General features: G+C 46.8%; 1 protein-coding gene and 1 long non-coding RNA gene across 3 annotated transcripts in view; one reads left to right on the top strand and one right to left on the bottom strand.

Moving 5' to 3' along the window:
- LYRM9 (LYR motif containing 9) overlaps positions 1-2,962 on the bottom strand; it is a 7,774-nt gene extending 4,812 nt beyond the window's left edge. The window contains exons 1-2 of one of the 2 annotated variants that reach the window (XM_063956047.1): positions 2,742-2,962; positions 1,083-1,225 (exon numbers count right to left, since the gene is read on the bottom strand). In XM_063956047.1, the coding sequence (XP_063812117.1) occupies positions 1,083-1,208 (126 nt within the window). In that variant the 5' untranslated portion in view covers positions 1,209-1,225; positions 2,742-2,962. Of the gene's footprint in view, positions 1-1,082; positions 1,226-2,476; positions 2,696-2,741 lie in introns of those variants that run through there. The other variant, XM_063956048.1, reaches the window with a different exon arrangement.
- A 36,716-nt stretch (positions 2,963-39,678) lies between these two features.
- On the top strand, positions 39,679-70,567 carry LOC134986519 (uncharacterized). Its single transcript, XR_010192386.1, has 3 exons — positions 39,679-39,971; positions 58,025-58,125; positions 67,630-70,567. It is a non-coding gene; the product is annotated as an uncharacterized LOC134986519 (long non-coding RNA).
- The last annotated feature ends 1,522 nt before the right edge of the window (positions 70,568-72,089 follow it).

The following is a 72,089-nucleotide window of genomic DNA, read 5'->3' as shown; positions in this document are numbered from 1 at the left end:
CACAATCTGCACATGTGGGGAGCTGTACAAGAAAAGATGGTGATGAGGACATTATAGGAATTGAGGATGCTTGTGTGGAAGTGGAAAAGGATGATAGGGACATGTGTGTACTACTACTACTATCTGACACTAAGGATGTTGATGATGTTGTTTGTGTAAGTCAGCTACCAGTAGCTGCCATTCTTGCCCATGATAAAAAGAAAGTGATAGTAATGCTTGGGCATAAGCCTTAAAAAGCTACTCTTGGGTGTGGCATTATTTTTACCCAAATCCTGACAATGTTTGTGAAGGTATCTTCTCCATTTGTGAGGCCAAAGTTAGTAGAAGTAGAGAAGTTAGCCATCTAGGCACCTCCTCCATGTTACGTACTTTGTGGCGAGTTCATGAAATTTATTTTACAAAATTATAATTTGTTGTAATGAACACCCTCATCATCAACCTACTCATTAGTGATTGGAGGTAGTCCTTCCAAAAAATTGTTTTGTGGGGGCCCAAACAAACCAAGCATTTCAGCCACAAAAGTGTCAGTCCCTGTTGCTGAAGTGGTTGGATTGTTAAACTGTACATATCCTTTTTAATATCCAACATACGTGTGGGTGAGAGAGCCCAAGGACAATTCCATGTTGCACCACTTTCCTTTTCTGCCACTGCTGTGTGGCAATGTTTCATAGATGTGCTAAAAACTGTGTGTGTTTATGCCGCAGCTCTGTTGCTTAGTAACCAGCTAGCTCGCTGCACGCTTTGACCTCAACAGGATGAAAACAATATTGTGAGCTGTGAGGAGGTCAAAATCGTCTGAAAATAACTGAAAAGAATGCTATTGAGGTTAAAAAACTGTAGGAAAAAAGAAACATATTCTGTGATTTTTAGCACTTTTTTTTTCTTAAATCTAGATACAAAACGGAAACCAGTAAGGTGGTTTTGGCAAAACCAAATCCAAAACCAGGATGACAAATTAGAATCATAACCAAAATGAACAAAAATGGGCCGGCGCCCATCTCTATTATTAACAAACAATACCTACATGTGAAGGTAATCATTTGTATTGCTAGTAAAACAAATAATGATAACGCAAAACATACCTGTTGCACTGCGTGCTTATAATGCTGTTGAAGATTCTCATTTGGAAGCTGCTTGCAACAACGAAGAAGATAGCGATAAAGCTGTAAAGGTCTATGCACCAATTCTGCACCCGGCAAAGGTACCATTTTCTGTTACATTTAACCTTAGCAGACACAAAATATCATTTTACAATTGGATATTGGAAAATCTACATGTGAAATGTACATAATGATTCAAAAAGGTAAATAAGGCCGCATATTGCAGATCAGCGTGGATACAGCTCATGTGTAACCCTCATCTTTATAGTATTGCTTTATCCTAAGCCTTATGGGCAAAATGTAATAGCCCACTGCGGTCATTTTCCCAATGACTTTCCTTCTGCGCATGCACGAAACGCCAGGAAAATGGCTGCAGTGCCATTTTCCCATTGGTTTCTGCAGCGCTCCTGCTGCCGACGCAGGACACCGGAGGGTAAGCATGAAAAAATGGGTGTGTGCCTGTGTGGACCCCGGGGGCCTGTGTACACAGCACACGCTGCATCCATTATAGATACGCCAGTGTTTACGTCCTGGTTTTGCCTTGTAAATAATTGGCGCTTTACAAATATGGGCAGACTCGCAAGGGATGCGGTCAAGATCCCGCCGGACAGGATCCTAACGGTCGGAATACCGACACCGGGATCCCGACTGGCACAATTCCGACATATTCTCCCTCTGTGGGTGTCCACTACACCCATAGAGGGAGAATAAATTAGTGTGCCGAGCGTAGCGAGGCACCGTGCCCGCAGTGTGGCAAGCGCAGCAAGCCCGCAAGGGGCTGCATTGCGCTCGCCCCCGTCGGGATTGTGCCAGGCAGGATCCCGGTGTTGGTATTCCGACCGCCGGGATCCCGTACTGATCCCACTCACAGGAATTCCCGAACAACCTGCAGGCTATTACATTTTGTCCCATACTTTACTCTGCTGGGGACATATCCCAGGGAATCTGGAGACAGATTGGAGGTCTGACGACACACTGCGCCTGTTTCAGAGATGAGTGCTGTTGCACAGCAGCTGCGGCTCTGGAACTGCACATTCGCAATGCGGCATCTGTGGACACTAGTCTCTGCCTTTACAGCCTACTTTATTATCAGTTACCTGCCCAGACCGGCAGAATGGGGATTAATGCACTAGATCACTATTGCCCATCAATGGAGTATAAGAGCACTTGTTGGTATGAACCCTATAAATTACCGCAGCTCTTGAGCAGTATTTGCTACTATTCATAAATGGCAGCTATTAAAACGCCAGCTTCATGCTAGATCTATGACCGTATGTAATAACATATGCCATAATAATGCATATAAATATAACAATCTCAGATGCCCAGATGTCACTGAAGTCTAATATTAGTGGAACATAGGACAGCATAATTACCTTACAACAATAGGAAACAACTAGAGAGCACTGGAAATTCATAGCTGTGTCAGGAGAACCTGCATGTGCTGCTTGTTATGTAGTTGTAGACATTACCCTGCAGCAGCACGTGACGTGCTCATGTGACTACTAATAAGTTCCCAGCTCCGTGGTCAGTGGTCACGGTCACTGTGTCACTGGGAGCTCTCAGCTAGAGCGGCAGGCCGGCAGCTGCTCCAGAGCTGCCGAGCCCGGGTGTCTCTAATAAAGCTTTAGCTATACGGACCTTTGCTCGCAGTGTCAGGGTCACCGTTTCTGGAAGTGGTAGCAGGCCTAGGTGCGATCCCTCAGTGGCTGCATGTATTTCAGCTTCTGGCCGTGAACTAGACTCTGGCGCCACCTGGTGGCGGTTATTGCAGCTCCCAGAGTCATAGCTCTCTTCCACAGTACATCAGTGACAGCAGCTCACAACACAACTGGTATAAGGGGCAGTGCCAGATTAAGGTCCTCATGGGCCTGGAGCTGAAATTTATGAAGGACCTATTGTGTGCCTGCCGCTGCAACAGGTGTGACCAGCATGGTGGGAGTGTGACTACTGGTATGGGGGCGTGACCAGTGTGATTATATATATTTCTCTATCGTCCTAGTGGATGCTGGGGTTCCTGAAAGGACCATGGGGAATAGCGGCTCCGCAGGAGACAGGGCACAAAAAGTAAAGCTTTTTCCGATCAGGTGGTGTGCACTGGCTCCTCCCCCTATGACCCTCCTCCAGACTCCAGTTAGATTTTTGTGCCCGGCCGAGAAGGGTGCAATCTAGGTGGCTCTCCTAAAGAGCTGCTTAGAGAAAGTTTAGCTAGGTTTTTTATTTTACAGTGATTCCTGCTGGCAACAGGATCACTGCAGCGAGGGACTGAGGGGAGAAGGAGTCAACTCACCTGCGTGCAGGATGGATTGGTTTCTTGGCTACTGGACATCAAGCTCCAGAGGGACGATCACAGGTACAGCCTGGATGGTCACCGGAGCCACGCCGCCGGCCCCCTTGCAGATGCTGAAATCAGAAGAGGTCCAGAATCGGCGGCTGAAGACTCCTGCAGTCTTCTAAAGGTAGCGCACAGCACTGCAGCTGTGCGCCATTTTCCTCTCAGCACACTTCACACGGCAGTCACTGAGGGTGCAGGGCGCTGGGAGGGGGGCGCCCTGGGAGGCAAATGAGTACCTATAAAGGCTAAAAATACCTCACATATAGCCCTAGAGGCTATATGGAGATATTTAACCCCTGCCTAATTTTTCTAAATAGCGGGAGACGAGCCCGCCGGAAAAGGGGCGGGGCCTATCTCCTCAGCACACGGCGCCATTTCCTCTCACAGCTCCGCTGGTCAGGACGGCTCCCAAGTCTCTCCCCTGCACTGCACTACAGAAACAGGGTAAAACAGAGAGGGGGGGGCACATTTATGGCGATATTTTGATATAACAAAGCAGCTATAAGGGAGCACTTATTATAAGGCTATCCCTGATATATATATATAGCGCTTTTGGTGTGTGCTGGCAAACTCTCCCTCTGTCTCCCCAAAGGGCTAGTGGGTCCTGTCTTCGTTAGGAGCATTCCCTGTGTGTCTGCTGTGTGTCGGTACGTGTGTGTCGACATGTATGAGGACGATATTGGTGTGGAGGCGGAGCAATTGCCAAATATGAGGATGTCACCCCCTAGGGAGTCGACACCAGAATGGATGCCTTTATTTATGGAACTACGGGATAGTGTCAACACGCTAAAGCAGTCGTTTGACGACATGAGACGGCCGGACAATCAATTAGTGCCTGTCCAGGCGACTCAAACACCGTCAGGGGCTGTGAAACGCCCTTTGCCTCAGTCGGTCGACACAGACCCAGACACAGGCGATGACTCCAGTGGTGACGGTGACGAATCAACCGTATTTTCCAGTAGGGCCACACGTTATATGATTTTGGCAATGAAGGAGGCGTTACATTTAGCTGATACTACAGGTACCACTAAACAGGGTATTATGTGGGGTATGAAAAAACTACCTATAGTTTTTCCTGAATCAGAAGAACTAAATGACGTGTGTAATGAAGCGTGGGTTGCCCCTGATAAAAAGCTGATAATTTCAAAGAAATTATTGGCATTATACCCTTTCCCGCCAGAGGTTAGGGAGCGCTGGGAAACACCTCCTAGGGTGGACAAGGCGCTAACACGCTTATCTAAACAAGTGGCGTTACCCTCTCCTGAGACGGCCGCACTTAAAGATCCATCAGATAGGAGGATGGAAAATATCCAAAAAAGTATATACACACATGCAGGTGTTATACTACGACCAGCTGTAGCGACTGCCTGGATGGGCAGTGCGGGGGTAGTTTGGTCAGAATCCCTGATTGAAAATATTGATACCCTGGACAGGGACAATATTTTACTGTCGTTAGAACAAATAAAGGATGCATTTCTTTATATGCGTGATGCACAGAGGGATATATGCACACTGGCATCACGGGTAAGTGCTATGTCCATTTCGGCCAGAAGAGCTTTATGGACGCGACAGTGGACAGGCGATGCGGATTCAAAACGGCATATGGAAGTTTTGCCGTATAAAGGGGAGGAGTTATTTGGAGTCGGTCTATCAGATTTGGTGGCCACGGCTACAGCCGGGAAATCCACCTTTCTACCTCAAGTCACTCCCCAACAGAAAAAGGCACCGACTTTTCAACCGCAGCCCTTTCGTTCCTTTAAAAATAAGAGAGCAAAGGGCTATTCATATCTGCCACGAGGCAAAGGTCGAGGGAAGAGACAGCAACACGCAGCTCCTTCCCAGGATCAGAAGCCCTCCCCGGCTTCTACAAAAGCCTCAGCATGACGCTGGGGCTTCTCAAGCGGACTCGGGGACCGTGGGGGGTCGTCTCAAAAATTACAGCGCGCAGTGGGCTCACTCGCAAGTAGATCCCTGGATCCTGCAGATAATATCTCAGGGATACAGGTTGGAATTAGAGACAGATCCACCTCGCCGTTTCCTGAAGTCTGCTTTACCAACGTCCCCCTCCGAAAGGGAGACGGTGTTGGAAGCCATTCACAAGCTGTACTCTCAGCAGGTGATAGTCAAGGTACCTCTTCTGCAACAAGGGAAGGGGTATTATTCCACTCTTTTTGTGGTACCGAAGCCGGATGGCTCGGTAAGGCCTATTCTAAATCTGAAGTCCTTGAACCTGTACATAAAGAAGTTCAAGTTCAAAATGGAGTCACTCAGAGCAGTGATAGCGAACCTGGAAGAGGGGGACTTTATGGTATCCTTGGACATCAAGGATGCGTATCTCCACGTTCCAATTTACCCCTCACACCAGGGGTACCTCAGGTTCGTTGTACAAAACTGTCACTATCAGTTTCAGACGCTGCCGTTCGGATTGTCCACGGCACCTCGGATCTTTACAAAGGTAATGGCCGAGATGATGATTCTTCTTCGAAGAAAAGGCGTATTAATTATCCCATACTTGGACGATCTCCTAATAAGGGCGAGGTCCAGAGAACAGCTAGAGATGGGATTAGCACTGTCTCAGGAAGTGCTAAAACAGCACGGGTGGATTCTGAATATTCCAAAATCCCAGTTAATGCCGACAACTCGTCTGCTGTTCCTAGGGATGATTCTGGACACGGTTCAGAAAAAGGTTTTTCTCCCGGAGGAAAAAGCCAAGGAGTTATCCGAGCTTGTCAGGAACCTCCTAAAACCAGGAAAGGTGTCTGTACATCAATGCACAAGAGTCCTGGGAAAAATGGTGGCTTCTTACGAAGCAATTCCATTCGGCAGATTCCACGCAAGAATTTTCCAAAGGGATCTGTTGAACAAATGGTCAGGGTCGCATCTTCAGATGCACCTGCGGATAACCCTGTCTCCAAGGACAAGGGTGTCTCTTCTGTGGTGGTTGCAGAGTGCTCATCTATTGGAGGGCCGCAGATTCGGCATACAGGATTGGATCCTGGTGACCACGGACGCCAGCCTGAGAGGCTGGGGAGCAGTCACACAAGGAAGAAACTTCCAGGGAGTATGGACGAGCCTGGAAACGTCTCTTCACATAAACATTCTGGAACTAAGAGCAATATACAATGCTCTAAGCCAGGCAGAACCTCTGCTTCAGGGAAAACCGGTGTTGATCCAGTCGGACAACATCACGGCAGTCGCCCATGTGAACAGACAGGGCGGCACAAGAAGCAGGAGTGCAATGGCAGAAGCTGCAAGGATTCTTCGCTGGGCAGAGAATCATGTGATAGCACTGTCAGCAGTGTTCATCCCGGGAGTGGACAACTGGGAAGCAGACTTCCTCAGCAGACACGATCTTCACCCGGGAGAGTGGGGACTTCATCCAGAAGTCTTCCACATGCTGGTAACCCGTTGGGAAAGACCAATGGTGGACATGATGGCGTCTCGCCTCAACAAAAAACTGGACAGGTATTGCGCCAGGTCAAGAGATCCGCAGGCAATAGCTGTGGACGCGCTGGTAACGCCTTGGGTGTACCAGTCGGTGTATGTGTTTCCTCCTCTGCCTCTCATACCAAAAGTATTGAGAATTATACGGCAAAGAGGCGTAAGAACGATACTAGTGGTTCCGGATTGGCCAAGAAGGACTTGGTACCCGGAACTTCAAGAGATGATCACGGAAGATCCGTGGCCTCTACCTCTAAGGAGGGACTTGCTTCAGCAGGGTCCCTGTCTGTTTCAAGACTTACCGCGGCTGCGTTTGACGGCATGGCGGTTGAACGCCGGATCCTAAAGGAAAAAGGCATGCCGAAAGAAGTCATTCCTACTTTGATTAAAGCAAGGAAGGAAGTAACCGTGCAACATTATCACCGAATTTGGCGAAAATATGTTGCGTGGTGCGAAGATCGGAGTGCTCCGACGGAGGAATTTCAACTGGGTCGATTCCTACATTTCCTGCAATCAGGATTGTCAATGGGTCTCAAATTGGGATCTATTAAGGTTCAAATTTCGGCCCTGTCGATTTTCTTTCAAAAAGAATTGGCTTCAGTCCCTGAAGTCCAGACCTTTGTTAAGGGAGTGCTGCATATACAGCCTCCTGTGGTGCCTCCAGTGGCACCGTGGGATCTCAATGTGGTTTTGGATTTCCTCAAATCTCATTGGTTTGAACCACTAAAAAAGGTGGATTTGAAATATCTCACATGGAAAGTGACCATGCTTCTAGCCCTGGCTTCTGCCAGGAGAGTGTCAGAATTGGCAGCTTTATCTTACAATAGCCCATATCTGATTTTCCATTCGGACAGGGCAGAACTGCGGACTCGTCCGCATTTTCTCCCTAAGGTGGTGTCAGCATTTCATCTGAACCAGCCTATTGTAGTGCCTGCGGCTACAAGTGACTTGGAGGACTCCAAGTTACTGGACGTTGTCAGAGCATTAAAAATATATATTGCAAGGACAGCTGGAGTCAGAAAATCTGACTCGTTGTTTATATTGTATGCACCCAACAAGATGGGTGCTCCGGCGTCTAAGCAGACGATTGCTCGTTGGATCTGTAGCACAATCCAACTTGCACATTCTGTGGCAGGCCTGCCACAGCCTAAATCTGTAAAGGCCCACTCCACAAGGAAGGTGGGCTCATCTTGGGCGGCTGCCCGAGGGGTCTCGGCATTACAACTTTGCCGAGCAGCTACGTGGTCAGGGGAGAACACGTTTGTAAAATTTTACAAATTTGATACTCTGGCTAAGGAGGACCTGGAGTTCTCTCATTCGGTGCTGCAGAGTCATCCGCACTCTCCCGCCCGTTTGGGAGCTTTGGTATAATCCCCATGGTCCTTTCAGGAACCCCAGCATCCACTAGGACGATAGAGAAAATAAGATTTTACTTACCGATAAATCTATTTCTCGGAGTCCGTAGTGGATGCTGGGCGCCCATCCCAAGTGCGGATTATCTGCATAAATTGTACATAGTTATTGTTAACTAATTCGGGTTATTGTTGAAGGAAGCCATCTTTCAGAGGCTCCGCTGTTATCATACTGTTAACTGGGTTTAGATCACAAGTTGTACGGTGTGATTGGTGTGGCTGGTATGAGTCTTACCCGGGATTCAAAATCCTCCCTTATTGTGTACGCTCGTCCGGGCACAGTACCTAACTGGAGTCTGGAGGAGGGTCATAGGGGGAGGAGCCAGTGCACACCACCTGATCGGAAAAAGCTTTACTTTTTGTGCCCTGTCTCCTGCGGAGCCGCTATTCCCCATGGTCCTTTCAGGAACCCCAGCATCCACTACGGACTCCGAGAAATAGATTTATCGGTAAGTAAAATCTTATTATATATATATATATATACGGCAAAAAAACGAGGCGGCACTCAGAGGGTTTGAACTGCAAAGTGACTTTAGTGTAAAGACTGCAAAAGCAAATCAACGTACTTAACCCATACCTCCCAACATGACCCTCTCCAGGAGGGACAGAATGCTCTGCTCCTGGACTTTTCTCTTAATTTATGATTGCCAGCACCTGTGCTGAAACACCTTTCTAATCCATTAACCCGTTCAACAAAGGTGCCAGCAATCATACATTAAGAGAAAAGTTCAGAAGCAGAGCATTGTGTCCCTCCTGGAGAGGGTCATGTTGGGAGGTATGCTTAACCCCTTCATAAGTGCCGCCTCATTTTTTTGCCGCATGGATATGGGGGTAATACCCTAGTGGAGGGCACCAGAGCAAGCTAGCCCAAGGGGGCGGACCGAATGCCGGCATTGTGTGTGTGAACATCCCTCTAGCGGTGGATTGGTAGCTATAATATAAAGCATACTTGCCTACCTGACCCTCTCCATGAGGGAGAAAATGCTCTGTTCCTGGACTTTCCTGGTAATGTATGATTGCCATCACCTGTGGTGAAACACCTTTCTTATCAATTAACTAGCTCACCACAGGTGATGGCAATCATACATTACCAGGAAAGTCCAGGAACAGAGCATTTTCTCCCTCATGGAGAGGGTCAGGTAGGCAAGTATGATATAAAGGGCCAGTGCTGTAACCAGGTGTGTGCAAAGTATGCGTTGCACACAGCGCACTTGTGATGGGAGCGCATTCGGTGCTGTGTCCCCGATTGGCTGCCCTGGTTGTTGTCCATCATGGCAGTGCTGTTTGCAGGAGAAGTGTTCCACTGCGGGCAGGAACCCACACGTCTGCGTTGTCAGCCGGGACACTTGTGGGAGAGGCAGCCGGCAGCAGCTCCGGAGCGGAGGCAGGTGAGCACAGGGGCTGGGCTGCATCTGCTGTGTGTGTACCAGCCCAGGCTCAGCGTCTAACACTGGCAGCCAGTGGCGCATTCAGGAGGGGAGGGAGAGACACAGGCCCGTGATTCCCATTCCCCAAAGGAAAGGAGAGCCCGTCTGGTTCAATAGAGTCGGCGGACACTAGGACCCGCGCGGCTATAAGAGCAGGTCTGTCCGTAATCATGTAGTAGCAGAGAGCAGCAGCAGCCGGGAAGTTTGAACGCGCCGCCTGCGGTGTATCCAATGCTCAGTCACTGCTGCCTGTGAGAGGTACATATTGAGGGATGTAGCCGTGCTGTGTAGTTTGAAGCATGGCAGAGTGCGCTTTGAACAATGAAGGGGCTGAGGAGGGGGTGGGAAGCATGCTGTGGACATTAAAGGGGGGGGGGCGCTGTGTTGTGAAGTGACTGTGCTGTGGACATTGAAGGGGGAGAGTGTGCTCTGGATATTGAAGGCTTGGGGAGGGGGAGAGTGTGCAGTGCACATTGAAGGGGCTGTGGCGGGGGCAGTACAATACGGTGGACATTGAAGCGGCTGGGGGGGTGAGAGTACTGCGGTGTGGACATTTAAGGGGCCTGTGGGGGAGTACTGTGAGCAGGACATTGAAGGGGGTGAAGTGCGGTGAGTGGGAGGTAGTTGGCATCCCAATGGATGGGATGCCGGCGGTCAGAAGACCGGCGCCAGAATCACGACACCTGTCGGAATGCTAATGCCGGAATTCCGAACGTAAGTATGTAGGGGAGGGTTACAGTTAGGCTGTGGGAGGGGGGATTAGGGTTAGGCTGTGGGAGAGAGAGTTAGAGTTAGACTGTGGGAGGGGGGGTAAAAGGGGACTCTATCTGCCGTAATGTGTAAAACGTACTTTACTTGGTGTAATGTATGACAGGGGCTCCACCTGGTGTAGTGTGTGTAAGTGGCACTACTGTGTGGCGTAATCTGAATAATGGAGACTACTGTGCAGCATAATATGAATTGATATTATTTTGTGGCCACAACCCTTCCCCATGAAGCCACGCCCCTTTATTTTTGACACGCACCTACGGCGCGCACTGGCCCTGTTTTAAGTAGGGGGGCGCTGATGCGGTTTCTTGCACACAGCGCTAAAACGCCTAGTTACGGCACTGTAAAGGGCCAGTGCATATCTAGGAGCTTGTCCAAGATTTACACAAAAGGAGTCATCATAGGAACGGACAAATTACTCTCTATGGACGGTTGGGCAAGATTACTTATTGCAGTTTATCATATGATTGATGTTTTAAACCCTGCTATATGCATACAATGTATGTTTTTCAAATATTTTTACATTACATTTTATTTTTATCTATCCACGTATTATTGAATTGTTTAAATTATCAGCGCTGCCAAGATTGTCTATTGCAAAAAATTTTTTATAGGACTAACTATCCCCGTATGTGGTAGCTGCTATACAGGACAGACCATAACAAGCACCTGAAAAATACCCTGATATTTCCCTTTCTTTGGAAAAACAGTAGGAGATGGGAGGGAAACGGGAAGATGGCAGGAAGAAGGAGGAAGACTGGTGGAAGAACAGGGGAAGATAGGAGGAAGAAGGGAGGGAGAGACAGGTGAAACAACAGGGGAAGATGGGAGGCACACGGGGGATGGGAGGACGAACAGCGGCTAGACAGGAGGAATACGGGAGGTAGAAATGAGGAAGAACAATGGAAGATGGAAGGAAGACAGGGAAGAACAGTCTGGTGTTTTGGTGAGTGGAGGGGGGGTCAGACTGGTGACAGGGGAGGAGGGGGGGGATTAGCCTGGTGAGGGGAGGTTGGTACCGGTGACATAGGGCGGAGGTGGATTAGCCTGGTGACAGGAGGAGGAGGGGGATTAGCCTGGTGACAGGGGGAGGAGGGGAATTAGCCTGGTGAGAGGGGTGGGTGAGCCTGGTGATGGGGGGAGGAGGGGGGATTAATCTAGTAAAAGGGGTGGGTGAGGCTGGTGACAGGGAGTGGAGGGTGATTAGCCTCTTGACAGGGGGAGGAGGGGGGATTAGTCTGGTGAGAGGGGTGGGTGAGGCTGGTGACAAGGAGAGGAGGGGGATAAGGCTGGTGACAAGGGGATGAGGAGGAATTAGTCTGGTAAGAGGGGTGTGTGAGCCTGGTGACAGGGGGAGGAGGGGGATTAGCATGGTGACAGGGAGTGGTGGGAGATTAGCCTGGTGACAGGGGGAGGAGGGGGGATTAGTCTGGTGAGAGGGGTGAGTGAGGCTGGTGACAAGGAGAGGAGGGGGATAAGGCTGGTGACAGTGGTAAGAGAGGGAGGAGGGGAATTAGCCTGGTGAGGGGGAGGAGGGGAATTAGTCTGGTGACAGGGGGAGGAGGGGATTTAGCCTGGTGACAGGAGGAGGAGGGGGATTAGGTTGGTAACAGGGGATTTGCCTGGTGAAAAGGATAGGAGGGGGTTTAGCCTGGTGACAGCGGTGGGAGGGGGGTTAGCCTGCTGACAGGGACGGGATGGGGGATTAGTTTTGTGGAGGGTTAGCCTGGTGACAGAGGGAGGAGGGGGATTAGGCTGGTGAGGGGGGTTGGCCTGGTGACGGGGAGGAGGGGGGTTAGTTTGGTGAGGGAGGGTTTGGCATGCTGACAGGAGGAGGAACGAGATTAGCCTGGTGACAGGATTAGGAGGGGGAATTAGCCTGGTGACAGGGAGAGGAGGGGGGATTAGTCTGGTGAGAGGGATGGGTGAGCCTGGTGACAGGGGGAGGAGGGCGGAAAAATCTGGTGAGAGTGGTGGGTGAGTCTGGTGACAGGGGGAGGAGGGGGGGTTAGTCTGGTGAGAGGGGTGGGTGAGACTGGTGACAGGGGGAGGAGGGGGGGATTATTCTGGTGAGAGGGGTGGGTGAGCCTGATGACAGGGGGTGGAGGGGGATTAGCCTGGTGACAGGGAGGATGAGGGGCGATTAGTCTGCTAAAAGGGGTGGGTGAGGCTGGTGACAGGGGGAGGAGGGGGGGATTAGTCTGGTGAGAGGGGTGGGTGAGCCTGGTGACGGGGAGGAGGGGGATTAGTCTGGTAAAAGAAGTGGGTGAGGCTGGAGACAGAGGGAGGAGGGGGGGATTAGTCTGGTGAGAGGGGTGGGTGAGCCTGGTGACGGCGAGGAGGGGGATTAGTCTGGTAAAAGGGGTGGGTGAGGCTGGTGACAGAGGGAGGAGGGGATTAGTCTGGTGAGAGGGGTGGGTGAGCCTGGTGACAGAGGGAGGAGGGGGATTAGCGTGGTGACTGGGGGAGGAGAAGGGATTAGACTGTTTATGGGGGAGGGGGGATTGCAGGAAGCACTGTCAATTGTACTGGGTTATGTTTACCTGTCACTGGCAGATGGCAGCTCTGGCTCACGAATCGGGTGCTCCGGGGACCTACCAGCACACAGTGATAGTTTCAGGGCAAACCCAGCCTTTGGAGACCGCCAATCAGCGCGCAGCCGCGGCCCGCCCGGCATCTAGAGGAAGCTACGGCTACAACAGGAACTCCGCGGGAGCCGCCAGAGCTGGGGCTCCCGGGTCGGCTGTGGTGCAGGCTTCCCGGCAACGTTCTCATTGTGCCGTATTAGCCGCGTACACTGTAGTGCCGACACCGGTCCCCTCCCATCATCCCTTGATTTTTACACTGTGCGCTGTGCGGCGGTGCCTGCAGCAGCAGAGCAGTGCTGCTTGGTCCTAGTGCCGCTGGATTCTCCCAGTTCCCTGCAGCCGGCTGTAAATAGAGGTGCTCCTGGGTTGGCTCTGCAGCTGTGCCCACCAGACTGCGGCGTCACTGGCAGGCTATTGTAGCAGGAATTTTGTTTTCCTGTTTACAGTAGCACAGTAGTATGCAGATGTCGTGGGCCTATTTTGCTAGTGGGCCTGGAGCTGCAGCTCCATCAGCCCCATTGTTAATCCGGCCCTGATCGGGGGTAATTCCAAGTTGATCGCAGTAGGAATTTTGTTAGCAGTTGGGCAAAACCATGTGCACTGCAGGGGAGGCAGATTTAACATGTGCAGAGAGAGTTAGATTTGGGTGGGGTGTGTTCAATCTGCAATCTAATTTGCAGGTAAAAATAAAGCAGCCAGTATTTACCCTGCACAGAAACAAAATAACCCACCCAAATCTAACTCTTTCTGCACATGTTATACCTGCCTCCTCTGCAGTGCACATGGGGGGTAATTCCAAGTTGATCGCAGCAGGATATTTTTTAGCAGTTGGGCAAAACCATGTGCACTGCAGGGGGGGCAGATATAACATTTGCAGAGAGAGTTAGATTTGGGTGGGTTATATTGTTTCTGTGCAGGGTAAATACTGGCTGATTATTTTTACACTGCAATTTAGATTGCAGATTGAACACACCACACCCAAATCTAACTCTCTCTGCACATGTTAAATCTGCCTCCCCTGCAGTGCACATGGTTTTGCCCAACTTCTAAAAAAATTCCTGCTGCGATCAACTTGGAATTACCCCCATGGTTTTGCCCAACTGCTAACAAAATTCCTACTGCGATCAACTTGGAATTACCCCCATTGATCCTTAAGGACCTGTTGCACAGGAATGATGTGAGCTGAGCTCCCACTAGGTGACTGCTTGTTCAACCATTCAGTGGGCTTTTATTTCATGTATAGCACTTGTTAAGTGAGTAAGTGCTGTACAATTTCTAAGAGCAATTTGTCCCATATAATAAGGGGTGATGATGCATGACAGTTATCATCACATACCCTCCAACTGTAACTTTTTGGCAGGTACAGTAACTTTTTATATGGTTTGTACCTGCCAGAAAGGGCTTTGTACCAATTTTTGACTCTCCAAATGTACACTGAAAGTATAGGAAAGGGTGTGTGGCCCTGGGACGTCCCAATCTGTCCCACTAAGGGGGGGAAGGCTCTTGTGCTAGCGCATAAGACCCTACGACCAAAAGCAACATGGTTGAGACGCAGGTGTTAAAGCTGTAAAACCTTATGAAAGTGTGGGAAGAGGACCATGTGGCCACTTTGTAAAGGCACCTCACCAGGTCCGCCAAGAAGTTCCTACAGATCTGGTGGAATAAGCAGATACCAAAAAGAGACCAGAGGGTTCACCAACAGGTAGACCTGATGAATAGTCAAGCGAAGCCAGTGGACCAGAGTTTGTTTGGAGGCTGGGTCTGAGAGGATGGCACCAAGGAGAGTCTATGGTGAGGCCCAGGAGGCCGGCGTACTAAACTCTTGATGCCAATAAGTTCAGCTTCAGTTTACGGAGAATCCGTAGCAGCATTGAAATTGGTGAGAAGCTGTAGAGGTGTGGAAAGTTCCACTGAACCGAGAGAGCGTCCACTAGAAAAACTCGTAGGTTCCTGGTCTGAGAGCTGTACGAGAATGGTTATGGCGAGAGGCCATGAAGTCAATCCCTGCAATGAACTAGCATTTGAAACACGTAGGGATGAAGGGAGCAAGTGAATGTCCTGACAGCTCAGGAAGTCCGCCTTCCAATTTCAAACTACTGAGATATAGACCGCCGGAGCGCTGGAAGAAAGCACTCTTCCCACAAAAAAATGCTGCTTACCTCTTTCATGGCCGCCTCACAGCGGGTGCTACCTTGATGGCTTATGCAAGAGACTGTGGTCATGTTGTCAGACTGAACTGGATTGCCCAAGAGAAGAGACTTGGCCATGCATAGATCACAGACTGCACAAAGCTCTAGTATATTTTTGGAAAGAACAGATCCTGGAGCAGGCCATTGTACCCTGGAACATGCTATGACCCATTATCAGCCCCCCCACCCCACCCCACACACACACACACCTTCCAGCCCCAAAGGCCGGCATCTGTTCTGAGAAGGACTCAAGTAGGGCCGACCCTTGTCCAAGTGAAAAAGGATGGAGCCACCACATCAAGGAGTGGCACACCTCCCGTGGCAGAATCAATGTCTGGAACTTGATATGAGCATGAAAGCAGTTCCAAATGGACAGAAGCCCCAACTGGATAGGTCTAGGTGAAATTGGGAATACGCCACCATGTTGAAGATGCCCCTTTCCTAATTTGTACCAGTTTTTAGGTGTAAAATATTGGAGGGTATGTCATCATGTGCATGATTATATGTACCGAGACAATAATCATTAAAACAATTGCAGGAAAACGGTTGTGATCATTTGATTTTTAAACTTTTCATATTTAAGACGTACAGTATGTTCTGCTGTACAATATTTATTTAGTGTACTGTACATCGTATCCATACAGTACTTGCCAACTTAATATTCTATTCTCAGGGAGCACACCGGAGAGCAGCAGCAATTGGCCGTTAATGGAGTGGGGTTGCATTTTTTGCATCATTGGGCCCTGCCCCAACATCATAATAGCGCAGATTGAGGGTCTACTAAGCGGGCATGGGCCAAAATTACACAAATTTAATTTGTGTCATATTGGCCCCAATCAGCTACCTATGGACCTGTGATTTTTAACATTCTTTCCATCCTGCCCACTTACTGGGACATAAGCATGATGCAAGAGGACCATCCGCTCTTCTTCAGGGATCTGGGGCACTCCCTGAAAATGTGTGAGTTTCCCGGAGGTTGCAGGAGAGTAAATATGCATTGTGTCCATTCAGTGTATTAGGTACTACTGACTCACTGAAATTAATTAGCTCATCGTACCGGGTTACAGTTAAATACCGGCTGTCGGGATCCCGCCGTTCAGGATACCGACACCGAAATCCCAACAGCAGACAATACCGACAGCCGGAATCCCAGCGCAATAGGGCTATTCCCACTCGTGGGTGTCTATGAGTGGCCATAGAGTGGGAACAGATCCTGTGGTGAATGCAGAAAGCCACCAAGCCTGCAAGGGGTCTCATAGTGTTCGCCCCGCTGCCAGCATTCTGTCGGACGGGATGCCGCTATCGGGATATTGACAGCCGGCATCCCGTCAGCCAGTAAATAGTATGTATTCCGTTGTACCCATTGGTCAGATTGATTACTAAAATGTTCAGTGCATGGCCAGCTTTGTAGTGTTTTAAAATAGGCCTACTACATTAACAACATTACAAACCTCATTCCACAACCTATGGGTTCAAAAGCGCTACTGTCAGGGCCGCCATCAAGGGGGTACTGTCGGGACAACTGGCCCAAGTACTCTGACACAGAGGGGAGGGCCCGAGCTGCTCATACAGTCAACATGCTACTGCTGCTCAATGAAATGGGCCCACCGTCCTCCCATCGCCACTGCAGTAAGTTGATGTTGCCGCCCTTGCAGCAAACTGAAGAAAAGCCCTGATGCTGTAAAATAAAGTTTATTGTATGGCGCGCGTGACATCATGACGTCACAACGTCATGCCATGCCAGTGAATCGCGAGAGGAGCTGCGGTGCCTAAGGGCTGAGAGCAATGTGGACCATAAGAAGAAAGAAGAGGGCAAGTTTAAAATTGCTGAGGCAAAGGGGGCCTGGAAAATAGTATGTGTGCACTGGGTGTGGATTATTAGATCTACACTTAAAAGGTCTACAATTAATAGGTCAACCACAAATGGTCAACATGCACTAGGGTGACAGGGTAAAAAGGTTGTAATAATAGGTAGACAGAAGAACATGTCAACATGGTCAAAAGGCCGACAGGGTCAAAATGTCGACATGGAAATGGTTGACAAAAACACTGTAGAAACTTTTTGGGGGTGTTTTGTCACTTTTCTGCTACAAACAATCCTCATTAGTGTACCGTGTCCCCTCGAATGTCTCGCATCGCTTGCCATGCTTCCGGCAGGTTACTATTCCCAATCGTAGTCCACGTGGATGGTAAAGTATGAAAAAGTTGAAAATGTAAATAAATAAAACTTGTGTTGACCATATGTGTGTAGACCAGCGTTTCTCAAACTGTGGGTTGGGACCCCAGAGCAGGTCGCACCCATCTCAGCATGGGGTCGCGACTCACCTGCAGTTTCATACCCGGACTGCACCCAGACCGGCCCCATTCCCCGGCGCACACGCTGCGATGTTCCCCGGTGCACGCGCTGTGATGTTCCCAGGCGCACGCGCTGCGATGTTGACTTGCAGCGGTACACCTGCACCCAGGACAGAGATCCCCCACTGGCTCCTCCTCTCCGCACTGTGATTGACACCCAAGAGACATCTGGGTGTCACGACATCCGGGCGTCCTGACAAAACTCCGTCAGTCACAGAACGAATCGCGGCCCCTGTCATTTTGAGCAACAGCTAGTGGCAGGTTTAAGAAATTAGTTGTAAAAAAAAAAAGAAAAAAATGATTTATAGTAAGTACAAATGGGAGCTATGGTCATAAAGTAAAATAGGTTAATGTGCATAATTTTTATACCACATCACCCCCACCCCTTACTCATCATCTTCCCATATTTATTTGTATTCTAATATTTCTTAGACGTTTTTATGCTATAAAAATATATTTAAGAAAGTTTTTGGCCATAAAGGGGGGGGATTCAAATGTTTGAAAAGTCAGTTGGGTGTCTGTTTTTTCCTATCTAATAGGCTGGAAAAAACAGACACCCAACCGATTTTTTAAACATTTGAATTCCCCAAAAAATATTTATAGGGAAGATGATGGGCAAGGGGGAGTGATGATGCATAAAATGAATGCACATTACCCACCCTTGCTTATCATCTTTTTTATACAGTATGTCTTTATGTCCAATCATCTTTCTTAAATATTTGTATGCCGTAAAAATATACAGGTATGAGGAATATGATGGCCATAAAAATACATAAGGAAGATGAAATGCAAAGGGGCTGGTCCATACATTTTATGCTTCATCACCTTCCTTGCCTACTACCTTCCCTATATATACAGATATGCCGCCCTCATCTTTGTTGCGAATGGGCCACACGTGCAGCTACTCTCACCCATGTGCGACCCATTTGCGGGAGCATACACACCCATGCGATCCTATGGTTCGCGGGTGCATGCGCAGAGTACGTACACACCCGTGGGTACGCTAGTCACGGCAAACAAGTAGCGTTTGCCATGGCTATCGGCAAAGATGAGCATCTGCATTTTATGCCCCATCATCTTTCCTATATATTTTTATGTCATACAAATATATAAGAAAGACATACTGTATAAGGAAGATGAGGGGTGATGTGCATACATTTTTTGCCGCCTCTCCAACCCTTTGCCCATCATCTTCCTTATAAATTTGTATGCCATAAAAATATACAAGGTAGTTCAATAAGTAATGTAACAAGACCAATCATGTGTAAGCCCGGTGCTAAGGTACCCTCCTACCATTGGGACAGGCAGTGGGTGACATTGGGGAGAAGTAGTGGGTGGGTGACATTGGGGAGAAGTAGTGGGTGACAATGGAGAGAAGTAGTGGGTGACAATGGAGAGAAGCAATTGGTGACACTGGGGAGAAGCAGTGGGTGACAGTCAATAGGTGACACATAGGAGAGGAAGGGGGTGAAGGAGAGGGAGACAGGGAGTGGGTCATGAGGAGAAGAAAAGCATGAAAGGGAGAGGGTGATGAAGAGAAGCAGTGGGTGATAGGCAAAGAGTGATGGGCAGAGACAGTGGGAAGAGAGGCTGGCACAAACAATGGATGGGCAGAAAGTCTGGTGGAGAGGAAGGGAAGAGAGACTGATGCAGACAGGATGGGCACAGAGGAAGGCTAGGAAGAAGAGGCTAGTGCAGAGGAAAGAAAGAGAGGCTGGCACATAGGATAGGCAGAAAGGCTGGCACTGAACGAAGATGGGAAGAGAGGCAGATACAAACCACTCAGACCACCACATGCAGCTTTGATCTCCACATGCCACAAGAAATACCACACTGACCCTCCCCACATCCCACAACAAATATACACTGATCCTCCACACATCCACAACAAATATACACTGATCCTCCCCACATCCACAACAAATATACACTGATCCTCCACACATCCACAACAAAATATCAGCTGTAAGATGGCGGGCTGATGGAAATATGGTCAAACATTGAGGTGCGTAGTGTGATCAGATTTCTGCATCTAAAGGGCACATTACCAGCTGACATTCATTGCCAACTTGTTGAGGTGTGCGGTGATAACGTCATGTCACAGAAACAGGTTTGGGTTTGATGCACTACATTTGATAATGCATGTGTGAGTTGTTACAGCGCTACCCTTGGGAGGTAATAGACCATCCTCCCTACAGTCCTGACCTGTCACAGAGTGATTCCCATCTCTTTGGACAATTGACGCACCTGGGTGGAAGGCTATTTGAAAACGACAGTGAAGTTCAGCACGCTGCCATGTCTGGCTTCAGGCGCTTCACCTATGCTGGGATAGATGTATGAGTTGAATATACGTAGAGGTTACCTTATTTGTTGAACCACCATTGTATAAGGAAGATGAAGTGCATACATTTCATGCCTCATCAAACCCTCTCCCCCATTCCCTCCCCCTTGCCCATCATCCTCCCTATATATTTTTATGGCATATAGAATATATAAGGAAAACAATGGGGAGGGGGTTGAAATGGCATAAAAAAGAACCAGTGGAATAAAGAGCATTAAATCCAGTTTTTTCTCTGCTAGTTGAACATCACTGAATGAAATGGACCGTTTTCTTCAAAAGAGTGTCAGAAAGCAGAGCAATGATGGAGAGTCTGTTGCCAGTTGCAGCAAAAGATGCATTGCCAGCAAAGATTCAAGTAACAAAGCACAATTCTCTTCAAACCAAACCGCTTGATTATTTTAAATGAAAATTGAGGAAACTATGCGGCAAAAAAAATAATCATACTAAAAGGTGCAGTTACAGTTGATGGGAAAGCACTTGAGGCCTCATTTGTGGGGTCATACTGGATAGCCAAAACAGGTAAACCCAACAACATTGGTGAAAGCTTTTTACTACCTTGTGCTAAAGAAATGGTTTCTATTATGCTTGGGCAAAATGCTGCTACTCAGTTTGATTTGATCCCCCTGTCTAATGACACTATTGCTAGGCGGATTCACAGTATGGCAAGAGATGTGACAGAGCAAGTCACCAACATGGTTAAGCAAAGTGTTTTTTTTGCCATTCAGATTGATGAAACGACAGATGTGTCGGGGGCTGATCAGATGCTGACCTACATAAAATTTGAGAATGATGGAAAACTACATGAGGAATTTTTGTTCTGCCAGACGCTACCACAACGTGCTTCTGGGGAACAGCTTTTTTCACTTCTGGATACTTTTGTCACTAACTCTGGATTGGAATGGATGCGCTGTGTAGGAATTTGCAGTGACCAGTGGCGTGCGGTGAGGTCATTGGCTGGGGAGGCACTGAGATATATAGATATATATATATATATACATATATATATATATATATATATATATATATATATACATTGCACCTTCCTGTCCCTGCAGCCCAAGTGTTCTTTCTGACGTCCTGGGCCCCAGGTCAAGGGAGAGTGTAGGTGTCAGTGAATCACCAGCAGTGATTCTGCTGCATAGGAGGGCAGATGAGGAGGAGGGAGAGGTCGCCGCTGCACGCTCTCCATCTCTGGGGCTCCACATCAGTAACGCCGGGTCCCGCTGGCTTCGGGGCTGCCACTGCTGTAGTGACAGGTCCACATCAGTAACGCCGGGTCCCGCTGGCTCTGGGGCTGCCGCTGCTGTAGTGACAGCTCCACAGCTGGGCCGAAACTAGTATTTCCATCACCCTGGGCAAGGCAGTAATTTGGCGCCTGCCCAGTTCGCGTTACACCACACATAAGTACCCCTTATTCACGTTACACCATACAGAAGTAGCTCTTATAGTGTCCCTAGTGTGTGACCTGTACAAACAATGTCCCTGGGATCAAACTGGACTGTGGGAAAGTGTGGTAAATGACAGTGGCACTCATTATCAGCACTGCTATCTACAAGATAGCACGCCAATATACAGGGCAACGTATAAATGGTCAGTGGCACTGACCGTTCCGATACCTGCAGCAATTGATTTTGACAGCTGCAGGTGTCGTTGCCCCATCACCACAGCAGGGACAGCTCTGTCCCTGGCTGTGGTGGTTGCCGACTCTGGGCTGCATGTGAGATTTCGTGATAATAGCGAGATCTCGTGCATGTCCAGTGAGCCGACTGGGGTGAGACACAGCGCATCAGCCTAGTGCTGGGGGATCTGGGGTCTGCGGCAGCCGAGATGTTCATACGTGTTGTCGCTACCTCTTTCTGCTTCGCCTCATTAAAGAGGCGAAGCAGGAATTGCTATACCAACACAATATGTGCGGGTATAATACATCTACCCCAAGGTCTCCCATAAGTTGATCACCAGAGCAATTCAGATCAAGCTCTTATTGAATATAAACAGTCTGTGATGCAGTATTGCTACAGACTGCAGGGAATTGCAGCAGTACTGTATGTGGATTGAGCAAGGCAGGAAATAGTTTACAAGTGTCTGCTGGCTGTGGTTAGTACTCACACTGTGGTGCTGTGTGCTGCTGGGATGCTATCTGATACTGTAGGGTAGGGAAACGGCAGAGGAGAGAGACCTTTTGACACTCGTTAGTGCTGCAGTAACTCCGGGAGCTTCTAGCTCGCGTCATCGTAACCATGCCCCCTGCTGTATAATGCCGGTAATCGCGGCATTACACAGCGGGGGGCGTGGATTAAATGATGCGATCCAGAAGCCACGCCCCGTTTCGCCTCCGGCCCGCCCCCCTTGCGCGTCACCTGACTGCCAGCCCCCCCTGCTGAGCCGACGGGCTGCTCTCTCCCGGAGAGAGCAGCCCAGAAGTCGGTAAGTATGTGCTTCAGTGTGGGGGAACTTCCGCAATCATTGCAAGCGGGTGGCCAGCGCTGCTGTTCTTTTGATACACATCACGGTAAGGGGCAACAGTGACTGATAACACCAGCGGGCGCCTTCTGTATCATATAGGAGGAGAATGTCTCTTTTTTTTCTGAGAGACACAGCAACCCCCTGCCGCTTATGGGTGATTGGACCAGCGGATCCAGCACTGGATCCGCTGTCCAATCATATCTGCCTCGCTGACAGGGGTGGGTTTCCCCTGTCAACGAGGCACTTGCAGAAGTACCGCTTTCCCCTTTGGTTTTAATGGGCTTTTACAGCCCAGTGCTTTGCCCCGCCCACCCGCTTTAGCCTGTTCCTATTGTAAACGGGAGGCACTGCTATCAGTGCCTCCCAAAGTACTTTTAAGCTCTGAAATGTATAGCATAATATAAAGAAATTACTTATGACACAGAATATGTGTCATAAGTATTTTCTTTATATTATTTTAATCATTGAAGACAGGGGAGGCACTGCCTCCCCTGCCTCCCCTGACTGCACGTCCCTGGCAGTGACGGTGCTCGGGCAATGACTAGAAATAACAGCGGTCTAGTGACCAGAGTGCAAGCTGTTGCACCACAAGTAGTCTGGACTCAATGCATTATACACAGGCAAGCCCTTGTTGCAAAAAAAAATGCCACCTATTCTAAAACAAGTCCTTGGTGAAGCTGTACACCCAGTAAACTTCATTAAGAGCAGTGCAACAAGTGCACGCCTATTCAGAGTTTTGTGTGAGGAGATAGGAGCTGAGTAATATCAGTTACTTTACCACACAGAAGTACGCTGGTTGTCACGGGGAAAGGTGGTCAACCGTTTATTTGAGCTTAGGGAGAAAGTACATTTCTTTCTTTCAGACAGAGATTCCATGCTGGCTGAAAATTTTTTAGATGCCAAGTGGCTTGCTATGTTAGCTTACTTAGCAGACATTTTTGACCAGTTAAATGTGCTAAATACCTCCCTCCAAGGACAAGAAATTACAGTTTTTTCATCCACTGACAAGATTGAAAGTAGGATCAAGAAGCTGTCCTTGTAGTACACTCATGTGGAAAGTGGTAATTTTGAAGCATTTCCTTTGTTGGATGATATTTTGCATGACAATGATCTTAAAAAACATGATTTGAACCCTGTTATCATCAGGCATCTGAAGAGCCTTCAACAGCAATTACGTCAGTACTTTTCTGAAAAGGATCGAAAAGCAGAAGCGTGGATTAGGAACCCTTTCAGTGCTGAAGCGACTGCAAATGCTTGTTTGACACTTTCAGTGGCTGAAAAATTGATTGACCTCTCCTGTGATGAGACACTGAAGCTGAGATACTCTGAACAACCTCTTGCAAACTTCTGGATCTCGGTTCAACAGGAATACCCAGAGCTGTCATCTGCTGCATTGATGGTGCTGACACCATTTACATCTGCCTACCTTTGTGAATCTGGATTTTCAGCTTTAACATTACTGAAAAATAGGTACAGATCCCGCCTCGCTGTTGAAGATGACCTTCGCCTTTATCTTAGTCACACAAAGTTTCAAGAATTTGTGTTCAACACTGCAAGCTCACCCATCCCATTAACTAAGATGTAAATAAAGTTTTTTTATTATATAAATAAGTTCTAGTTATTGAAAAGTGTCATCTTATTAGACCTAGACACACCATGCAATTTTGCAATTATTTTGTCTGCTTTGATCTTTGACCTTTTGACCCTGTCGACCTTTTGAACTGTCTACCTTTTACATGTTGATTCATTTGACCCTGTCAATGCTTGTCGACCATTAGTGGTCAACCTATTGGCTGTAGACCTTTTTAGTGTAGATGTATAGACCGAATACCATGTGCACTGCAATCAATACCTGTGTTAGGCGATATAAGTGCATACTATCCTAACAGCAAGCTCCTGTCACTAGCTTCTGCCTATAAAGTTGATGGGCAACTGCCAAGTGGATGCTGTTATTGCAGTCAAACATTGGGGCAGACGTAAGAACTGTCCCCTGATGGGTGTCAGGCGAAAGATCAGGGTCTCTCTATCACCATGCCTCAGTCTCTTTCACCCTCAGTCAGTCTCTCACACTCTTTCACGCTCTTTCCCTGACTCCCTCAGTCTCTGTCTATCACCCTCAGTCCCTCTCTCACACCCTCAATCTCTCTCTCACACCCTCCCTCAGTTTCTCTCACCCTCAGTCTCTTTCTCACCCTTAGTCTCTCTCTCTCTCTCCCTCCCACTCTCTGTCTCTCACCCTCTGTCCCACTCTCTCACTCTCAGTCTCTCTCACGCCCTCAGTCACTCTGTCTCTCTCTCTTAATCTCTCTCTCTCTCCCTGGCACCCTCAGTCTCTATCTCTATATGTTTCTTACCCTCTCTCTCTCTCTCTCTCTCTCTCTCACCCTTAGTCTCTCTCTCTCTCACTCTCCCTGTCTCTCACCCTTAGTCTGTCCCTCTCACCCTCAGTCTCTCTTACACCCTCCCTCAGTCTCTCTCACCCTCAGTCTCTATCTCACTCTCCCTGTCTCTCACCCTTAGTATGTCCCTCTCACCCTCAGTCTCTCTTACACCCTCCCTCAGTCTCTCTCACCCTCAGTCTCTATCTCTCAACCTTAGTCTCTATCTCCCTCTCCCTGTCTCTCACCCTTAGTCTGTCCCTGTCACCCTCAGTCTCTATCTCTCAACCTTAGTCTCTCACTCTCCCTGTCTCTCAGCCTTAGTCTGTCCCTCTCACCCTCAGTCTCTTTCACACCCTTCCTCACTTTCACAAAAAGGGGCTATTCAAATGTTTGTTCTTTAGCAATAATTAAAGGACGCCCATTGTTGCTATTCAATTGTTCTGGGCGCCCTTTACAGTAATTATTGTGCTTATTGTACCCAGTTAGACAGGGTTTATCTGTGTAAAGTGGCAAAACCCACCTAAAGTAATGGACGCAACCGGGAAAGTCCTGTTTGGTTGCCCAAACAGCCGAGTTTTCACACATTTCAGCTCGCAGCCTTCCAGAGGTGTAAGCTGAAATGTGACTGCTGCTGCTAATGGCTGTCTGATTGGAGCAACATTTGAATAGCTCCGATAGACGTCCATTAATGAAAACAATCTCTACAGCAATTGAATAGCCCCCTTAGTCTCTCTCTCTCTCTATCTCTTTTACCGTCTGTCTCTCACTCTCACCCCCAGTCTCTTTCATACCCTCCCTCAGTCTCTCTCAGTCTCTGTCTCTCACCCTCTCTCTCCCTCACTCTCTCTCCATTTCTCACCCTCTGTCTCTCTCTCTCTCTCTTACCCTCAGTCTCTCTCTCCCTTCCTGACACACACACATATTTATATAAATACGAGTGTACACACAGGACCGCTATCAGGGTGAGACTATCGGCTGGGACTGGGGTGAAAGGTTTGTCGGACTAGACTGGAGGACGGGGATCCTGCCTATTATTCAGGTTCCCAAGCCCTGAAAATTCTGATGGCAGCCGTGGCTAGTCTTGCTGGTGCTCTGATGGAGCATCTGATAATCTTGGTACAATATGAAACAAAAGAGAAAATAAAACAAAAACTCTTCTGTGTAGTAATCACTGTACACCAAACATAATGTATGTGTAATCTTACAAAGATAGTTCTTGTATCACGGCGTATCAGATGAATTCTTATTCCACTTATTCCTCCCCATTTAGTGTTGGCATCAAGTAAAGCAAATGATTTCCTTTATAGTATACAGTATACATAAATATTAAAATAAAAACCACCAATGGCTAGCTTTACATGCCAGATATAATGGTAGGTAGAGTCTGAGTACCAAAGCCCATGTGTCCAAGATAATTACAGTCTGTAGAATCCTATCTCCTTCTCCATCTTATTATGGTTCAGGTTCCTAGCTTGAACCACCAACGTGTTTCGACTGGTTAACAGTCTTTTTCAAGGTGTATAATTGTGGTGGAAAGATCCCTATTTATACCCATAATGCTCAAGGGGGTATAAACTGGCAACTGGCCTTTGTGGCTCAATGGTCTCTTTGCTGACTCCCCAAAATCTGAATATTACTGCATACTATTATACTAATCAGAACACTGTTCTTATCATGTGAAACCTAATACTTGGTTAAGGGCATCTAGGAATTGTCCTCACCTCCTGCCTCCTACAAGCTTCTCTTCTTCCTACCCCACACTCTCTCTACCAGCATCCATTGTCCTCTGTCTCTCCATAAGCTCCCCGATCACAATACATACAGAATAACCACACCAAACTAACTACAGTACCCTGCCCATCCAGCTCAGACAAAAGTAAAGCAGACAAGACTTAAACGAAAAGGGTATACTTTATATAAATTGGAGCTTCAAATTATGTGGATGTGCTTTGAGATTTCAGCTTCTAAAGATCTTAAAAGCACACACAGAACAACAGTTTACATAATCTCCCCACAATTCTTTAAAGCTGATAAGGTCAACTTAAAGATATTATTATTATTATTATTATTATTATTATTATTATCATCATCATCATCATCATCATCATCATCATCATCATCAAAAAAATGTACTCTTGTTTTACAATTTTGGCATATATGTTTAAAAATGATACTTCATATGTTGAGACACAACCACTAGAGGGCCCATTTTCAAGTGCTGCTGCACTTTCTGTTACCAGTACCGGAATCCTTGCTGAGTTACTGCTAGGAGAAAACAGTGCAGTCATATTCTCATTGTTAAAGCACAAAAAAATATTACCGTCTGAAATTACATGAGAAAATGCTAGATCCCTTTTAAAAAGAATGTGATTGTTTTCCTTCCAACATCAATATACATTTTTAAAACCGTTTTTGTTGTTACTCATTTGAAAACTAATTATACATTTGCCAATTATAAATGAACTAAAAAAAGGAATATAGCCCTATAGCATTTTAGTATACTATATGTTGGTAAGTAAGGACTGTGTTATTAAGAGGGTGGTATAACAGGAAGCTTTGAACATCACACTATTCACATAAGTTCTTTGAATGCTGTTAGCCTAGTATATACGTAACAACAGCATTGTCTGAATCCAGTTTGTACAAATTCCCTTTATGGCTAATAAATAGTCAGGTTTATATGTAGGCATAAAAAAAAAAAAAAAAAACTTCTATCTGCCAATGTACTGTAGTTTCACCTTATTACTTAATTTAAGTTTATTCTTATTCTAAATTTCAAAGAGATTCAAGAAATGCCTGAAGGTGGCGCTACATGCTTATTTTTATCATAATACACAACATGACATGCAAGACTGAAGGAAAAGATGATAGAGTAACATTATCTATGCTAGTGATTCCTCAGGTACAGTATTACATGGTCGAGTCACATTATTATGACCACCAGCTACTAGCCAGTGTTACCGCCGTGTGCAGCACGGACAGCAGCTAGACGGGCTGAACTTTCATTTTAAACACACGTCTGGCAGCCCCCAGGTTGAGTTTGATTGTGAGCTGCTCTACTGTAGCATGTCAGTCAGCCCTCACGCACCTTCGTAGCCGACGTTTACCTCTAACATTAATGGCACGTGGTGCTCCGCAGTTTCCACGTCGGTTATTTGCAATGCTGCCATTTGTCCAGTTACGATACACCTTCACCACAGCAGCACGCTAACAGTCCACAAACTGCGCTGTTTCAGAATTACTGCCACCCATGGCCCAAAAGCCAATAATCCCTTTTTGCATCTCGGATAAATCACCCCTTTTACCCATGACAGCAATGAGTGATGTGTGCAGACGGCCTATCACACACCTTATATACCCACCAAGCCAGTGCACGATACGTGACGTACTTCATGGGCTACACGATGCCGACGTCAAATGTAGGAGGTGGTCATAATACTGTGACTTGACCGTGTATTTCTAGAATTTCCGTATTTTTACACCACAATTCAGTTTGAGTGAAGTTCTTGGTCTGTGTCCTGACACTTTAGAGTTACTAGTGCTGACTTCTGGGGTTTAGTTTATATTGTTTCAATGCAGGAGCAAACGCAGAATTTCTATAGGGGGGTTTCCTTATGCAATCCACAGTCTGGTGGACCAGTAGAAGAACATTGTACAGACCCTGAACATAAACACACATATATATATATATGTGTTTGTGTATATATATATATATTATATATGTGTATAATGTATATATATATATATATATATATATATATATATATATATATATATATACATTAGTCTGTTTTTGTAGGCACACATTCTTATGGTAAGATGCCTGTCTCTTTCTCCTGACAGCTACTTGCAGGTCCAGCACTCTGATTCAGTGCTCAGATCCACGCACACAACAAACTTGAAGAAGAAGCCTTTACGCCTCTGTCCTTTAAACTGCATGTTGTGCTGGCAGCTCTAGTAAATATATTTTAGACTTTTGCTACTGTGGTTATAATTTGAGCTGTTGGCCAAGTGAAGGGGGTTTCCGACAGAGGCCTATACATATATTAGCGTAAATGAACAAAACATTAAAATTACGCTTTAATAAAACAAGGCATACGATATATTATTATTATTATTATTATTATTATTATTATATGTATTTTTATTATTAGCAGTATTACTATTATTTTTATTATTATAAATAATAATAATAATAATAATAATAAAAACAGTCATAAAGAAAAATAATAATATATTACAAAGAGGTAACACTTATGGTACATAATCTATATGCCTGGGACAAGATAGAAACAATATTTACAGTTCCTTAGTTCAATTGAGCCCCCAGATCTGACAAATTTCTATTTTATCCATAGAGTACATAAAATTTCCACAGAGCCGGCAGCAAGAAAGGGAATGGTATTGGGATTCCGGAAGTCATAATACCGTCAGAGGCATCCCGACGCTTAGGATCCCGACACCTAGTAGGCAAGAATTGTATTCCTAAATCCTAACCTCCATAACCCGAACCCTCTTCTGTAGTGCCTAACCCTCCCTCCACGCAGCCTAACCCCAGCCCTTCCTGGTGGGGCTTAAACCCCACACACACACACACACACAACCTAAGCCTAACCATCCCTCCGCAGCCTAAACCTAATACCCTTCCCGCAGCCTAACACTAATCCTCCCCGGTGGTGCCTATTCCTAACTCTCCCCGGTGGTGCCTAACAGTGACGTGCGGTGGGGTGAGGCAGGTGAGGCAGAGCCTTTCCTGCCATATTAACGTTTGTGTCAGAGTTTTGTCTGTATAAAGTATATGAAAAATACAAAGAATATGTTAGAAATATTTATTTGAATTATTCTAATCATTTTTATATCCAAAACTGTGGAGTAAAAAGTCTATGGCAGGTGAGGCAGTGCCTCGCCTGCTTATCTTTTCCACACATCTCTGATCTAAACTAACCAAATTTCCAGGAGTTTATACTGTTGCACCTGTGTATAATGCCCACATGTACACTTGGGCTCATATACTGCGTGTAAATCTGGTACCAGCCAGTACCTTCTGAGCCATTTACCTCACCTCATGTCCCTGGTGCCTAACCCCCCTCCCAGCAGCCTAACCCTCACACACACACACACCCCATAGCCGAACCCTAACCCCCCTCCCAGCAGCCTAACCCTCACACACACACACACACACACACACACACACACCCCACAGCCGAACCCTAACCCTCTCCCCGCAGCCTAAACCTAACACACACACCCTCTTTGCCGGCTTACCTGTCCCCAGCCCCGGCAAATTTTAATTTGGGATCCCTGCGCCGGGATTGTGATCCATATCAGGATCCCTGCGCCAGCATTCCGAGCAGTGTCAGGATTCCAGCGTCAGTGTTCCCACTGCCAGGATGTTGTGCGCCGAGATCCTGGCCGGATCTCATAAGGAAGCAAGTGTAGATGCTAATGTGGGTGAGTAAATGTCCACTGGGTGTAAACTTCTGAGAGGATCAAAAAATACTTCAAAACCTTTTTCATTCTATAGCTTTAGACAGATGCCTCACAGACCCCAAAAATGCATTGGGTATAACCTTGTGTACTTTTTCATATAAAACATTTAATTTCACTCTGAAAGATATGTGATTATAATAATTAACCTAAATGTCAGTTTTAATTTACACATTTTATAGTTTTCTTGTTGGGGTCAGAACATTGAATGTGTAGATAGATAGATAGATAGATAGATAGATAGATAGATAGATATAGATACAAGACGGTAGCACTCATATCTTCATGATAAACAAATGCTGGGGTGTCCACTCAAATACCGAGGTATTGAAATTGTAGATAAAATTCAGAGGGGGCACTCTCCAGACTTTTCAACAAACACAACTGTTCATTTATTGGTAATATACTTTACATGGTCAGCATAATGACAAGATTGCCTCAAGCGCTTTCGGCCCAACATGGGCCTTCCTCAGGAGGCACTGCATAACAATAACAATAACTGCATAACAATAACAGCTCCAAGCAAAATAGAACAGAAATGGATGTCTGGATTTCTGTTCTATTTTGCTTGGGCCGAAAGCGCTTGAGGACAATCTTGTCATTATGCTGACCATGTAAAGTATATTACCAATAAATGAACAGTTGTGTTTGTTGAAAAGTCTGGAGAGTGCCCCCTCTGAATTATCTATCTATCTATCTATCTATCTATCTATCTATCTATCTATCTATCTATCTATCTATCTATCTATCTATCTATCTATCTCCGCTACCCCAGTCCGGGTGATGTTTGGGACGTGTCAGTAAGAGTCCCGGTGTTGGCGGGAGAGAGCGGAGACCCCCGTGCTGTAGTCACTACGGACTGCCTGACGGTTTCCATATGACAACCACCCTCTGATGAGGACCAGGATACAAGTATTTATACTGACATGCACAAATTAATACTTTATCTGGTACACATGTAATTTAATGTGAGACGTAAAAATTTGACACTATCTTTTGAGTAATTACTACGCTATATAGCGATTCCCTGTCTCCTGACTCTATCTAGATTTCGACAGAGACGTGGACTAAAAAGACCAGGGGATCGATAAGCATTGAGTCAAGCCGTAATCCGGTACGCAGTATTATTCTTGCATGTGACAAAAACTTATTTAAAGGAAACTACACTATAGGCGCTCTGTTGTTTCTTCCTCTATTTCCTATCTATCTATCCATCTATATATATATATATATATATATAAATGATATTGTTATTTATGTATTCTATTTACTTACATTATTTTTACGTGGATTTGCAAATAATTTTGGAATATCCTTAAATTTGAAGATGTTCTTTAGGGGTTAATATTGTCTTTGATGGGTGTATTTTGTGCATAAAATAAAGTCACATCTTTTTGTTAATTGGCAGAATCCTATCATTACAGCATGGGGGAAGTGATTTGAAACTCACAGACCTGTGGTTGTGTGTCCAACTGACACAGATATGCTAATCTAATTATTTGACCACGTGTTCCCTTTTGAAATGACTAGTTATGGCAGAAGTACAATTAGATTTGATGACTCTTGTAGGGTTCCTGCCTTTCAGATGTTAATTTGATTTACTATATCCTCTGTGAGTTTTTGGAAAGTAATTTGCATGCTATTAACTCCTGGTTTGCTGAATGGCAGCTGCTGGAGCTTTTATTCATTTTAACTCTGTAACGCACTTCTCGTCACAACAGCTGGCAATATGTGGAGGTTTGCAGGTGATTTAGGCCAAACTACATAGTAAAATAGAATGAGGAACATCAAGCTTTATCAAATACATTAGCTTCCAGAGATGCCTAGCCCAATTCTGAGTAACATACAGACATCCTTCCCCAGTGGGTAGCAGCCTAATTAATTACTCATCCTCCATAAATAATAAAGTAAAAATGTAAATATAATATTTGTAATGCCCCCTCTTGTTAATATTATTATTAATAGTAGTAGTAGTATTTATTATTATTAATAATAATAATAATAATAATAATTTATTTATATAATAAATTAGTTGTTATTTCTGTGTAAAAATAATACATTAGTTGTGGCACAAGTTAATAACTTCATAATTAATTCTTTCTTAAAATCTTGTTTTATCATGTTTTGCCGTAATCCAATAAGAATTTTAAAAACCTACACAGTAGTTGGCAGCAAATCAAGATAAATATAATAAATCACACAGTCTGTGTACTTGCCATTTAAAAACAAAAAAATCATTGAGGTTTCAAAACATATTATATTATGTGCATTTTGGATTTTGTGAATCTGAGTGTTTGTACATCGCACATTAAATTGCAGATGTTCCCATGACTGTTTCGTCTTCTCTGCTCAATTAATGTATTATTTACTTTTTTTCAGCATTTGTCTGTGTGTATTCACATATCTAATGATTAAAGTAGCAATCCCATATAGTTGTTGTTTTATTTTTTTTATTTTTTTTAAATAGGAAATAATGCTATTTTCCTACGAATTATTAGCTCCTTTCAAAACCTCAATGGAGGGGAAGAGTTATGGCTGCCAGACACAGCCATTGGCGTACATAGCTCTCAGGATGTCATGTGATGACAGAATATGAGAAGGAGGTAAGGTAACAGTGCAGATGTACCTCAGACGGGTATTCCAAAGTTCCATTGTAGTTTACAACACTATATAGTTACAAATCATTAGTTGTCGCCTAAAAAAATAAACCAAGCACAAATAATAAACATTCTTATAGTCTGCCTGAGATTTATGTTAAAAAAACAAAAACATGCTTTTCAAATTAAAAAGAACTCTATAGTATATTTAAGTTTCCAGGTTAAAAATTGAATACACATGAGCTATTAAATTAACCAGCGGTATAAAATAGGTTTGTGTCTCTATAATATGGAGAGAAACAGGTACCATGTTAAGTACTGTATCTACACTAAATTTTAATAATTATTCCAAAAATATGTAAACATGAAGACAATTTATCTACTAAAAACAACCAAAGCTGAACCAATCACTTGGTGTGAAAAATTAATTCCTTAAGCTATCAAGTGTCCACTTTTCAAAACGGTGTCCCAAACTGGATCAATCAAGGTCACCAAACCCAGCAAATCATGAACAAGAGATGGCATCTGAATTCCAGCGCTTGGGATTCCAGCAGTCAAGATACTGACAGTGGCATTCCGACATACAGGATCCCACACCTACTAGGAAAGTACTCTAACCCTATTCCTCAACCCTCCTAACCCTCCCTACCCACAGCCTGACCCTAACCTTCCCCCCCACCCCCCCCCCCCCATGCAGCCTAACCCTAACCCTTCCCAGGGGTGCCTAAACCTAACCCCCCTCCTCACAGCCTAAACCTAATCCACCAGCGCAGCCTAACCATAACCATCCTTGGTGGCAGCTAACCCTAACCCTCCTTCCCCGCAGCCTAACCCTCCTTCCCTGCAGCCTAACTTCCCCCCCCCCTTCCCCCACAGCCTATCCCTAACCATCCTCCCCACTGCCTAAACCTAACACACACACCCCGCGGCCTATATCTCAGCTTCCCCGGCATGCTTGCGTTTGAGAATCCGTGTTTTTCTGGATTCTGGCACTGACATTGTGATACATGTCACCATCCCGGCGTCAGTATTCTGAGCAGTGTCGGCATCCCATCGTTGGTATTCTGAGCAGTGTCACGAATCTGCCGTTGGTATTCCAACTGCCGGGATCCTGAACACCAGGATCCTCTCTGGATCCCATGAATAATAATCTACGAGAGATGTAGGCCCTGATTCTGAGGTGGGAATAGAGCAAGTAACTATGCACCTGGACAAACCATGTTGCAATGCAATGGATGCAAATATGACATACATTTTTTATTTATTATTTTTTATGTGGGATAAATATTGTCTGTTTTGCATGTAGCCCACTGTGATGATTTGTGGTAATTAGCTCGGTAGAGGGTTAATTTTGTGCAGTATTTAAGTGTTCAGTCAGCATCCAACACCGCTTTTCAGGTACATTACTTTCAACATAAAATCAGGAATTCACACAAGTGAACAGAAAATAACAAACGCCTAGCCCTAGCCCCAGGGACGTGCGGTGAGGTAAATGGCTCAGGAGGTACTGGCTAGTACCAGAGCCAGATTTACACACAACATATGAGCCAAAGGATTCTTGTGGGCATTATACACAGGTGCAGCAGTGTATACTGTTGGAAAGTTGTTTAGTTTTGATCAGAGATGTGCGGAAAAGAAAGGCACAGCCTCACCTGTCATAGACTTTTTACTCCAGAGTTTTGACTATAAAAATGATTAGAATAACGCAAAAAAGACATTTATAATATATTCTGTGGATTTCCATATTCTTTATATAGTAAAAACTCTGGTGTCTACGTTAGTATGACAGGAAAGGCTCTGCCTCACCTCACCACACGTCACTGCCTAGCTCCCATTCAAGGCACTCAGTTCTTCGCCTCTGATAAACCTTGGGCAGCTAGTCTGCAAACATAAAGTTCAAAGTCTTTCAGCTAGTTAGCCTAGCCTGGCTTGGCCTCTGGCTTCTCACACAAAAGACTCAGTCCTTTCTCTAATAGGTAGAATCCTGGCCTCCAGGCCTGCTTGACATTGGCTGTCACAGCTGCTCATATGTACAGCCAGGCCCGGCGCTACCCGCTCAGCAAAGGGATGCAAAGCAGGGAGGCGCCAGGCTGGAGAGGTGCTCTCCCCGCTCTGCATGCCTGTGCTGAGTTCCCCTGCTGCTGCCGGCTGCTGCTGCTCTTGTCACACTACAGACACAGGCAGCAGCACTGGCTGCCTGAAGAGTCTGTCCCTCCTCTCCCTGTCAAAGCAGCAGGGCAGTGTTGTGGATGAGAAAAGGGAGTGGGGCTAACCTGGATGGAGGGGGCGGAGTTACATGGGGCAGAGCTACACGGGAACAGGCTGAAGAGGGAGAGGATGTTGCTCCTGATCCAGCCAGCCAGACTTATGCTAGCCATACATCAGACCAACTTCAGACCAACTTTTCTCCAACACTCCAAACTTCCAACCATCCAACTTGTCTGTTCAACTAAAACAGTGCTCCACACATCTAACCAACTTTTCATCAGTATTCCACACATCTAACCAACTTTTCATCAGACCAACCAACCTGCCAACTTCTGTCCAAATTGTGATGTCACCAAAGTAGGCGGATAGTGCCTGCCTACAGTACTTCAATGGTATTCTCACTGCAGCTAAACACCATTCATTATTACAGTACATGTAAGCTCTCACGAGCAGGGCCCTCTCCCCTCATGTGCTTTTCATTCTCTTACACTATGCTATACTCAATACTCTCTTCGATGGCACCATACTCTCGGTTTTCTGCCACCCTGTTACCTGTTCCAGTGTCAGGTTTTGCTGATGCAGCTATGGTTAAAGAGAATTTTGTCTTTTTTGCACATATACCTATCATAAAAGATGAAACTAAAAGAAATATTTTTTTAGACTAAATGGACTTAGATCAACAACTTGTAATGAAATAGGCAAGAAAGTAAAGGTGTGTACACACGGTGAGATATTTCTTTGCGATTTTGACTATATAGTCAAAATCGCAAAGAAAGTTAGTGCAGATCGCAAGGTGAAAGTCACCTTGCGATCCCGATGCGATACCGATGCGCGGTCCTGCAAGGTTGGTATCGCAAGCCTAGATAGACTGTGCAGGCAAGTCAATTTTGACTATCTAGTATAAAAGTATAGTCAAAATTGACAGCCAAAATCGCACATATCCAGTATCGCAAGCACAGTCATCTATGCTTGCGATACCGACCATAGTCCATATTGCATAGTGAGAATGGGGGTTAGTTAGAATCTCACCGTGTGTACACACCTTTACATGAAGTGCCAAACATTGTAGTTTCTGCTATAGAATATTATTTTACATACATGTTACATTTATTAATGTTTTTAGTTTCCTACTCCTCCGAACTCTTTACTAGCCCCTGCCGACACATACTGTATGACGGGAGTGACCAGCAATTAACGCTCTCATTACTAACCGCCTGAGACAGGCGTTGTATGCAGAAGCCAGCCTGAGGCTTGAGCCTGTACTATTTATGCAGCTGAATGGGTATTTGTTATAAATGATCTATCCAGTTACACATTTTAATCGTATACCCTTATATTACACAACCTGCCAGAGAGATGGACTTGGAATTCTATACCAGCTGGGATGCTTGAGTTATTTATATCTGCTTTGTATTTGCCATGAACACTTCTACAAGCCAGGTGCCTCACACACATCACCTGACTGCGGTCTATGTCAGTATGGGGGCCATACCATGACAAGACCCAATGATATCCTATGCTAATATTTAAATATTCCTAAGCTTCAATAAATGCGACTACTACTGGTAATGTATTGTATAGTGCACGCTCAATACAGAATCTGAGCTTTGATTTTAAAATATAGTACAATTAATCAATAAGTTACAAGCATGGGAAAAAATTCTCCCACAAAATACCCATAGATAAAAACATCAAAGGACTAATTTTGAACACAGGAACTCTCCTTGGAATTGATTCCCTGTTGGGATCTGCTGTATATTGCTGTCATTATATGAGTGACATGGTATGTCTGCCTTTTGTGATGTTTTTGGTAATGTCACTAATCTTAAAGAAGCTGAGTGGCCAGGGCTAGAGATGTATACAGGGGCTTCATCCTTCCCTGACACTGGCAATCGTGGGGGGGTGCCGCGGGGGGAATGCGAGGGTCCGTGATCGCAGGGAAAGGGGAGGGGGGTGCGACTGCTGGGGGCAGCCCGGAAGCGGTGATGTACTGCCGCAGCTGCCCCTGCACCTCCTCCCGCTCCGCCGTCGCTCCTGGGGGTCCCGCTGTGACAGGGGCAGCCCGGCAGCAGTGATGAACTGCCGCAGCTGCCCCTGAACCTCCCGGCTCGTGGTCCACAGTGCTGCCCAGTAGGTAGTGATGGGGAAGAAGTAGGTGGACACTGCCGGCCAGTGTCCACATGCTTATCGTTCAGTTGGGGGGAAAGTTCCCCTACACCTGAACGATTAGTTGGGAAAATCAAACTAGTTTGATTTTCCCAACTAGTTGGACAGACCGTTTCTGGACGTTTTCTAGGGTGTGGGAGCAAATGGCTGATCATCGTTTGCTCCCACACACTGCCAGATTATCGTTCCAACCAGCCAACTAGTTGGCTGGTTGGAACGATATCTTCCTGATGTATGGCCAGCATTAGATAAGTGGAGGGAAAGAGAGAGTGAATGAGTGTGAGAAAGTGCTTGTGTGTATGTATGTGTATGCATGTATGTGTGTGTGTGTGGGGGGGGGGATTATGTGTATAGGTGACACTACTATTGGGGGTATTATGTATAACTACTACTATGGGTACTATGGGTGTAATTCCAAGTTGATCGCAGCAGGAATTTAGTTAGCAATTGGGCAAAACCATGTGCACTGCAGAGGAGGTAGATTTAACATGTGCAGAGAGAGTTAGATTTGGGTGGGTTATTTTATTTCTGTGCAGGGTAAATACTGGCTGCTTTATTTTTACACTGCAAATTAGATTGCAGATTGAACACACCCCACCCAAATCTAACTCACTCTGCACATGTTAAATCTGCCTCCCCTGCAGTGCACATGGTTTTGCCCAATTGCTAACTAAATTCCTGCTGCGATCAACTTGGAATTACCCCCTATATGTCTAAGTGGTGCTACTACGGGGGGCACAGTGTATAAGCAGCACAACTACTGGGGGCAGTGTGTATAAACAGCATAACTACTGGGGGCACTTTGTATAAGTGGCACTACTCCTGGGGACACTATGTGTGAAAGCGGAGCTACTACTGGAGGCACTACTACTGGGGGGCACTATGTGTGGCAGTGACAATCCTACTGGGGCACTATGCATATAAGCAGCACTACTCCTGGGGGGTACTATGCGTGTTATCTGCGCTACTACTGGGGGCACTATGCATGTCAGCGGCACTCCTACTGGGGCACTATGCATGTAAGCAGCACTACTACTGGGGGCACTTTACATGTAAGTTGCGCTACTACTGGGGGCACTATGCGTGACAGCAGCACTCCTACTGGGGGTACTATGCATGTAAGTTGCGCTACTACTGGGGGCACTATGCATGTAAGTTGCGCTACTACTGGGGGTACTATGCATGTAAGTTGCGCTATTACTGGGGGCACTATGCATGTAAGTTGAGCTACTACTGGGGGCACTATGCGTGTTATCTGCGCTACTACTGGGGGCACTATGCGTGTTATCTGTGCTTCTAATGGGGGCACTATGCGTGTAAGCGGCGCTACTGCGTGTGGTGTCATGTGAATAAGATTGGGCTACTGTGTGGAGTAATTTGAAATGGGGGTACAATTTTGTGGCCACGTCCCTTCATTGTGAGACCACACACCCTTTTTTGGTTTGTTGCATGCCATCCCTCTGTAAAGTATGGGAGGGCGCAAATTTATAGTTTGCAGGGGGGCGCCAAACACCCTAGCACCGGCCATGTGTACAGCCTCAAAATTTGGTCTGCTTCATTGCTTCAAGTCCCAGAGCTTGATGGTCTCTCCTATCTCCTCCGGGGTTAGACATAGGCCTCCTGACCTTCAGCAGCTCCTCCTGCATATTGAGCTCTGAATGGCTTCCACAGTCCCACTTGGATTGAACATACAACACCAGTCTGTGCTGTCTGCAGCATCTTCCACACTAACTCTCCTTATTCTCCTCTGTGTGGGAGGATCCCTCCAGCCACACTCTGAACACGAGTCAGTAATGCAATTCACCGTCACATATATATATATGTATATACACAGCATATACAGTATATACAATATATATATATATATATATATAGTGTATATGTGTATATATATATATATATATATATATATACATACATACATACATACATATACACACAACTTACAGAATTATATAGATAGCTACCTCATCCGGTCTACAGGGATCGGAGCCCACAGTGAATTGGCAGGGATCCAGCTACGCTGTTATTCATGCAGAATCAGCATTCACCGGTGGGTCCCATTACATAAACCAGCTGCAGTGTTGGGTGCACCATTGCTTGTTGCAGCGCAGGTTGAGCGGTAACAGACAGGAGCTGTCCTATCCCCTTTTGCAAGTGTTAGCAGGGCTCCTAGGACAAAGCCGATTTACTCTGCAGCAGCAGTGGAGGAGCAGCAGTGGAGAAGCAGCGGTCTCACTCAGATCCCGCACCACACAGGTGCTGCTGTACATGCAGGTGCCCCTTTCATGGCTAGGAATCTGTAGGCAGGTGACTCCATTGCCTCTGGGAGTTACACCCCTGACTGAGCCTGAAGCAGCAGTGGATTTACTGCTATGCGACATAGGCAGGTGCTTAAGGTCCCGCAGGTCCCAGGGGCCCGCCGGCACCTGTCATGGAAAGCACAGCATAGCAGTCCATAGTGCCGGCTCCCGAACTGCGGAGAGTTGTCATACTGCAGGGGGTGTTGATAGGTATGGATGCGATGCAGTGCAGCAGAACCCGAGCCGACTGGGAGGGGCCATGCCAGACCAACTAGGTGCAGGGAGCGCTGTAACAGGATTCTCTAGATCCAACCATGGTGGCAGTAAGGAGGCGTGCGCAATCATGATGATGGGACTGATGGCGGACGGACAGCAGAAAGTGGACAGCCTGTTCAGCCACCTACTGGAGGGTGAGTGTCTCAGGTCTGCCGGGAAGTAGGCAGAGTGTCCCCGGATGAAGAGGCGCAAGTGACCGCTGTTTGGCCGAAAATGAGGACGTGACGGGGAGAGGGAGATGGCCATGCTGGGACTCACAAGCAATAGTGATTATGAGCGCAGGGCTTGTCCACTGCTGGGGTAGGGGGTAAGGGACACTAGAAGCATGCAATGACTGATATGGGCAGATGGGGAAGGACAGGCATGCATTGAGTGCTGGAGGTGTGGGGGCCATGTGCTAGGGGTGACAGGGGCCACACTTTGTGCAGGGGTGGTGTGAGGGTCATGGGTTGGGACTAGGAGTGACAGGGGCTACACTGAGTGTCAGGGTGTGTTTTGGTCACAGGTTTGGGTGATAGGGGCCACACTGGATGAAGGCGGGTGTGAGGGACACAGGTTGGGATTAATTGGTTCCACACTGGGGTGAAGGGGGGGTGTTGGGCCACAGGCTGGAGTGATGGGGAGTTGATGGGGGCCACAATGTGTAAAGGGGTGTGTGAGGGCTACAGGCTGGGGGTGATGGGGGCCACACTGGGTGAAGGATGTATGGGGGCCACAGACTGGGGGCAGCAGTCATTGAAGGGGGGTGAGGGTCACCATCTGGGGTCTGATGGCTTGTAGGGAGCACTGGGGGATGCACTGAGGATCTATGTGGGGGTGCTGAGGGGGGTGTTATGGCTATAAACTCGCTGCTGTGGCAGTCTGGGTCTGTGTGTGAGGGACACTAATGGGAGAGTGGGCTGATCAGAGCTGATTCTGGGGAATCTGGGATGTGTACCACATAGCTTATAATAATTTTCCTATAAATTATTAGTATTATTATTATTATTATGTAACCAAAGCACTGGTCATTCATATGTTGTGTTCTCTCTCACTCTCCTCTGTCTCTGCTTCTCTGCCCCCACTCTGTCCTCTCTGTGCCTCTCTCTGCTCCCTATATCTCCACTCTGTACCTCTCCTCTCTCTCTGACCCCTCTCTTCTCTCTCTGCCTCTCTCTCTCCTCTCCGATCTGTGCCTCTCTCATCTCTATCTCTGCCCCCTCTCTACTCTCTGCCTCTCTCTTATATTTCTGCCTCTCTATCTCCTCTCTCTGCTTCTCTCTGCACCCTCTCTCTCCACTCTGTATCTCTCTCTCTCTCTCTCCCTCTGCCCCTCTCTTTTCTTATCTTTCTGCCTCTCACTTTCCTTTCTCTCTCTCTCTCTCCTCTCTGTGCATATCTCATCCCTCTCTACCCCCTCTCCTCTCCCTGCCTCTCTCATCTTTCTGCCTCTCACTCCCCCCCCCCTCTCTCTCTCTCTCTCTCCTCTCTGTGCATTTCTCATCTCTCTCTGCCCCCTCTCCCTGCCTCTGTCTTTCTCATCGTTCTGCCTCTCTCTACTCTCTCATCATTTTGTCCCTCTCTCTACTCTCTCTGCTGCTCTCTCATATTTCTGCATCTTTCTCTCTCATATTTCTGCATCTTTCTCTCTCTCTCTCTCTCTCTCTCTCTCTCTCTTCACCTCTTGCTCTCTCTCTTTCTCTTCCTAAATATCTACTGCAAGTTCCCATCTCCATTCTTGCACCTGTCCACGGTCTCTCTCTCCCCTTTGTTGTTGTCCTCCTTTGGCTTCCATCTCTCTGAAACTGCAACAGGAACCTCTCACAGTTGGGGGATGTCCAGTGCCAGCTCCCCCTAAAAGAATAGATCCATCCCTGCCAGAGCTGCTGTTTGGAGACGATTCTGCTTATCTCCATCCTCCACCGCCAGCAGCATCTCTCCCAGCAGCAGTGCGGCTACTTGGAGAGCTGCTGGTGGTGGCGGAGGCTGGAGATGAGCAGAATTAGTCCCCATGCTGCCCGAGATGAGGCTCTGTGATCTGCCCCCACTACAGGAGTGCAGGTAGGACATGCACTGCTGCTGCCTCATGGATGTGCGAGAAAAATAGGTACACATACAGCAGGCACAGCCAGGGGGCAGTGATCATGAGGTCTAAATCTGCCTCTGGCCTGAAGCAAGAGTTATATTAATTGGTGCATCCAGGCGGGAGTGCGTTGTGTGGGTTAAGCATTGCTCACTGTTCTCTCTCCATCAACACCATGCCTCTTCTCCGGAGGCATTGATTAGTCAGTGGCTTCAGGTTCAGCATGTAATCATCCATGCTGAACCTGGGTGAGATCTGCGATAGTGAGGAGGAAGCTCTGTGTAGAGGGTTGAAGAGATCTGTGTAGGGCAGAGGTTCTCAAACTCGGTCCTCGGGGGCACACACAGTGCATGTTTTGCAGGTAACCCAGCAGGTGCACAGGTGTATTAATTACTCACTGACACATTTTAAAAGGTCCACAGGTGGAGCTAATTGTTTCACTTGCGATTCTGTGAGGAGACCTGCAAAACATGCACTGTGTGTGCCCCCGAGGACCGAGTTTGAGAACCTCTGGTGTAGAGGGTGAGAGAGCTGTCTATGGGGAAATTCTGTGTGTGAGGGGATCTGAGTGATGGGGCAAGCTGGCTGTGTGGGGGGTCTGTGTGATAGGGAAAGCTATGTGAAGGGATGGGGTCTGTATGAGGGTTGTTGACCAATTAATAGAAAGTACGGGTAAGGCAGCATTTGCATGTGGTGTAACTGGGCTGTGATTTGGTAGACTGCAGGTAAGGTACGCCCACTGGGCTGTCACTCACTGATGGAAGGAAGTGTGTTCACAGAGTATGTGGTGTCTGCAGCCCCCTGCCATGTCAATGCCTACTGCTTCTGTATATACTGACTGCTGGGTACACGCTGCCCTCTGTGTGTACTGACACTGCGAGGGCAGAAGGCAGCTGGAGAGGCACTGCAGGGCTGGAGTTGAAGAGACAGAAGGGGGCTGGAGCTGAAGAGACAGAAGGGGGCTGGAGAGACACCTGCGGACTTGAGCTTGGAGATACAGAATGGAGCTAGAGAGACAATGGTGGGGGGGCCTGCCTGTGTTTATTTATGCAGACCTGCCTGTAACAGCTCTGGGCGACTCTGCAGCTGTGCTTCACCCCAGGTCCGTCAGTCATCCCCCCCCTTCACATACACACATACACACACACACACACACACACACACACACACACACACACACACACACACACACATACATCACAGCAGCTGTGTATCTTTTTTTTTTACATAACAATAGCAGCACCTGCTTGGAGATGGGGGTGGGGGGTGGGGTTTGGGGCAGCCAATAATGCTGTGACAAGGGGTGACCCTTAAATCTGCCACTGCCACCAGTAGCACATTCCGGGGATGGTGTGTGTGTACACCACCATGCAAACCAGCAAGATAAGCCAGTGATTTGGGCTCACACAGTCTGGTCTGTGCCTGGAGAGCCCAGTGTCACTGCTCGTAGGACAACACGCGTTACAGCAGCAGCTCCTGGTACAAACAGTCTCTCCTGCAGTGTGGACACAGGGGGTCATTCCGAGTTGATCACTAGCTGCCGATGTTCACGGCATAGCGATCATTTGAAAAAATAGCATGACTATGTATGCGTATGGGGCAGTGGTGCAAGTAAAATTATTTTCTTATGGGTACTGAATGACAATAAATGGGTGTGGTCATGTGTTGTGAGGGGGCGTGGCCACATGCTGCTAGTGGGAGTGGCTACATGACACTAGCGGCGTGGCCACATGATGCAGACCCTTTTTTGGGGGATTCTGGAGGCAAGACTAAAAATATATAGTAAAGCCTCCAGTATAATACAAATATATAGTGATACCTCCAGCATAATAACAATATATAGTAATGCCTCCATTATAATAGGAAAATACAGTCACTGTCGCACTCCCGGTAACCCTGAGAAAGTGGGAGGAGCAGTCATGCTGCCAAGCACCATGGTCTTGTTGCTTTGTGGCACATTAGAATTGTGGCAATGGCAAAGTGTGTGGCAGGTGGTACTGCGTACCCGCTGCCAAATTCTTAAGAGTACTCCGTACCCGAGCGTACCCGCATACTTGCACCACAGGCGTGTCCAGGTGTTTGCAGGGCGGGTATCTGACGTCAATTCCGGGACCTTCGTCGCTGCAATCATCGCACAGAATAAATAACTACAGGGCTGGTCTTGTTTTGCACAAAATGTTTTTGTTCCGCTCGGCTGCACAGGCGTTCACACTCTTACACTGCTGCTAAAAGTAGCTAGCGAGCGATCAACTCAGAATGACCCCCACTAGTGGATGCAATGGACCTCACCTCTAAGTTTTCTGAAAGTTGGCTGAATAAAGTAAAATATTGTACTTTTATTGTTGACCTTAGCAACACATACTGTATACAGTATGTCATAGCCCTCAATCTGTACGTATTTTCTCTGACGTCCTAGTGGATGCTGGGGACTCCGTCAGGACCATGGGGATTAGCGGCTCCGCAGGAGACAGGGCACAAAAGAAAAAGCTTTAGGATCAGGTGGTGTGCACTGGCTCCTCCCCCCATGACCCTCCTCCAAGCCTCAGTTAGATTTTTGTGCCCGGCCGAGAAGGGTGCAATCTAGGTGGCTCTCCTAAAGAGCTGCTTAGAGTAAAAGTTTTGTTAGGTTTTTTTTTATTTTCAGTGAGTCCTGCTGGCAACAGGCTCACTGCATCGAGGGACTTAGGGGAGAGAAGTGAACTCACCTGCGTGCAGGATGGATTGGCTTCTTAGGCTACAGGACACCATTAGCTCCAGAGGGAGTCGGAACACAGGTCTCACCCTGGGGTTCGTCCCGGAGCCGCGCCGCCGACCCCCTTGCAGATGCCGAAAAGTGAAGAGGTCCAGAAACCGGCGGCAGAAGACTTTTCAGTCTTCATAAGGTAGCGCACAGCACTGCAGCTGTGCGCCATTGTTGTCAGCACACTTCATAGCAGCGGTCACTGAGGGTGCAGGGCGCTGGGGGGTGCGCCCTGGGCAGCAATGATAGTACCTTATTCTGGCTAAAAATACATCACATATAGCCCCTGGGGGCTATATGGATGTATTTAACCCCTGCCAGGTCTCAGAAAAACGGGAGAAGAAGCCCGCCGAAAAGGGGGCGGGGCCTATTCTCCTCAGCACACAGCGCCATTTTCCCTCACAGAAATGCTGGTGGGAAGGCTCCCAGGCTCTCCCCTGCACTGCACTACAGAAACAGGGTTAAAACAGAGAGGGGGGGCACTTATTTGGCGATATGACTATATATATTAAAATGCTATAAGGGAAAAACACTTATATAAAGGTTGTCCCTGTATAATTATAGCGTTTTTGGTGTGTGCTGGCAAACTCTCCCTCTGTCTCCCCAAAGGGCTAGTGGGGTCCTGTCCTCTATCAGAGCAGTCCCTGTGTGTGTGCTGTGTGTCGGAAGGTGTGTGTCGACATGTATGAGGACGATGTTGGTGAGGAGGCGGAGCAATTGCCTGTAATGGTGATGTCACTCTCTAGGGAGTCGACACCGGAATGGATGGCTTATTTAAGGAAATGTCAACACGCTGCAAGGTCGGTTGACGACATGAGACGGCCGGCAAACCAATTAGTACCTGTCCAGGCGTCTCAAACACCGTCAGGGGCGTTAAAACGTCCTTTTACCTCAGTCGGTCGACACAGACACAGACACGGACACTGACTCCAGTGTCGACGGTGAAGAAACAAACGTATTTTCCTTTAGGGCCACACGTTACTTGTTAAGGGCAATGAAGGAGGTGTTACATATTTCTGATACTACAAGTACCACAACAAAGGGTATTATGTGGAGTGTGAAAAAACTACCTGTAGTTTTTCCTGAATCAGATAAATTAAATGAAGTGTGTGATGATGCGTGGGTTTCCCCCGATAGAAAATTATTGGCGGTATACCCTTTCCCGCCAGAAGTTAGGGCGCGTTGGGAAACACCCCTTAGGGTGGATAAGGCGCTCACACGCTTATCAAAACAAGTGGCGGTACCGTCTCCAGATAGGGCCGCCCTCAAGGAGCCAGCTGATAGGAGGCTGGAAAATATCCTAAAAAGTATATACACACATACTGGTGTTATACTGCGACCAGCGATCGCCTCAGCCTGGATGTGCAGCGCTGGGGTGGCTTGGTCGGATTCCCTGACTGAAAATATTGAGACCCTTGACAGGGACAGTATTTTATTGACTATAGAGCATTTAAAGGATGCATTTCTATATATGCGAGATGCACAGAGGGATATTTGCACTCTGGCATCAAGAGTAAGTGCGATGTCCATATCTGCCAGAAGTTGTTTATGGACACGACAGTGGTCAGGTGATGCAGATTCCAAACGGCACATGGAAGTATTGCCGTATAAAGGAGAAAAAGACAACGTCTTTTCAGCCTCAGTCCTTTCGTCCCCATAAGGGCAAGCGGGCAAAAGGCCAGTCATATCTGCCATGGGATAGAGGAAAGGGAAGAAGACTGCAGCAGGCAGCCCATTCCCAGAAACAGAAGCCCTCCACCGCTTCTGCCAAGTCCTCAGCATGACGCTGGGGCCGTACAAGCGGACTCAGGTGCGGTGGGGGGGGGGTCGTCTCAAGAGTTTCAGCACGCAGTGGGCTCACTCGCAAGTGGACCCCTGGATCCTACAAGTAGTATCCCAGGGGTACAGATTGGAAATTCGAGACGTCTCCCCCTCGCAGGTTCCTGAAGTCTGCTTTACCAACGTCTCCCTCCGACAGGGAGGCAGTAGTGGAAACAATTCACAAGCTGTATTCCCAGCAGGTGATAATCAAAGTACCCCTCCTACAACAAGGAAAGGGGTATTATTCCACACTATATTGTGGTACTGAAGCCAGACGGCTCGGTGAGACCTATTCTAAATCTGAAATAGTTGAACACTTACATACAAAGGTTCAAATCAAGATGGAGTCACTCAGAGCAGTGATAGCGAACCAGGAAGAAGGGGACTATATGGTGTCCCGGGACATCAGGGATGCTTACCTCCATGTCCCAATTTGCCCTTCTCACCAAGGGTACCTCAGGTTCGTGGTACAGAACTGTCACTATCAGTTTCAGACGCTGCCGGTTGGATTGTCCACGGCACCCCGGGTCCTTACCAAGGTAATGGCCGAAATGATGATTCTTCTTCAAAGAAAATGGACGATCTCCTGATAGGGGCAAGGTCCAGAGAACAGTTGGAGGTCGGAGTAGCACTATCTCAAGTAGTTCTACGACAGCACGGGTGGATTCTAAATATTCCAAAACCGCAGCTGTTTCCGACGACACGTCTGCTGTTCCTAGGGATGATTCTGGACACAGTCCAGAAAAAGGTGTTTCTCCCGGAGAAGAAAGCCAGGGAGTTATCCGAGCTAGTCAGGAACCTCCTAAAACCAGGAAAAGTGTCAGTGCATCATTGCACAAGGGTCCTGGGAAAAATGGTGGCTTCTTACGAAGCGATTCCATTCGGTAGATTTCACGCAAGAACTTTTCAGTGGGATCTGCTGGAAAAATGGTCCGGATCGCATCTTCAGATGCATCAGCGGATAACCCTGTCTCCAAGGACAAGGGTGTTTCTTCTGCGGTGGCTGCAGAGTGCTCATCTACTAAAGGGCCGCAGATTCGGCATTCAGGACTGGGTCCTGGTGACCACGGATGCCAGCCTGAGAGGCTGGGGAGCAGTCACACAGGGAAAAAATTTCCAGGGAGTGTGATCAAGTCTGGAGACTTCTCTCCACATAAATATACTGGAGCTAAGGGCAATTTACAATGTTCTAAGCTTAGCAAGACCTCTGCTTCAAGGTCAGCCGGTATTGATCCAGTGGGACAACATCACGGCAGTCGCCCACGTAAACAGACAGGGCGGCACAAGAAGCAGGAGGACAATGGCAGAAACTGCAAGGATTCTTCGCTGGGTGAAAAATCATGTGATAGCACTGTCAGCAGTGTTCATTCCGGGAGTGGACAACTGGGAAGCAGACTTCCTCAGCAGGCACGACCTCCACCCGGGAGAGTGGGGACTTCATCGGGAAGTATTCCACATGATTGTGAACCGTTGGGAAAGACCAAAGGTGGACATGATGGCGTCCCGCCTGAACAAAAAACTGGACAGGTATTGCGCCAGGTCAAGAGACCCTCAAGCAATATCTGTGGACGTTCTGGTAACACCGTGGGTGTACCAGTCGGTGTATGTGTTCCCTCCTCTGCTTCTCATAACCAAGGTACTGAGAATTATAAGACGTAGAGGAGTAAGAACTATACTCGTGGCTCCGGATTGGCCAAGAAGGACGTGGCACCCGGAACTTCAAGAAATGCTCACAGAGGACTCATGGCCTCTGCCGCTAAGAAGGGACTTGCTTCAGCAAGTACCAGGTCTGTTCCAAGACTTACCGCGGCTGCGTTTGACGGCATGGCGGTGGAACGCCAGATCCTAAGGGAAAAAGGCATTCCGGAAGAGGTCATTCCTACCCTGGTCAAAACCAGGAAGGAGGTGACCGCAAAACATTATCACCACATGTGGCGAAAATATGTTGCGTGGTGTGAGGCCAGGAAGGCCCCACGAAGAAATTTCAACTCGGTCGATTCCTGCATTTCCTGCAAACAGGAGTGTCTATGGGCCTCAAATTGGGGTCCATTAAGGTTCAAATTTCGGCCCTGTCAATTTTCTTCCAGAAAGAATTGGCTTCAGTTCCTGAAGTCCAGAAGTTTGTCAAGGGAGTATTGCATATACAACCCCCTTTTTGTGCCTCCAGTGGCACTGTGGGATCTCAACGTAGTTCTGGGATTCCTCAAATCACATTTTAAACCGCTCAAATCTGTGGATTTGAAATATCTCACATGAAAAGTGACCATGCTGTTGGCCCTGGCCTCGGCCAGGGCGAGTGTCAGAATTGACGGCTTTGTCTCACAAAAGCCATATCTGATTGTCCATTCGGACAGGGCAGAGCTGCGGACTCGTCCCCAGTTTCTTCCTAAGGTGGTGTCAGCGTTTCACCTGAACCAGCTTATTGTGGTACCTGCGGCTACTAGGGACTTGGAGGACTCCAAGTTGCTAGATGTTGTCAGGGCCCTGAAAATATAGGCTTCCAGGATGGCTGGAGTCAGGAAAACTGACTCGCTGTTATCCTGTATGCACCCAACAAACTGGGTGCTCTTGCTTCTAAGCAGACGATTGCTCGTTGGATTTGTAGCACATTTCAACTTGCACATTCTGTGGCAGGCCTGCCACAGCCTAAATCTGTCAAGGCCCATTCCACAAGGAAGGTGGGCTCATCCTGGGCGGCTGCCCGAGGGGTCTCGGCATTACAACTCTGCCGAGCAGCTACGTGGTCGGGGGAGAACACGTTTGTAAAATTCTACAAATTTGATACCCTGGCTAAAGAGGACCTGGAGTTCTCTCATTCGGTGCTGCAGAGTCATCCGCACTCTCCCGCCCATTTGGGAGCTTTGGTATAATCCCCATGGTCCTGACGGAGTCCCCAGCATCCACTAGGACGTCAGAGAAAATAAGATTTTACTTACCGATAAATCTATTTCTCGTAGTCCGTAGTGGATGCTGGGCGCCCATCCCAAGTGCGGATTGTCTGCAATACTTGTACATAGTTATTGTTACAAAAATCGGGTTATTATTGTTGTGAGCCATCTTTTCAGAGGCTCCGCTGTTATCATGCTGTTAACTGGGTTCAGATCACAGGTTGTACAGTGTGATTGGTGTGGCTGGTATGAGTCTTACCCGGGATTCAAAATCCTTCCTTATTGTGTACGCTCGTCCGGGCACAGTATCCTAACTGAGGCTTGGAGGAGGGTCATGGGGGGAGGAGCCAGTGCACACCACCTGATCCTAAAGCTTTTACTTTTGTGCCCTGTCTCCTGCGGAGCCGCTAATCCCCATGGTCCTGACGGAGTCCCCAGCATCCACTACGGACTACGAGAAATAGATTTATCGGTAAGTAAAATCTTATTATTAATTGTACTTTAATACATTTGTTTTAATTGAAAGAAACACAGCTATAGGTAACTAAAACCTCCATGTTACTGTGCTGTGATCTTGCAGCAATACATCTGCCCCATGTTTGATATGTTAACTGTCAATAATTCAGTAATCTGTGCTAAATGGAGAATTTAATTTTCCCTGTGATCATTTCATTCAGAATTCAGTGAGAAAACAAAAAGAAGACATTTGTTTATTGGTTAAAATTGGTTGTGATAGAACATAACATATGCCATTGTCAATATGGGTTGGGTATGTGTCACCGCCGGTCACAATAACGTCGGCGAGATCCCAGCTGTTACATGGCCGGCAGGGGGACGAGCTCAACGAAGCCCTTTGCAGGCTTGCTGCGCTCGCCACAGGTTCTATTCTCACTCTATGGGTGTCATGGACACCCACGAGCGGGAATAGTCCCTGTTGGTCGGCATGGCGACCGGCGGGAATTTCAGATGCCGGGATCCCGGCGTCAGTACTGTAACCGGCGGTCTCCTGAACGCTGGTAACATAACCGCATCCAGTCAATATATGATTCATAATTAAAAGTATTTATTATATACAAACAAAGAAAGAAATGCCTGGCACCAAGTACCGATCGTATGTGTTTTTTTTTAATACCATTTTAATGTGTCATGCTTTATTATATATAGAGGGATTTATGTACAGTTGGACATAAATGGGATTTTTTTCCTCATAAAATATACTTTACTGTACTGGAATTGGGCACAAAAATGCATATGCGTACGGTATGTCCCTATATTAAGTGAGATGCATCAAACATTTACTCCCCTGTATGCTTAAAGAGGTGGACCAGCAAGGATACTTATGGGTTGTGGGTGTTCAAGCTGCAAGATACATGATCATCAGCATGAATCATTGGCATATCTATAATCGGTGCAGGGTGTGCAATGCACATGGACCCCTGGGTCCTTGGATGCCCACACCGTACATCCTGCACCCATATAAAATATACTAACCCCTCTGGAGTCCCGCGGCAGCCGGCACTGGTGACAAATCAACATTTCATGGTATCCATTTTTGTGATTCACGCATGCTCAGCAGAAAAGTCCACAGGAAAACGGCATAGGCACCATTTTCCCGGAGACCTACGCATGACACAATCTACAGCACTGCTGAAGGAGTGGAGGAACCCCGCGTGGAGTCTGCACAGAGGCCCCCTCCTCTCTTAATCTGCCCCTGGCATTGACCTTACCAGTGTGTTAAAAATAGATTTTAAAAAACAGCGTATCTCCCCAAGACAAAAATACCACCAGCACACCGAGATCATAGGCGAGGCTGCAAAACGACTAGATTAGAACACTCGCGCTTGTGATACTGTAGTGCTTCAGCCAGTGCCGTATCGAGACATTTCAGCGCTGTGTGCAAGAAATGGAATCGACGCCCCCCCCCCTTATGTAAATTAGGGGCAGTGCGCGTCGTAGGCTCATGTCAAAAATATAGGGGCGTGGCTACATGGGGAGGGGTGTGGCCACAAAATAATACCAATTCATATTACCGTGCACAGTAGTCTCCATTATTCAAATTATGCCGCACAGTAGCGTCACTACACCAGGTAGAGCCCCTTTTACACATTATGGCAGGTAGAGTCCCCTTTTTACACATAATGGCAGACAGCGTCCCCTTTTTACACATTACAGCAGACAGCATCCCCTTTTTACACATTACGGCAGACAGCGTCCCCTTTTTACACATTACATCAGACAGAGTCCCCTTTTTACACATTACAGCAGACAGAGTCCACCTTTTACACATTACGGCAGACAGAGTCCCCTTTTTACACATTATGGCAGAGTCCCCTTTTTACACATTACGGCAGACAGTCCCCCTTTTTACACATTACGGCAGACAGCCCCCCTTTTTACACATTACGGAAAAAAAGGCTCCTCGGTGCAGGCAGTCAGGCAGATCCCGGGCAGGGGAGGAGGAAGAGGAGGGAGGGGTACTCGGGAGCCGCAGCAGTGCACTGTAATTGGTGGCGGCGCTGCTGCAACTGTCTCTCTCCTTCCACATAGGTTGGTCGGCACTGCTGTGAATGCTGGGATGCGCTTCCCTCATCCCAGCATTCACAGCGGTGGCGGCCAGCCTATGTGGAAGGAGAGGGACAGCTGCAGCGGCGCCACCACCAATTACAGTGCGCAGCTGCGGCTCCCGAGTCCCCCTCCCTCCTCCTCCTTCTCCCCTGCCTCCGGAGCTGCTGCTCCTCTCCTCACTCAGGCGGCTTGTAATGACTCATTACATTACAATGTTTGACTCATTACAATGCCACTGACTAAAGTCCCCTTGGAACGAGGATGCAGCCAGTTGCGCCCTCAGGGTGACTGCGCTGTGTGCCAGGCACACCTGGCACACATGTAGTTACGACCCTGACTTCAGCCATAATATCAACTAGCCCAAGCTTATTTATCACAATTTTGCTTATTGGTCTGTGCATGTAAAAAGCCACTTCATTTGGAAGTACAGTAAATGTTCGCCACAATAAAGTGCATAGATACAATGTACTTCAATAACATATTGTATGAATTGCAACAACAGCGGACAGTGGTACATGTTGCAATATCTCATCACACACTTATAATGTGCCACTTATTTTAGTAATTTAACCTTCATATGATCTCAGGTGTTCAAAGACATTTCCCAAAGGTTGAGACAGCATTTCAGCTCCCGGTGTCATGTAATTATAATTTATAACTGCACATGTGCAATCAGCCAACCTGTCTGCTCTTGGACCTCCCTACCCTAGTACTGCTATGTGATTGCTCTGTGTATATTTGCTTAGGCCCTCATTCCGAGTTGATCGCTAGCTGCTTTCGTTCGCAGCGCAGCGAATAGGTAAAAAAGTGGCACTTCTGTGCATGCGTATGGGGCGCAGTGCGCACGCGCGACGTACTTTCACAAAAGCCGATGCAGTTTCACACAAGGTCTAGCGACGCTTTTCAGTCGCACTGCGGGCCGCAGAGTAATTGACAGGAAGTGGGTGTTTCTGGGTGGTAACTGACCGTTTTCGGGGAGTGTGTGTAAAAATGCAGGCATGTCGGATAAAAACGCAGGAGTGGCTGGGGAAACTTAGGTATGGCTGCCCGAACGCAGGGCGTGTTTGTGACATCAAAACAGGAGGTAAACAGTCTGAAGTGATCGCTAGCTAGGAGTAAGTCTCGAGCTACTCAGAAACTGCTCAATCTCTTTTTGTAGCAATGCTGTGAACCTTTCGTTCACACTTCTGTTAGGTTAAAATACACTCCCAGAGGGCGGCGGCTTAGCGTTTGCACTGCTGCTAAAAGCAGCTAGCGAGCGAACAACTGGGAATGAGGGCCTTAGTCACTACTCCTCTATCTGATCGGGTATGGGTCGTTGGATCAACACAACTTAGGTCGAGAGTCATTAGGTTGACCACTATTGGTTGACATGCATTAGGCCGACGTGCTCATTAGGTCAACAGGTCACAATGTCGACATGAGTTTTTTTTACTTTTTTTGGTGTAGTTTTCTTCGTAAAGTGACAGGGAACCCCAATTAGTGCACAGTGTTCGCTCACCATGCTTCGGGCAAGGTGCCTTGCTCCACTACCGCTGCGGTTACCATTCCCAATTGTAGGCCACGTGGATCGTAAAGTATGAAAAAGTCCAAAAATTAATTAATTTATTTTTTAAAACTCATGTCGACCTTTTGGCCTGTCGACCTAGTACATGTCGACCTAATGACCACGTTGGCCTAATGAATGTTGATCTATAGTGGTCGACCTAATGGCTGTCGACCTAAGTGGCGTCGACCTAACGACCGCATCACGTCTGATCCTTGGCTGAATTATGTACAGCCCTGGCTTGCTATGTCAGTACGCTTTACTTCATCCTTGTCTGATATCACCCACTGCGGTGTACCAAACCTCTGACTTGTGTCTGGTATTGGTTTTGCCTTATCCTTGCAGCCATTGTCTGCCTTCCTGTGCACCAAACCTCTGAGTTTTTGTCATACCAATACTGGGCCTCATTCAGATGTGGACGGAGTAGCTGCTCATGCAGCAAAGTACCGATGTTCCCCAGACCCATACTGTGCATGTGCAGTACGGGTCTGTGATGTCGATCACACTACGGTGATTAACAGTCTGATGCCATTTGGGGGCAGCGACGTCCTCCATTTCTCCAAACGGAGGCGTGTCACCGCCAATGCAGGGGAGGGACGAGGCCAGGATCTCTGTGACAGGATGGAGATTTCCTGGCCTCTAGGCAGGACTTGTGGTAGCCAGCTTGCATGACCCCATGGGCCACGCAGCCGGCCGATGGTGCCGGAGATGACCTGCTACTGCGTCCTTGAATGCAGTTTGGATCAGTAATGCAGCAGGCGGCGGATGCATTACCATATTAGTGCTATCACTGCTGCTTCTATGTAAGCAGCAGCGATAGCAACTCCAACTGCATCTGAATGAGGGCCACTGTGCCATCAAATGCTAGTCGGAGTATGTTTGTGCCCATTGCTTAATGTAATTACATATGGAGGGTAAAGGAAAACGAAGCTTGAAGATGAGCAAATCTCAAACATGTACCGGGTACCTCTCCATGCAGTGGGGTCCTTTCCAGGCACCTCAGAAACCCGTCATTGGTGCAACTGTGGCACCGAAGGTGCTACTCTCTCAGCCTTGCGCCATGAGCAGCAGCATAGATTGTGCATATCTAGGTATGCTTCTGTCTACAAATGTTAGCAGGAACATTTACTTTCCTGTTAGTAACTTAGAATGACCATGGTAAAATGCCATACTTGTGTTATTATGTGTGTATACTGTAATAAGAACAGTAGTGAGGTAATAAAATATTTAACATGATTTATGCTAGAAGTCTTATGACAAAGCAATGTAAAGTATAACAGACCTCTTTGACCATGTTGAGACACATGATATAATACCAACTTAGTGTATGGTGCAATTACATTTTATTGCCCTGTCATGGATCGCTGACAGATAGTGGAGGGTGATGTAAATTTGTAAAACCAGACATTGAAATGTTTCATATCCCAAATGATTTACATCAACATATTTTCAGAGCCAGCAGTCTGGAGTGAATGTAAAGGTTACATACATTTTTTTACATCAGCAATAGTCATGCCTAATGACAGGGAACCTCATCCTGGGATCAATTAGATTATCAGTCTGCCCTATCAATCAGCTCCATAGCATAATGTGCAGCTGAAAAATACAATGCTCTAGCCGGAATTTCCAGCGGTGACACTTAGTGCATGCAAATCACAGCAGATTGATGAATATGTCACCCTGAGGTGCTAACATGTGATTATTTTTAGATAAATTACATTTTAGCTTTTTACTAAGAGTGATGCATATAATACTTTTTTTCCCGCCAGATGTTCCTTCCCTTTGGTTATGCCAAGAAATTCTAGCTAAGTGCCTCTGTATCAGAATACCCCTGAGGAAATACTTAAGAAGTGCAAATTCTGATGGCTCACTTTCTCATTGCTGAAAATAATCGACAGTGTCATCTATCAGTTAGAGAACATTTAAATAATACATAGGTCATGTTCCCTGCACTTTGCCTGTACTAACAGTAGATTTCACTGCTTAGCCAGGTTAGCTATTCATTTGAATATTCTAAAGGCAACTTGCTTTTGATTCTGGGACCAGGACATGGAATATATAATAAAAATATATTTTTAATGTCATTTGCGGGTTATTTTATCTACAAAAACAGGGACATTTAATTATGTTTTAGAGGTAAAAATATGGCAGTGACATACTGTACCTCCCAACACGTCTTGTGTGTTCCAAATGCGCACACGCAAAGGGGGCATGGCTCATAACCGATAGGTCACATCCCCTGGTGTGTGACATTTCCCCCGCTTCTCATCACGTATGGGGTGAGCTCAGCACTCCAGTATCTGCTGTGCCACCCCAGCCTATCCCGGGACTTACTCTTGCGGCATACATTCACCACTGGTTTGCTATACAGAGTATCAGTGACGGAGTGTACCAAAACGACTGCCCACAGGACATTGCAGAATGTGGGTGGGATATTGCCTGAAAAGTGGGACTGTCCCAATGAAATGAAAAGATGGATAGGTTCATGCATTTGCATTACATTTGTCAAGCTCATTAGCCCTAGGGTATTTAGAGCGTGAGTTGGTCACTAAGAGTGAGATGTACTAAAGGAAAAATGCAGTAAAACCCCCATTTTCAAATGTAATAACACATGGTTGCCTGCTTGTCTATGCAGATGGTATTATCTTTTTATGATGAAACCGCTAGAGAACCCTATGAGCTTCTTACCGCATCCCATTGCACCCGCCTCCCAGCACTGCTCACGCTGATCCCCCCACTCCCCCATACCTGTATGCAAGCAGCTCCTGTCAGCACAGTGCAGTCCCGAACCCCAGCCTCCCCCAGGAACACAGCCATCTGTACTTCCGACTGCATGGAAGAGGAGCCCGGGCCTGACAGCAGACATAACCTCCCGGTGTTGGGAGGTGACGAAGACCCCAGGAGGCCCCTGCATACCCTCTTCTCCGGACCACCAATCTTCGCAGGGGGCCACTGCCATTGCATTGCGATAATAATTGTATATGTTAGTACATATGCGATTTGCTTCGGTGCGATATCAGACGATGGCCCCCGAAGATTATTAGTACATCCTAAATCTGTATTGTGCTGGTCAATAAATCTATACTATATACTAAAGACTACAATATCAGTTATGTTCTAAATGACAGCCAGGTACTGTGAGATTATTCATATCCGTGTGATAGACTTTAATGTACACACAGGATCTGGAAATTCAACCAATTACTACAAATATTGCTGCAATTAGAGAAACTACTGTCACACTGTGATTACCTAGCTACAGTTAATGACATTAATGATTTGTGCAGAATACTGAAGATATATTGTTTGCAATATTTTATATACAACCATGGCTTCACATAAGGAATGTTAATCAGCATACACATTCTTCTAGTCAGCTGATGTGGAGCTCACATGCCTAATAAACTGTTTACACTAATAGTAAATTATATTTTGCATGCCTATTAATGATTAATAGTTTGAGTGCATGGCTGCTATACTATATAGACTGGTAATACATCAGTAATTTTGATAGTAAAATGAAAGATTATTATTCTGTAGAGCTGTGTATTGTAACATATTATCTGAATAATGAACATTATTACTGGGTATCATGGTCTAGGGCTGCTAGAAGCTCTTATAGATAGATTTAGATAAGCTTCCCCTAGACAGAGGCATGTCCAAACTGCGGCCCTCCAGCTGTTGTGAAATTACATATCCCAGCATGCCCTGACACAGTTTTGCTGTCAGAGAATGCTAAAGCTGTGTCAGGGCATGCTGAGATGTGTAGTTTCTCAACAGCTGGAGGGCCGCAGTTTGGACATGCCTGCCCTAGACTTTGCACAGTAGCTGTACTCAACATCAGGGGTGGCACAAGAGGCAGTCTGACAGGACTACTGCCAGGGGAGCTGCGCATAAGCCCCAGTCATCCTGCCAGTGCCACACCACTTTCTGTTTCTTTTTACTCTCAGCCAACACTACAATGCAGTGGCTCTTGGGAGAGGCACATCCTCCGACATGCTCCTTTCACTCATGAACTGCTGCATCTCTGGAGGTGACAAACAGGAGTCTGGAGTGACAGGAAGCTGGAGATACACAGGGGGCAGGAGCCTGGAGTGACACAAAGGAGCAGATGGCTGGAGTGAGACAGGAGGCTGGAGTGGTAGAGGGGGCAGGGATCCAGAGTTACATAGGGGGCAGAAGGCTGGAGTGACACTGGGTGCGGAGGCTGGAGTGACATGGGGCTGGAGGCTGGAGTAAAATGGGGCAGGAGACTACAGTGCCATAGGAGGCTGGTGTCACACAAGGGGCCAGAGACTGGAGTGACATGGGGCAGGAGGCTGGAGTTGCAAGGAACTGGAGTGAAACGGGGCAGGAGGCTGGAGTGACACAGGGGCAGGAGGCTGGAGTGACACAGGGGCAAGAAGCTGGACTGATAGGGGCAGTAGAGATACTGGGGGATGGAGGCTGTTGAGACACAGTGAACCAGAGACTGGAGGGGACAAGAGATAGTACTGTAGGTGACACATGTCTGGTTAAACCTCTGTTGCATGATAATGACTTTGGTTATATTCCTACCCAAACAGGTCTTTTCCGGAGCGACACTGAATACCGACTGAAGATACAGTCTTCCTAGGGAGGATCAATTTGTTCAGGGGTTCCCCATTGCAAAGAAAACACATTATAAGTAAGGTGTATTTTAATTTAGTACACACAAAAAACAGTCTAGACTTTATTTTTAAGCAGGGCCGGATCCAGGGGGGGGGGGGGCGAATGGGGCGAACGCCCCCTCCAACAGTCATAGCCACGCCCACTTACATGATTGTGACGTTGACCACATTGCCAGCCACAGCCACCAGGTCCAGCAGTGGCATGAGGATCCCAAGGTAGCGCAGCAAGCTGTCTTTGGCACACAGTGGGGAGAACGAGGTGGATGAGCAGTTCCCACCTCTGCTGGTGCTGTTCAGACAGGGGCTGTGTGCTGGCGGCTCCTCCATTATGGGTCCGGTCACCGCGGGAGATAGGGGTAAGCCACACTGGGTGGCAGCGATCCAGTACAGCATCGCTCATCTTCCTCCCCTGACTCCCCCGCAGTCAGCGCCTGCAGCAACCTCACAGCCCAGCATCTCTCATCTGAAGGTGGAGCCTTGATAGCGGCAGCATCCCCCTTCCCAGCATCCTGCTAACTGTACCAATGCATGAGACGCTGCAGCAACGCCAACCCCACAGGCATGGACGGGGACAGTGCTGCCTCCCTGCGCTGCTGGGGCCGCCAGAGGTGGGGGCTGCTGCCAGGTGATGGGGTGTGGCTGCATTGACATCCCTCCACATCCTCTGTGTCCCCGGGGGCCCCTAGCCCCATCTGCCATCATCACTTGCCGTCACCCCCACCTTGGGCAGTGTGTGCCGCCCATTGGTGTGTTAGTAGTTACATGTGCCCGGTGTGTGTGTGCTACATAAGAAGTACATGTGCAGCCTGGCAATGCTTTATATGCTCTTTAGAGTATTAATGGACAGTTGGGATGGGAAGTGGGAGGAGTAATGAGTGTAGGGGAGGAGTCAGGAATAAATAAACTGCCCCCCCCAAAAAAAAAGTCTAGATCCGTCCCTGTTTTTAAGATAGGCGCAAAAGGGACTTTTCGCTTGGCTTCACTTACGTAGTCTAGGACAAGCCCTGGTCCACATGTAGCTAGCAAAAACTAAAGTTGAAAGCAGACATATGACTGATACACATCTATGTACAGTTAAAGTATGTTTCTAAGGATAGAATATGAAATCAAAGATGAATAATTAGATATTTCTACACGTTATTAGCTATATCTATTTCTAGATATTTAGTCATGTGTATATACATGTACTTTTAATGTGCTAAATGAATGCCTTATGCCTATCTAAATATGTACTCAACCACTTTATTTGCATTTGATTTTGGGGGGTCATTCCGACCTTATCGCTCGCTGCAGTTTCTCGCAGCGCAGCGATCGGGTTGGAACTGTGCATGGCAGACATCGTTGCCTAGCTATCGCCTCCGAGGCAGAGGCGGTCGCTGAGCGGGAGGGGGCTGGACGGCCAACGCAGGCGTGGTCGGACCGTTGGGGGGGGCAGGCCGCGGCGGCTGCGTGACGTCATACTCAGCTGCTGCGGGCCAGGGTGCGACGAGTAGCTCCTGGCCAGCACGCTAAAGCTGCGCTGGTCGGGAGCTACTCTTGAAGTGCAAAGGCATTGCTGCTGTGTGATGCCTTTGCACTTCTGCAGGTGGGGGGCCGGCACTGACATGCGGGGCGGACTAGCCCTGTGCTGGGCGTACTCCTGCATGTCAGTGTGAATGATCGTAGCTGTGCTAAATTTATGACTCCCGGAATGAACACTGCCGATATGGCTGGCAGATGGCGTTCTGCCCACTGAAGAATTCTTGAAACTTCCCTCATTGCCATGCGGCTGCGAGTGCCGCCTTGTTGATTTATGTACGCCACCGTGGTGGCGTTGCCTGATTGTACTTGAACAGGTCTGTTCTGTATTAAATGCTGGGCCAAGTTCAGAGCATTGAACACCGCCCGCAGTTCCAGAATGTCTATCGGGAGGAGAGACTCCTCCTTGGTCCACCGACCCTGAAGGGAGTGTTGCTCCAACACCGCGCCCCAACCTCTCAGACTGGCATCCGTCGTCAGAAGGAACCAGTTGGAGATCCAGAAGGGACGACCGCTGCTCAATCGTTGGTCCTGAAGCCACCAGCTCAGTGACGGACGGACCTCCAGAGATAAGGAGATCATGTGAGATCTGAACCGGTGAGGCAGGCCATCCCACTTGGCAAGAATCAATTTCTGTAGAGGGCGGGAATGGAATTGAGCGTACTCCACCATGTCGAATGCCGACACCATGAGACCTAGCACTTGCATCGCCGAATGTATCGACACTTGCGGACAAGATAGAAGGCATAAAATCCTGTCCTGAAGTTTCAGGACCTTCTCCTGAGACAAGAACAACCGCTGGTTGTGAGTGTCCAACAACGACCCCAGGTGCACCATGCTCTGAGCAGGGACCAGGGAAGATTTATTCCAGTTGATGAGCCACCCGTGGGCTTGCAGAAACTGGAGCGTCAGATCCAGATGGCATAGGAGAATTTCTGGGGAATTCCCCTAACTAAGAACTAGAGTTAGAAGCTATTTCTTGATGTGGGTACATATTGTATCCACTTCAATCCAACTGTTATAAGATGTTGCTAAATGTCCTTATACAATTGTTGCTTCTATGCAATACAGTATAAGGACATTTAGCAACATCTTATAACAGTTGGATTGAAGTGGATACAATATGTACCCACATCAAGAAATAGCTTCTAACTCTAGTTCTTAGTTAGGGGAAGGTGCCCCTCATGTGAATACTAAGTGAGTATCTGACAAACACTCATATCCACAGTGGTCAGAATCTATTTAAAGTCAATACGTCAGGAAACATACAGATTGCACAGACCCTACTGTATCTTTACACCAGATGCAGTTATTCCAAGAAAACTGGGTTTAGACTGACATACATTGATCCAGTATAACCAGGAGCGTTCATACCCTATCTAGTTTTTGTCCTGAGTGGTTCATGTTTCACACAGAAATCAATTATACGAGTTGCAGGGGTTATTGTGGTGATCCCACTTTTTAGAATCTATCTCACTTAACTTTCTTTTCTTCACCACGTATATGTTTGTATATGTCATATTTTTAACCTCTATATTTTGCTGTATGTGTCCCATGACAAGGACCCTCTGAATATTAATAGAAGCAATAAAAGCTACGTTTTAATTTTGATAATCAATTCAACAAAATTGACATAGTGCACCCAACTCAACAACCACTTCTTTAGCCTTTTTGTATACGTTGTCATTTCTTGGTTGTAATAGGGTCGCACCTCCAAAGAGGCCTAAAGTCTAATGTAAGACACACGTACATTGGGGTTTTATAAATCCATTAAATCTTCAAGTTAGATTATCAAGTGTGCAGATGTATCTCTCTTTCTCCAGACCATATAATCCCCAGGTTCCAAGACCAGAACAATAGAGTGAAGAGTTTCCATATGAAACTTGGAGACCCTCACAAATTTGTTCAAGGACTTGAGGTTGAGGATGGGCCAAGAGGACCCATTCGGTTTTGGGACTAGGAACAGTGGTGAATAGTTCCCCTTGCCTCTCTGAGCCCGAGGCACCTGTACTACCACTCCTGTGTCCAGGAGGGACTGTACCACCGCATGAAGAGTTTTTGCCTTCACCTGATCCGAAGGGACATATGTCAGGCAAAATCGATGAGGGGGGACGATTCTTGAAGGATACGGCGTAACCTCGAGTGACGACTTCCCGTACCCAGGCATTGGAAGTGGTCTTCAACCATTCCTGGGTAATCCCTAAAAGTCGGACCCCCACCCTGGGATCCCCCAGAGGGAGGCCCACCCCGTCATGCAGCAGGGTTGTTAGTTTTGGAAGCAGGCTGACGGGCAGCCCAGGCCCGTTTAGGTCTACAGACCAGGACCGCAACCAGAGAATCCGGTGAGCCAAAATGGACGTAGTAGAAGCCTTGGCCGCCAGAATACCGGCATCAGAAGCCGCCTCCTTATTGTAATGAGAAGCTGTGACAATATATGATAGACATTGTCTAGCATGATCAGAAACGTTGGATGGCAGCTCAGCTTCCAACTCCTGAGCCCACGCTTCAATAGCCTCTGCAGCCCAAGTTGCTGCAATGGTGGGCCGATGCGCAGCACCTGCTAGGGTGTAAATCGCCTTTAAACAACCCTCCACACGCTTATCCGTCGGTTCTTTCAGAGACGTGACGGTAGTAACAGGCAGAGCTGAGGATACCACCAGCCACGCCACTTGCAAATCCACTGGCGGGGGTGTCTCCCAATTTTTACTTAGCTCCGCCACGAGGGGATAGCGAGCCAACATCTACTTGTGAGGCGTGAATTTCTTTCCTGGATTTTCCCAGGATTCCTGACGTATGTCAACCACATGGTCAGAGTGAAGTAAAACTTGTTTAACCACTTTCTGACGTTTAAATCTGTCTGGTTTCTTAGGGGCAGTATCAGGCTCTGGGTCATCAGTAATTTGAAGAATTATCCTGATAGCCTCCAACAAGTCAGGAATATCCACCCGTGAAACAGATTCCCCATCAGAATTATCAGTGTCTGTGGGGTCAGTATATATGCCATCCTCATCAGACAAGGTGTCTGGGACGTTGGTGGATTGTGAGAAAGTAATAGCCCGCTTAGAGGACCCCTTGGTCATAGGCGGGCGAGGGTGAGATTCTGTTTAGTCAGTGATTGGTTCAATTGCTGTAACTGAGTGGACAGTTGATCTGCTCATGGCGGAGGGACCATAAGCGGTTGCACCGGCACAGGAGGTCCCATAGGGGGCGTAAGTCTAGTTACCAGCATATTCAATAACGTGGAGTAAGTAGCCCAAGGTGGGTCATTATGAACCCCCGTTGCTACGGTCCCAGTGGGGGGGGGGGTAGGGACCCCCCAGAACCTGAACCCTCTGCTGCTATGTTTTCCTCTAATGTGTCTGCAGCATCACCACCACGCAATGTGGGATCAGCCCCAGCTCCGTCGCCTCTTGTAGCTGACATGTCTGAAAGCTCAATTCAAGGCAACCCAATACAATATCAGCAGCACAACACCTGACAAGAACTCCCTGTGTAGTACAAACAGAGAGTTCCAGAGGCATATGGTGACTACAAATCACAGAGAAAAATATGCAATAAGTATATCTTATGAAACACCTATATTAAGTAATAATCCTGACGCATTTAGCCCCCTCAGGTTACAGAATTTAGGGATAGCAATCTGAGTGAGATACAAGAAATGGAGGTCACACAGCAGCTATATGCACACACACATAGTCACATTGTACAATGCAGAAATTATGACATGCAATAAAACTGCACTGGACTAGCAAAACAGAGTAATACTAAGTATAGCTATACACTCAATAGATAATAACAATGCACAGTACAGACTGGATGTATATCACAGGGTACTTGTACTAAATGGGTGGTCTTCTGTATGCCGACTGACGGGATCCCGGCGCACAGTATACCGGCGCCGGGATCCCGACAGCCGGCATACCGACACTTATTCTCCCTCGTGGGGGTCCACGACTCCCCCTGGAGGGAGAATAAAATAGTGTGGCGCGCGCAACCGTGCCCGTAGCGTGGCGAGCGCAGCGAGCCCACAAGGGGCTCATATGCGCTCGCCACACTGTCGGTAAGCCGGCGGTCGGGCTCCCGGCGCCGGTATGCTGGTCGCCGGGAGCCCGACCGCCGGCATATCGTAGTGAACCCGTACTAAATAACCCTGACTAAATGCACTTTTTCTAAACTATCACTGTCAACAGACATGCAGAATACTTAAGTGTCCTATAAAATGCACAGCGCTGACATGCAGGTGGCTTTACAGAGGAGGATTTGACCAAACAGTCCCAGGATCAGCTCAGCTTGTCCTAATGGCTCCCAAACGCTGACAGGGAGAGAGGGAGAGAGAGATATGCAGCTCCAGGGCGCGAACATTTACTCTAAATGGTGCCCTGGGGCTGGGGGAGGGGCTACAGGTCAGAGCCTTATCCCCTTGCTGGACTTCACCACCGGGTACTGTGGGCCTTAGCAAACGGATTTTTGAGAGAATCCGACCTGTGCCCTTGCCCTGGTGGTCTATTGGGGTTCCTGTACTGCCACAGTGTCCACGCCAGCGCGTGCGGCCCGCCTCCCACCGGCCATGCCGGATCGCGGTTTACAGCAGGTCCCACCTGAGAGACCCTCTTACCTCCTCTCTTAATGCGGCCACGTGATCCTGGAGAGCTGCGGTGGTGTGTGTGCCTGACTGAAGAAAACCGGAGCCTCCGCTGTAAGTACCCGGCAACCAGGGCGTGGGAGTATACAGCGCCGCTGGGGGAGGTGATGGAGCTGCAGCAGGAGATGTCTGACTGACATCTAACACTCACAGTGTCTCTGCTGCAGCCCTTGAAGTCTTCATTTTTCACTTAAAAAAGCTCTTCTGAGGGCTGCTGGAGCAGCCCACCTGTTGTATGCCTGCACTGCATGGCACCAACTACAAAACTGAGCTCCTGTGCACGGAGGTGGGGTTATAGAGGAGGCAGCGATATGCATTCTGGGAACAGTCAAAGCTTTTAGACTGTTGGTGCCTCGGATCAAGATCCTACTCTACACCCCCAATGTCATTATCTGTGGAGCCCAGTGTACCCCGCAGCAGAAATACTGTCGCCGACCATAATGACAGTGGGAGTCCGAGATTTTCTCTTCTCCATACTCCACTTCTCATTGAGTCTGGATTTTAGGAGCTTTTGGAAGAGCTGACTGGAAATGATTCAGGATTAATAGTGTCAAAAGAGATATATGAAAGGAGTTTGGAATACAAAGGAAGGGAGGTAGCTTTAATTTGTAAGCCACAAGATTGATGACTCATTCCACTGGAAAAAGTCAGATGAAGCATGGAGCGAATTTCATATAAGGAACTGTAAGTCTTAGGTTATGAGTGGACAATGGGGGTCATTCCGAGTTGTTCGCTCACAAGCTGCTTTTAGCAGCTTTGCACACACTAAGCCGCCGCCTACTGGGAGTGATTCTTAGCTTATCAAAATTTCGAACGAAAGATTAGCAAAGTAGCGAATAGACACCTCTTAGCAGTTTCTGAGTAGCTCAACACTTACTCGGCATCTGCGATCAGTTCAGTGCTTGTCGTTCCTGGTTTGACGTCACAAACACACCCAGCGTTCGCCCAGACACTCCTCCGTTTCTCCAGCCACTCCCACGTTTTTCCCAGAAACGGTAGCGTTTTTTTGCACACACCCATAAAGCGGCCTGTTTCCGCCCAGAAACACCCACTTCCTGTCAATCACATTACGATCACCAGAACAAAGAAAAAACCTTGTAATGCCGTGAGTAAAATACCTAACTGCACAGCAAATTTACTTGGCGCAGTCGCACTGCGGACATTGCGCATGCGCATTAGCGACTAATCGCTCCGTTGCGAGAAAAAAATACAGAGCGAACAACTCGGAATGACCCCCAATGACACACAATCTCCTTAGTTAACTATTGAAACCACTTAACATCTGCGATCAGCAGAGATCTTCTACCGTAATGAGGCCTCTACTAACAAGGTATACACTTCCTTTCAAATCTTGACAAATTGTTGAAGTCTGGTCTTTGCTGCTGGTATATCGACCATAGGTAGCAACTGGAATTCTGAAACTCGTGGATGAAGTCCATAGACAGTAAGAAAAGGTGTTGAATTAGATGAGGAGTGTTAACAATTGTTGTGAGCAGATTCTGCTCATGGTAAAAGTTCATCCCAATTATCTTGGGAAGAAGAAACACAGAGTTGCAGAAAAGTCTCCAGGTCTTGATTTATTCTTTCAATCTGACCATTAGATTGTGGATGATAGGCTGATAAAAAATTTAACTTCACTTGAAATTCGGAGCATAAGGATCTCCAGAATCTTGCTACAGATTTCACCCCTCAATCAGAAATTATTTCTGTTGGAAGACCATGGAGTCTGAAGATTTCTTGTATGAACAGCTGGAATAGCCAAAGAGAAGAAGGCAATCCAGCAAGAGGTACAAAATGGGCCATTTTAGAAAATGGTATTGTAACCTTTAAATGGAGGTAGATCAGTAATAAAATCAATTGAGAGATGGAACCATGGATGACTGGGAACAGCAAGTGGCTGGAGCTGACCAGCTGGTGACTGTTTTGAAACTTTGTGCTGGGCATACTTAATGCAGGGAGAAAACAAATTCTTGAACATTGGCTTTCATTGTAGGCCACCAATAAGATCTCTGGATGAATTTATTAGTTTTATGGACACCCTTATGGCAAGAAAAGTAAAACGCGTGAGCCCATTGAAGAACTTCTTTTGTGAAGATCAGGATCAATAAAGATTTTCCCAGGAGGAGAAGTAGGAGTCAATTTCACTGTGGCAAAAGATGCAGGATCTGGCTATTTCTCTGTAGATGTAGAATCCTCTTTAGAACTCATAAAACGGGAGAGGGTATCTGCCTTACAATTCTGAGATCCAGGATGATAGGTTACTTTAAAATCAAATCTTGTATACAACATTGCCCATTGGGCTTGCCTTGGATTAAGACACTAGGAAGATTTCAGGTACATCAGATTCTTGTGATCAGTAAAAATGGTTACGGGATATTTAGCTTCCTCAAGTAAATATCGCCATTCTTTCGAAGGATATTTTAATGGCAAATAACTCTCAGTCTCTGATGAAATGATTATTCTTAGCAGGTGGACATAATGGTAAAAAGAACCCGTGAGGGTGAAGCTTTAAGCCCTCTAAACGCTGAGAAATTACTCCCTACAACTCCTTCTACACTGTCAGATAAAATGCCTGTGTCAGACCGACAGACAATTATCATACAGCCTGAAACACAGCAGATATCGTGGTTATACACTGTGAGATACAGTATGAGACATTTTCCTCCCCTGTGAAGTAACAGGGGAAATGTCGGGCTGTTACCCGCGGCAGCACATACGCTGCCAGATGCAGCAAACCAATGATCGTATCAATCGGGCATGTTAGAAAATTTTCCATGCCCAACTATCCGACCATTGTTTAGCAGATATACACTATGTGATTATCGGCGGCTCAGGGTGATAATTGCATATTATATGCACGGCTTAAGACATATGTGAATAGTTTGCCCTTTCCAATGCAGAACAGTGTATCTTGTAGACTACAGTACCCAAAGAGCACAAATATTTAAGCAGGGTGCAAAAAGCAAATTGACAGCAACCATTTTTACATCCCTATCATTTTATCAGGCTATTTCTTTTTTTAATTCTAATTTTATATTCTGACACAAAGCTAGTTAAGCTCTTGCTACTGACATAAACAGAAATTGCAATGTATTTATTACACTCCATTTCCCCTTCTCTGCAATCCTGTCTTCTCTTTCCTCACGCTGACAGGAGAGAGGAAGAGCGCAATGCACACTGACAATTGTTGGGGTTGGTTTGAAGCTTTTATTTAGATTAATTTCAGAAAATTATGGACACGCAACCTCTGTCAAGGCACTAGATTTACTAGTGATTGTGGTATTTTCTAGTTTTAGAGCATCTATAATTATAAATAAAGAAGATGGGGAGTTTAATCACATGTCTGTCTTTTTCCCCACAGTGGCGCTTGTATTTTGTGTTCTCCTAAAATACACCAGCTGAATGGATTCTGCATTAACCTCTGTACTACCAGAATAGTAACACAGTGTTTTACAACAGAAACCTGCAGAACTGCAACAGCACAAGTAACTGATTACAGTGCCGTTTCTTCCATTGGGATTAATGGGCAGTTGCCCCCAAGGGCCCCAGGATTCTAAGGACCTGTGGATCATAACCCCCCCCCCCCGCCCCCCTAACCACTGGACAGCCGCCACCGATAGGGGGCAAACATCACAGCCACTGATAGCAATATACCACCCGACATCACAACCGCCAATAGCATCCCCCCCCAGACATTACAGTCACCGCCGGTAGTGCCTTCCACATCCCCCCCCACTCATAGCCAACCCCGAAAGCACCTGCCCCACCCCAAACACACATACACAGCTGGAGGATTGGTAGGGGCCCCTGGGCATTGCTTTGCCCAGGAGCCTACACTGCTGTAAAGACAGCCCTGACTGATTATCTGCCATGATAGCAGCTTGTTATGTGTAATAGTCAGCCATGTATTCCAAATGTTCTTATAAACACATGTTCGGCCGCATTCTGTGTTGCACATTATGCCTGTGTTCATGGAGTTAAGTGATTTTTTTTTGCTACTGCTCATGAAAATCCCTAAACAATCATCCAGCACATGCATCCCAAGGTGTGTGTGCACAGTTGTGAATGAGATGCTCGGTATTAGAAATGTACTGGAAATGTGCTGGGCGTTCATGGGCGGAGACTGGGAGGTGGTTACTCAGATATACCTTCATTTAAAGGTATAAAAACAAAATGGTGCAAACATTTATGACCTAGCCCGTGGCAAACACCATTTATTAAGGAGCTTTTCATAGAACTAAAGAAATCTAAAGCAAGTTACCTTATCTTACTGGGATATTTTAATGTAGCATTAAATCCAAAAATGGATAGATGAAGTCCAACATCAAACAAGCATTTGATCAGTGACAACTATCCTCACCTGAGTTTCAGCACCTGCTTGCTAAATTTGATTGATATGACACATGTACAGTTCTGGATTAAGATCCCATGGGGTACTAGGCGAGATACTGGTTCCAGGTCAGCCCCCCAGACCGTCTCTATTCATTACTACGCCTTTCACTCTATCCCACCCCACCCCTCTCTCTCTGCCTGTTGCTGTATCCCATTCCCATGCCCTCGTCCTTCCACTCTATCCTGATGCCCCCCCCCCCCCCCCCCCTGGGCTGCTCTGTCCCACCTCCCTGCTCCATCCTGTACCAATACTTACCAGCAGCCCACCATGTCTTCCTCCCCTCTTGCTAGGCTATGGGGTGCATGATGACATACTTTATTACACCCCTAAAAAATTGAGCTGAAGTTATACTTTTAGTCTTTTACATGATCAGTACATAATTCTTAGAATTACAATAAGATGTTAAATAATGCCACCTAGATACTTTAGGTGTATCCTATAGAGCACGGCTGGGCAATCAGTCAGAAACTAAGCAAGGCCAGAAATCTTTAAATCTATTAAATGTCTCAACAAGCCAACAGACATTGGAGGTCATTCAGACCTGATCGCTAGGGTGCTTTTTTTTGCATCCCTGCGATCAGGTAGTCGCCGCCTACAGGGGTAGGGTATTAGATGTGTGTAGGTGTACGAACGCTTTTGCTGGAGATCTGCAGTCTCTGCAGAGCCCAGGACTTACTCAGCCCAGGACTAACTCACCAACTGCGATGATCGGGGCCGGAGCTGACGTCAGGAATCCTCCCATAAAACGCTGGTTCCCTTCTGCGTTTTTCTGGACACTCCCTAGAAACGGTCAGTTGCCGCCCACAAAGCCCTCTTCCGGTTAATCTCCGTGCATTCGCCAGTGCGATCGGAGTTTTTGCACCATCCCGTCACTGACTGGTGCTCCCCGTTGCTGTGGACCATCACACCTGCGCACTGCGGTGTATACGCATGAGCAGTTCAGACCTGATCGCCCGCTGTGCGAAAACGCACAGCAGCAATCAGGTCTGAATTAGCCCCATTGTATCTATAATTAAAGCAGGGTGTGCAGTGCACGGGGACCCATGCTGCACATCCTGTACCCATATAATTATACTTACCTCTTAGGAGTCCTGCATCGGCCAGCACTGCAGACATACTGTAAATCACTGGGAAAATGGTCCGTCAAACTTAATCTCAAAGATTTATGCATGTGCATTAGTGAAGGATCCAGTAACAGTAACATATCGGGGGCGTCATGTTCACAGAGACCTGCGCATGCGCAGTAGACTCTGGTGCAAAGTTTATGGTTTTTAATTTTTAATGAGCGTGGAAGAGGGCTCAGATTTGGGACTGTTTTTAAAAAAGGTAGGGCTCAGACCAGGGGTCTGATGTTATTTCTGTAAGAAAAAAAACTAATTGGGAATTATTATTTTTTATTATTTTTTTAAACAATATTATTAGTATTTTTCTCTCAAATGTTGGTGTAGTCATTTGTTTTCAGTGTGTGTAACAAAATGTATTTCAAGTCAGTAAAATTATTTTATATTTTGTATGGAAATAGTGACAAGAATGGTCCCTGTATTGTATATTGTTTGCTAGATTGATCTGTGTTTTTTATTGTATTTTAGTAGCTAGAATAGTCCCTGTATTGTAAATCAGTAATTAAAATGATTCACGTGTTACTAAAATGCTTCATGTATCCTATATTGGACTCTAAAATGCTCTCTGCATAGGTCACTACAATCATCTCTGTATTGTATATTGGTCACTAGAATGATCACTGTATTGTATGTCAATCACTAGAATGATCCTTCTGTTTGAGGTCAGGAATTGTATAACTTCACTAGAATATAACTTGTATAATTTAATGGTCACTGCAATGGTCCCTGTATTGTATATTGATTATGGAAATGTTCCCTTTATCGTATGTCGGTCACTAGAATGGTCCCTGTATTGTATATTTGTAACTAAAATACTGTGTGAATTGCTCTCTGTGTTTAATAAAAGTCTATAAAATAGTATTTGATTTGTGAGATGGGCCTGATAAGTGTTGTATTTGATTATAGCTGTTTCACACAATAAGTTTATATATATTTCATTGACTATTGAATCATATCTACATACTACAAACCACTCTTACACAGTTTTTCATATGCCCTTTTTTTTTGCTCTATGCTAGTAAAAAGGTTGGGGCCATTTGGTTATGTTTTCCCGCCCGCCCTAATAATAGATAATATGCAGCATAAGTGTATTTGTTTTCTGAAGACGTTTTATGATTTGTAAACAACCCTGAGACCTCTCTCCCTGTTCGCATTACACCATAGAATATTTTTTTGAAGGGCTTCAATGTAGAAACTTAATACTACTAAAATTGAAGCTCTTCCATCCAACAATAATATTCCTTTACTCTACCATTATAAGGGGAAATTCAAATACTCATGGCAAGATACATCTCAGAACTATGGGGGTAATTCTGAGTTGATCGCAGCAGGAACTTTGTTAGCAGTTGAGCAAAACCATGTGCACTGCAGGGGGGAAGGGGGGGCAGATATAACATGTGCAGAGAGAGTTAGATTTGGGTGTGGTGTGTTCAATCTGCAATCTAACTTGCAGTGTCAAAATAAAGCAGCCAGTATTTACCCTGCACAGAAACAAAATAACCCACCCAAATCGAACTCTCTCTGCACATGTTATATCTGCCACCCCTGCAGTGCAAAACCATGTGCACTGCAGGGGAGGCAGATATAACATGTGCAGAAAGAGTTAGATTTGGGTAGGTTATTTTGTTTCTGTGCAGGGTAATTACTGGCTGCTTTATTTTACACTGCAATTTAGATTGCAGATTGAACACACCACACCCAAATCTAACTCTCTCTGCACATGTTATATCTGCCTCCCCTGCAGTGCACTTGGTTTTGCCCAACTGCTAACAAAGATCCTGCTGTGATCAACTCAGAATTACCCCCCATATAAGAATTCAAATTCCAGCACTAGAACCACATGTATTTAAAACTGCAATTACTCAACACTATTATTGCAACCTTCTAAGTAGCCAAAGCATGGTTGCAGTTTGAGGTCTCAGGTGTTGCATTGCGACAATCAAAATGATGCTGTTGCAAACATTTTTACTTGTTTAGAATCATTCTACATATCTTCAGAGGGATTATAACTAGCGCTCGCCTATGTGGGAATTAGGTTTTTTGGTAGCAATTTGCAGGTGAAGTTACCCCAATATACTTCATAGATTATAACAATATTATTTTTATTGCAAATGCGCCTGAGATGTATCGCATGTGGAGAATAATAACGATACATGTACTGTGAAGCCACAAACAACGCTTTACTTGTTCATAGGTTAAAATACATACAATTAGGGTGAAAAGGGAAACATTGGGGGATGGGAATATATAATATTCACACTGACCGGGGTGAAGTGCACGGCTGCTTTATCTCCTGTCCTCCTCTGT

Source organism: Pseudophryne corroboree, chromosome 2 (assembly GCF_028390025.1).
Source record: "Pseudophryne corroboree isolate aPseCor3 chromosome 2, aPseCor3.hap2, whole genome shotgun sequence".
NCBI lineage: Eukaryota > Metazoa > Chordata > Amphibia > Anura > Myobatrachidae > Pseudophryne > Pseudophryne corroboree.
The sequence above is the reverse complement of the archived record's forward strand: the minus strand, read 5'-3'. Positions and strand labels throughout refer to the sequence as shown.